Source organism: Moschus berezovskii, chromosome 13 (genome assembly GCF_049115385.1).
Source record: "Moschus berezovskii isolate FMDL1 chromosome 13, NW_MosBer_1.0, whole genome shotgun sequence".
In the NCBI taxonomy this organism is placed as follows: domain Eukaryota; kingdom Metazoa; phylum Chordata; class Mammalia; order Artiodactyla; family Moschidae; genus Moschus; species Moschus berezovskii.
In genome coordinates this window covers 76573038-76645126 of record NC_142472.1, presented here as the reverse complement: position 1 = coordinate 76645126, position 72089 = coordinate 76573038, and the positions used below count along the sequence as shown (strand labels likewise).

Sequence of the window (72089 nt, the reverse complement as noted above, 5' to 3'; positions counted from 1 at the left end):
TACCCAGCGGCTCTGCTTCCCTGGTGAGCTTGACTTGTACAAGGAGCTTAGAGGACAATGACTAGCATGCCCAATATGGCACCCGACACACAAGGAACACTCCACAAGTTAAAGCGAGTGTGTTTCGGCTGCCAATCCTCCTGTTTGGTTTAGATCTGAATCCGCTAAAGGCATCTATTTACTTGCAACCTGCAAAGAAAAAAAACAAAAAAACGTCCAGAGATAGAAGAATTTTCCAACTAAGGCAAGAACAATTGTTACAAACATTAACACAAGGCTATTGCCTTTCTTTACAAATTAAGCAAACAAAAATTCCATTTCCGGCAAAACAAATATGGATTAAGTAAATAACAGAATATTTTGCACGTGCAGCAGTGGAAGACGCCATTCTATGAATATTAAGCAACAATTTTGTAGTTAGCATTAAATGACTATCCCAGGGAGAAATTTATAGTTAGTGAATCTGTCCAGAAGCCTCTAGCTCCTTTCCAATAAACTTGATAACTGACAAAGCTTGTGTAAATTTAAATTTAAATACAGCTCTTCCCCTCCTGTCTTGTTCTTTTAACTGTGTTCTTTGCTAGCTCTGTCGCTATGACCACAGAATGTAAATATCCTTATCTGATCAGTGAAGCCCTTTCAAAATTCAAAGCACTTGACATACAGGATTCTTTTCTTCCTGAGCTTATCAAATAGCCTGATGACTCAGAGTTGCTTTTAATTTTTACCAAAGGATTTTAAGCTTTTAATTTTTGTCTCCCCAGCTGAGAATAACTAAATCAATGCTTACTTTGGAACTGATTGTGTTATTAAATTTATTAGACATGAAAACACAGTAAACTACCCATTCCATCTCACCTCAGAACAGGTAAAACTTTCAGCCAAATATTGCTAAGAGAAAATGTCTCTCCACAGATACTGTGCAAATTCTTTTTTCTTTGCCTTGAAGCTACATTATTTGCTGATCCTCTTCTTTGCTTTACAAAAGTCTACATCTGAAACCTCTGTGCTCTGCAAAGGACGCTTCTCTGTTTCAGGGCCTTCCTTCAAACGATAGAGAATTTTCAGTTGCTCAGTCAACAATTGTTCAAAATTTGTCTTTAAGTTATCAAGCTTATTTCTGAGGAGATTTTATTTCCTCCAGAGTGTACTCTCTGCAAACAGCAGCTGCCTCTTCTAGTCACCCAGAGGTGACTGTTCGTTCTTTGTTCTGATCTCTCCTTCTGTCTCTTTGAACTCCAATGGAGCCATGGGAAGGATTTTATAAATCCTAGCTCAGATGGGAGCGGGTAGAGAAAGCAAACAACATCTGGGTTAACTGTAACCTGAACAAAACATCCCTTATTGTACAGAACTCACTACATCTATGTTATTTCTTGTATAAACCTATCAAAATGAAGGAGGGGAAGCCATTGCAGGCAAAAGAAATAACATGTGCCAAGGCGTGGTGATAAGAGAAAAAAATACTGCAGTTCAGTATCAAGACTGCTCTTGACCTTGGATTGGGGGACTCTCCATTTGCCATCCTTAGATTAAGGAAGCATTTAAACAGGAGGATTCTTCCCTGATAGCTCAGTTGGTAAAGAATGTGCTTGCAATGCAGGAGACCCCGGTTCAATTCTTGGGTTAGGAAGATCCCCCGGAGAAGGAAAAGTCTACCCACTCCAGTATTTGGGCTTCCCTGTGGCTCAGCTGGTAAAGAATTTGCCCACAATGTGGGAGACCTGAGTTTGATCCCTGGGTTGGGAAGATCCCCTGGAGAAGGGAAAGGCTACCCACTCCAGTATTCTGGCCTGGAGAATTCCATGGGGTTGCAAAGAGTCCAACACTACTGAGCAACTCTCAACTTCACTTTCAATCAGGAGGAAGGAATCAAGGGAGACTGGACCATGGTGATGTCTTTCTTTGTTCTTTGCATATGCAAAAATAAATGGCATCAAAATGACTGTCTCACATCAAATTGCTTAAATATTAATAGATCTTGAATCCCAAGCTAAGGCTTTGGACTTTGTTGGACAGGAAGGAGGATTCCGTTGTATGCTCGTCACCATGGAAGTGTTGTGAGCAGATTTGAATTCGAGATCAGGACTGGAAACAAGGCTCCACTAGGTACTGCTGCCAGCCATGGCAGAAATGACGGAGGCTTGAACAAAGGCAGTGATGGGGGAATGGAGACGTGGCAGGCCTTAATAAGAAACTAAGCCTCCAGGACTCTAGGACTCAAAGAAGACTCTGTGAATCTGGCTTGGAAAATGGGTAATTTCTGCTTCAAAGAGAGAATAGAGTAGGAGGTAATGCCAGAAGGAGGAGGAGCTCACTTTTTGACCTACTGAACTTAAGATGGCCATGGGTCAAACTCGTAGACTGACCACAAAGGTGGTGGGAAGTAAGGCCAGCACTGCGGTTTCCCAGGTCCCTCCCTTCCAGTCTGCTCATGCCTCTCTCATGCCTTTAGGACACCTGTATGCCTTGCCCATCCCCATACACTCACGTCCCACTCTTCTGAAGGGATCTTATTGGACGGAGGAAGCCAACCTCTCTCCAGTGTAGAAGCCACTCCCCCGATCTATATCTTCAGTTCATATGTGTCTCCTGAGGGCAAAGCCTTAAATCTACCTGCTTACAAAGCATCTTCATCACCCATCCCTTAGGCACTTTACTCCACATCACCAAAATCTCATGCATCATCTCCCAACCCATACAGGTGTACCTGCCCTCACTCTGCATTCTCCCCTTTCGTCATGATACACAGTCTCCTAAGCCAGAGACCTGGGCTGCCAGCCTTCCTGCTTCCTCTCCTTGGTGGCCCTTCTCTGTCTACTTCATCCTCTCCTCTGCCTCCAGCCCCAGTCTCAGGTGGTCCTTCCTATATATCCTGGGCTTTTCCAACAACCTCCCGCCTGGACCCTCTGCTTCTCATCTGGCTCCCTTCCCAAATTATCTAGGTTGCAAGAAGAGTTTTTATTATTATTATTATTATTCACATCTGGTCCTGCTGCTTAAAATACAACTCTCTATGCCCTGGAGGATAAACCACAGACTTCTGGGCGAGGCACTGAGGTCATTGCTGTTCAGGTTTTGCCTATCTCTCCAGCCTCCTTTCATAACCCAGCCTTCACCCTCAGGGGCTGCTTTGCTACTTCTTCCTTTCTGCCCTTGTGTGCCACCCTCCACCTTGACCCTGCCTACCCCAGGGACGTATTCTTCATGATTCACTGAGAACGTCTGTCTTCAGGCCGAGTTGAGTGCTTCCACGTTTCCTCTTCCGCAGCACCTCACGCACCCCTCTAGTCTAGAGCTCCTTTCATTGCTGGACTCACTATTTATCTCGGCCCCCTCCTAGACCCTAATCCCTCCCAAGTAGGGACTGTGTTCTTCTCCCCATCGCTTGGTGTGGTGCCTGAAATACAGCTGTCTTTTCGTAAATCCACTGCATCAGTAAATGAACAGAACAGATATGACGATGACAAAGAGATTCACTCCAATGCTCCTCCTGGAAACTGGCTGTGATTTCTCACTCTCTTCTTTGATATAGCAGGTTATATCATTCTGAGCCTCCTGACAGCCAATGCATAAACAGAAATAATAAAGGATATGGCATTGTTGTCTGAAAAAAAGCAAAACGTTCACTTCTTTGACAATTTTTTTTCTGATGATAAATTTTTTAAAAAGTCCATCGCATGAGTTCTCGTGCAGGAACATTGAACCACATAATGGGCAGTATCTTTAAGCAGTTTTTACAGAAGCTATAGAAATATTCTTCACTTCAGTGTTTCCAATATTAATGCTTAAAAAAAAAGAAGATAAAGACCTGGCACTAAAACATGATTCGTGAAATAGTTTCCACTGGGAAAGGCTAAGCTAATGAGACCACATTTAGAACATTCTGGTGATCAAGGATACAGCTTAGCACATGGAGGAGACTGCACATCTATAAACTCTATTTCTCAAGTATCAATTGTCTCCGCCAGGCTTTGACAGGAACTAAATGACAACCCAAAATTGGATTCTCTGAGAGCCTAGAAAACTCCCACTCATTCAAGGGTAGTTATTTGTAGCATGTAAATTCTTGCCAGATTGAGAGAAGAATTTGGCCCATTGAATAAAAATAGACAAAATAAATGTTCAGAAACTGGAGGAGGAGGATAGGAGAGGTTCTGGGTTGATTGTTCAACCATACCATTTGTGGTTTTTGTTGTTTTTTTTTTTTTTTTGAAGTATAGTTGATTTACAATGTCTTTTTAGTTCCAGGTATACAGCAGAGTGATTCAATTATATATGTATGTATTCTTTTTCAGATTCTTTTCCCTTAAAGGTTATTAAAAATAGTGAGTGTAATTCCCTGTGCTATACAGTAGGGCTTGGTTGGTTATCTATTTTATATATAATAACCACACCATTAGTTTTTATTGCAATGCATCGAGGCACTAAAAAACAGTTACCACTATGTGGGTTTATCACTGGCCCGCAAGTACACCCAAGACTGTAGGAAAATTCACCTGCCTATGGATTTGTGTCAAAAAGCACTAGGCACTTTCCCCCCACCCCAGCCTCTGCCTACAAAGACAAATATTAATTTATCAAGAATTAAACCTCTGGAAATGAGACTTGGGAGGAGAGGAGGAGTGGAGCAAATTGACATTGGACGAATAAGGTACCTAAATAGCTGACTGTCCTTCAGGAGGCTGAACACAATAGAAAATTTCATGGTAGTCAGCACCCTGCTTGCAAATGGGAAGCACAACTGCAGATAAGAGTTCAAATCAGACGGGTGTCAGGCAGAGCCTGCAGCTGCAGACTTCCTCATCTCTAGTTCCATTGTGTCCTTGTTCTGACAGAAACATCTGAGTGGGGCAGAGTCGAAATTCAGTCACAAGAATAGTCATTAAAGCAATCATCAGAACCCAAAAAAAAGACTTTCACAATGATAAAAAAAAAAAATGTTGCAATAATTGTTTTCACCTCTTCATCTGCTAAATATTGAGACCTCCTATATAAAGAAAATGAAAGAACTCTAACTTCTAAAATAAAGCTGCTAGAAAAATGTCAGCAAAGCAGTTTTCCAGAGCAAAGAAAGTGGATGTTGCTTTCAGTATATTGATTGATATGTAATCCAAACATATTGACTTATGTGTAATTAACAAAAGAGTTTAATTAATCTGCTGATTGAAAATGTCATCAATCTTATTCAAGAGCATTTTAATTCAAAGATAATATCATTACAAGTATTATGCTCAAGTAATTTCACTTAATTAATCACAAAACTTGTTCTCACATATGCCTTTCATCTCCATAAATCATAAAATAACTGACAAATTTTCTATCTAGGAGGAAATTAAAGATATCAATTTGAAACACTTTATTTTATATGATTGCATGATGTGTTCTGAAATGAAAATGATATGTTTCAAAAGATACCCTGTTTCCTTTTCTCTCTGCTTATATAGTCATATAAGATGACAGCTCTTGGAGGAGCATTCCTGTATCCATGAATAAAATAAAATTCTCTAAATTATTTTAAAGGAAAGGATGTGTTTTCTCATGTTGGAGGACTATCTGAGTTTGTTTTTCTGAAAACTTGGCCGAACAACAAGGACCAACTACTGCATAATCATTGAAATGGCAAGTCTTCATTGGTTGAATTACTGAAATGAAACTATTTCTCTAATTGTCATTCTTCTCTCACCCTATATAGCAAGCTAAAATGAACAAGATACACTTACAGTCTGGGAAGCAGGTCCCCCAAAGCCAATTAATGCTCCCAAGTTAGGAAGATGCTAATTAGCAATTATTTCTGCCCAGTGCTGCCCAGGCATCCCGGGTTGCTAAATCTCCCCCTTGTCCTTAATCATCAGAGTACACTCACTGAATAGCGATCATTCTTTCTAGGGTGGTTTGGAGAAGATGTGTCTGTACAATACTAAATGACCTTCTTCCTCAGCCCTAAAAAAGATAAATTGTGTGCAGATAAGGAAAAACCAAAGCAGGTATAGGGGCGAGAGATACATTTTTAACAAATGGAGCTAAGTTATAATTGAACAACCAGAGAAGGGTGAAAAGCAGCAAGAAGGAAGGATGCAAGTGGAAAAGAGAGATGGTTTAGAAAGAGATGCAGGAAAAGAAGTGAGGAAGAAACAGGCAGAGAGGGTGCAGCATGATTGCTCTTTTTCCTGGCCCTTTCTCCCCACTAGTGTGAATCAAACTGCAGTTCATACAGGGAGACCTAATTAAGCAAAAACTCCCTTTCCAGGAACCCTAAAGTCATTCACAGATCCTGGTGTCTCTAGTAATCAAAATGCCAAGAAGGTGTTTCAGTCTAAAGAAAGGCGATGTTGAGAAAATTCCAATTCATTTTCAGGATACTTGTTACCATAATTCTCATTCCCTCCTTTAAACACAATTTCCCTAAAATAAATAAATAAATTGGATGAGATATTTTTCCCCATGTCCAAGGGAAAAGCTTAAAATATGAAGTAGGGTAAAAATATCTTTTTCATTTGTAGGTTACAAAGTCCTTAAATTGATACATGAATCTTCTGGGAGATTCCCTGGTAGACAGTGATTCTCACGGCCAGCACATTTTTCTCATGAGGACTACATGATTTTACCTTTATTGAATTAAATTTAACAAATATCTATTGAGCTCCTATTATATCCAGGAGAGTATGCTATGAGTTATAGACTAGTCAGATATAAATAGTGTGTGTCTTCAAAAATTTTACCATTTTGGAAGCATGAGAATGGAGAATAAAGACAAGTAGACATATTAACAATTGAGTCTAACAGAGACAAAATAATGTAAGGTCCATAAAAAGATACAAACTAAATGAGATAAGGTGTCAGGGAGGGTATCTGTTCTAGCAGCTAAAACAAAGTATCATAGATTTATAAATAACAGACAATTATTTTCTTATGGTTCTGGAGGCAGGAAGTCTGAGATCATGGTCTGGTTCTGGTGACAGAATTCTTTCACCTTGTAGACTGCCAACTTCTTTTTGTAGATTCACACAGTGAAGAGCAGAGAAGGGAAGCAGGCTCTTTGGGATCTCTTCTTATTAGGGCACTAATTCCACTCGTAGGGGCTTCATCCTCATCACCTCATCCAATGTTAATTACCTGCCAGATTCCCCACTCTTAGTAATATCACATTGAAGGGTAGTTTCAACAGCAGAATTTGGAGAAGGATGCAGACATTCGGTTCACAAGCAGGGGCAGAGGTGATATCCGGTTTCTTTGGGGAGGGTTCATTCATTCATTTAAAAATCATGTCATGAACTCTGACAATGGCCCTTGCCCATCCCCGTATTAGGATTGGTACACAATGGTGAACAAAACAATCAAAAGGGAAAACTAATTAAGTACCGAGTTTAACATTAGGCTTTTTTTCTCTCAGTGGCTTATTACATATTCTTTCCATATGCTCACAAGTACATGAAAGTGTCAGGTTTATTTTTTGACAAACAGACAGTAGAACATGTTGCTCCTTGTTTTAATTTGAATTTTGCAAATAACTAGTGAAATGTAGAACTTTTTGAATCTGTGTTTATTTTTCATTCACATCTCTGCTGCGACTCACCTTTCAAATCTTTGACATTTTTTTTTCTGTTTTTCATTTGCCTTTTTTGTATTCATTTGCAGGGAATGTATATTTATTCTGGATAGTATGCTGCCATATACATAGGAAATACCTCTCCTAGTCCCTAGGTTATTTTTAAACTTTGTCTATGTGGTATGTTGCCTTGTGGAATCAAATTTACCTACTTTTTCTTTAATGGATTGTGCTCTTTGATCTTTTTAAATAATTCATTCCTTATCCCAAGTTTACATTTTTTTTCAATATTTTATTCAACATATTTTCCCAGGAGTAATTTTCACATATTTGTCTGGAATTCATTTGTGTCTGGTGTAAAGTATTCATCTAATTTTGATTTGCTTTTCTTGTAAAAACTCAAGTGTCACAACACCATGTATTTTACAGATTATCTATTCTCCCATTGATTTTGATGTGCCTTCAGTAACAAGCCAAGTTCCATTTTAAGTTATTTTCAGGGATGTCTCAGTTCAGTTCAGTTCTATTCAGTCGCTCAGTCATGTCCGACTCTTTGCGACCCCATTAATCACAGCATACCAGGCCTCCCTGTCCATCACCAACTCCTGGAGTTCACTCAAACTCATGTCCACAGAGTCGGTGATGCCATCCAGCCATCTCATTCTCTGTCGTCCCCTTCTCCTCCCGCCCCCAATCCTTCCCAGCATCAGAGTCTTTTCCAGTGAGTCAACTCGTCACATGAGGTGGCCAAAGTATTGGAGTTTCAGCTTTAGCATCAGTCCTTCCAATGAACACCCAGGATTGATCTCCTTTAGAATGGACTGGTTGGATCTCCTTGCAGTACAAGGGACTCTCAAGAGTCTTCTCCAGCACCACAATTCAAAAGCATCAATTCTTCGGTTATCAGCTTTCTTCACAGTCCAACTCTCACATCCATACATGACCACTGGAAAAACCATAGCCTTGACTAGACAAAGTAATGTCTCTGCTTTTTAATATGCTGTCTAGGTTGGTCATAACTTTCCTTCCAAGGAGTAAGCGTCTTTTAATTTCCTGGCTGCAATCAGCATCTGCAGTGATTTTGGAGCCCAAAAGAATAAAATCTGACACTGTTTCCACTGTTTTTCCATCTATTTCCCATGAAGTAATGGGACCAGACTCCATGATCTTCATTTTCTGAATGTTGAGCTTCAAGCCAAACTTTTCACTCTCCTCTTTCACTTTCATCAAGAGGCTTTTTAGTGCCTCTTCACTTTCTGCCATAAGGATGGTGTCATCTGCATATCTGAGGTTACTGATATTTCTCCCGGCAATCTTGATTCCAGCCTGTGCTTCTTCCAGCCCAGCGTTCCTCATGATGTACTCTGCATATAAGTTAAATAAGGAGGGTGACAATATACACCCTTGACGTACTCCTTTTCCTATTTGGAACCAGTCTGTTGTTCCATGTCCAGTTCTAACTGTTGCTTCCTGTTAGGGCTCCTTAAAATAAGAATTTGAGGGAAACACAATTCACCCTATTACACAGAATAATGTCTTGGCATGGGATAAGTAGCAGAGCAAGTATCCTACTGAACTCAGTTTTGGTAAGACCTACTAGAAGAGATTCTACAGTCTAAGACTCTTCCAAAAGAGGGATAAAGATAGCTCTCCTCATTCACTGAGAGCCAGGAATGTACCAGGCACTCCTGGAAAGGTCATCTTGTGCTGACAATTTTACAAACGAGAAAAGAGATTGTGAACAGTTTAAGATGCTTGCCCAATGGTGACCGAGCGGTGCGTCCAACCCAGGTCTGTCTCACCAGCAAACCGCTTCTCTCTCTCCGGTAACTCACTGTTTCCCTGAAGGACACAAGCATCATTAAAGCAACATTTGCTGTGGAAATAATGAGGTTATTTTTCCACACCTCACTAATGCCTCACCCATACCGAAAAGTGGATGAGACGTGAAAAAAAGCAAAGGAAGTGAGACAGCCTTCTCATTGTTGGAATAAATCTGTTTAATACATAGGAATCTCTCCTGGTTAAATGTTTACCTTGTGAACCCTACACTGAAGGAAATGGCTTCCTGAAGCTTTGGCTAATCTTTTAGCAAACTGTCAAACTGAAAACTTGGGTGCTTCTTGATGAGGATTTTAACTGCACTATTGATTATAGTGCAGCTAGAAACCATTTTCAGTCTTATCTTCATATGATTTAATTGACATTGAGAGGTATTTTAATTGAAACGTTAGACTTCCTCAGTAGAACTACCCTTTGTTTCCAGCAAGGCAATCTAGCTTTTATGCTTTTAATCGCCATCTGTTGTTCAATAAATGTCAAATCGTTCCTAATGGTCTCTCTAAGCATAGGGTTGGGTTTTTTTAATTTGCTTTTGTACTCAGGGTTCGTTATGGGCAAATGAGTCCTTGCCGTAAAAGAGCGCCATTTCTCATGGTGCTTCAGTCCCGTTAGAAGCAAAAAGTGATTAGAAATAAAGAGAGGAGAGAAATGCTTTTTTTTTTTTTTTAATTCTTCTCGGCAGTGGAGAGATTTAGAAAGTCTATAAAAACATTTCCTCTCAGCAGTGCTGGTGAGTTCAGTCCCATTCAAAGCCTAAAAGGGACAGAGACCTCCAAAAATGTTTGTCGCTTGAGTTGTTGCCTGAAATGATAGAGCCTAATACATAACTGGAGATAGAAGAGGGAGAAAATACACACGACATAGCCAAGTTCAAGATGTACCAAGGAGCTCTTGACTTCATAAGCCAACAAAGACTTTATTTACACTTTGTGGGCATTTTGCAGGAATAAAGCAAAAGTGAGGCAAGGACTCCATTATCCGGGTCCCCCCAATGGACTCTAAGTGGAGCCAGCATACTCTCCATAGGTGAGAGAAGACGGCCAGTGACTGCAAATGAGGTCAGCAAGGAGAAAGAAAAGAACCTCCCTGAGAAGATGCAATAAATGATTGCAAAAGGCAAAAAAAAAATTTTCTTTTCTCATCCTCATTGGCTTCCTGACACCCAGCCTCCTCCTTGAAAGGTCATCTTCCAAGGTTAAGAAACCAAAGGACCAGCTCTTTGGAGCCCTGGAGATAAGGATGGTGTGGCTGTTGAGAAAGAGAAGAGTCTCTCCGAGGCTTGGGGGCATCAGGACACAGTGAGCTTGCTAACCCAGAAGTATGCTTGATTGCTTAGATCAGGATTTGAAATATTCTCCGAGGGCTGTGAGAAGTATATTCTAAGAGGTAATTAGAATTGGTTGAAATACAGGGCTATAAATGGGGGACTGGCGAGATTTTACAAGAAACAGATCATAACTCAACATTCTAATGACTTTTTCTTCGGAGAAGGTCAGCAAAGCTATTAACAAGGAAGCGGTCCTGCAGAGCTTTCTATCCCAGACTGTGACTGAACTTTGAACAAAGTACCTCCATCAGGATTCTGCGTCTAATTACCTAAGCCAGCTGCCTCTGCTCCAAAGCCAAGGCCGAGAGGGACTAACCGGACAGCCGGGCTCCTCACTGCCCTCTTGAACTTTTCTTCCCCCAGAGTGATCAGCGGAATGATACTGACAAGTTCATTTTTTTCAGGCACAATGGCCCCCAAAACACAGCAAATCATGACAAAGATTAAAGTCTCCCAGGCCCAGGTGGGATTTCCACATGGAAGAAAAGAGGTGAGGTTTTAACAGGACACCCCTCTCTCAACCTGTTCTCTGCCCTGAGACCTGGGCAAACACGCTAACATGTGGCCACAGTGGGATTTAGACAGGGGACCCAGCCCAGTGTTCCAATCTGGAAACATAAGACTGAGAAATGTCAGAATAAACCCACTCCCCCCGTGGCTATTGTACGTTATTGGTGGCGTTCAGTTGCTAAGTCGTCTCCGACTCTTTGTGAGCCCATGGCCTGCAGCACACCTGGTTTTTCTGTCCTTCACTATCTCCCAGAGTTTTCTCAAATTCATATCCATTTAGCTGGTGAAGCTATCTAACCACCAGACTCTGGAATCAAAGTCCAGTCAAAGTCAAAATTTAGAGGAACAGGAAAGAAATATATCTTTAGATCATCATACATCCCTTGCAGATTATTTATCACTTTTTCAATCACAATGATTCCTATGATGGCCTGTATTTATGTATTTATCATTGCCCAAGGTATGATTATATGTGTCCTATGACTACAAGATGTCCAACGTTTCCTTAGATTCTAACACCAGACCCTGTTACATTTATGTTGTACTTAACTCTCAATGCGCTCAGCTTTCTTAAAAATCAGAGGATTAATAGCAGCATCTTCTAGTCAGGCTCCCTTCTATCTGTGGTGCTGCCCAGCTTGGACTCCAGGTTCCCAGGGTACCAATGTCTTTGCTTCAGCTCACCTGAAGTCTGTTCATTTCCTGACCGCCTGGCTCTGGACACCAAGCACTTACACTCTAGGCTTGGTTCAACAAAATTGATCCCTTAATTATTCTTCAGAGATATTCATGTAAGAAGACATCAGACCTGTTTTTCCAGCCCCCCCCCAGCTGTTAAGAATTGTAAAGATTAAGGCCTCCAGTAAACTGTGATCAGAAAAAAATCAACGGAATAACAGCATAAGCACCCGCTATATTTAGCCAGCTAGTGATTTCCAGAGTAACCTGGCATTCCTGCCCTGCGGCCTTCTTGAACCCAGTGGGAAGTCTTCCAGCCAGAATATGTGATGTTATCCTGGCCCAGCTTCTGGAGCAAGGCTACAGTACTTGGAATAATTCGAAATATTTCAGCATCTCCCATAATAAAGGGGAGTCCAACTCCATAAGCAAGAGAAAGAAAACTACTGACTATAAAATGGTTGGGTGAAGAAGCGCTGGTTCATAAAACAGAACTGTTATATAAAATTTCAATGTGTCTTCTTGTTCCATTTGGTGTGTATGAGGTACTGTCCTGTTTCTTCAGTTGCCCAAGACCCTGTGGTCTGGGATGCTGGAAGGGGGTCACGGCTTCCACAGAACGGGATGCCCTTTCTGCGATCTTTGTGCCCTCCCTGACACCCCTCTTCTTCCTTTGCCTCTCTGTTCTTCCTCCTCTCAAAAACGCCTACTTGTCAGAAGGTCTGTCATTTACACCTTAGGATACACTGGAGTTCACCCATGGGAAGAGAGAAAAGATGATTGAAATAATAACAACCAACATTTATTGAGCACTTCCCATGAATCATCTCCATCAATTCAGGTAACTGTTCTAGATAATCTCTACCAGTTAAGGTATGTCTCACAACCACCCAGTGAGAGAGTTTGCTATTATTTAATCCTCAGTTTACAAGTGAGAAAATTAAGGCACAGAAAGGCTAAGAAACTTGCTTAGGGTCACACAGCAGGAGTAAGTAGAAAAGCTGGGCTTTGAACTTAGACAATCCAATTCCACGATCCATGTTCCCAATCTCTAAATTATTCTACCTTTCAGTAATTTTCTGACACCATCCTTCATTTCTTAGGGAAGTTTGGAGCAGAATGAGTATTAAGTCTGACCGTTTAAAACAGCCTTTTGATCCCTGTGTTCTAGCTGTGCCTGTTTATAACCAATGGGCTTCCCTGGTGGCTCAGACGGTACCTGCCTGCTATGCTGCAGGAGACCCTGAAGAAGGGGATGGCAACCCACTCCAGTATTCTGGCCTGGAGAATTCCATGGACAGAGGAGCCTGGTGGGCTACAGCCCAAGGGGTCGCAAAGAGTCGAACACAACTGAGCAACTAACACACCTAACAAATAGATCAACATTATGCAGAGGATGAGAAAGACGGAGGATGGCAGAGGGCCAAGCTGTTCTCCAGGTTTAAAGGGAAGCTGTGAGTTGCTCGCTGGGGCTTTCAAACCGCTCTTCTTTACCCCAGGGATTCACTGTGGGAGGAGGGCAGGGCTCCGAGACCCCCAGCTTCCACCAGAGCAGCTCTGCTTCCCACTGCCTCACGTGCCAGGTGTCTGGGTAGGATTTTGTTTGAACATAGAGATTCATGGCTCAAAAAGGTTCAGAAACCCCTGGGGATGAAGCAATCACCTAGGTGTCAGGTTCCCTAATTGCTAAACTCTCCTCGCGGCTGATTTACACAGCCCCGGACTCCCAGGAGGAAAGGCAGGAGGGTGTAGACCAGGACAGAAGCTGGAGTCTGTCTCGGTGACTGTCAGCTGTCCTCACTTAAGGCGGGGAGTGCATTCCTAGGGGAGACGGAGACATTAGGAAAGACTGACCGTATCTTCTCCCCAGATAGGAAAGCCTGAAAAAATGTTTAAGGGTAAAAGGAAATCAGACGAATCTGTGAGAGCTTTCCAGCACTCCGTTGTCTTCCAAAGTCCTTAGTTCAGTGATGCTGTTTTCCTACAGTCCTCATAGTATTTCTTTCTATTTCCCCATGATAAACAGGTGTGTGTGTGTGTGTGTGTGTCTGTGTCTGTGTGTGTGTGTGTGTGTCTGTGTGTGTGTTTCTGTCCATGGGATTCTCCAGGCAAAAATATTGCAGCGGGTTACCATGTTCTCCTCCAGTGGATCTTTCCAACACAGGGATCGAACCCTCATCTCTTGCACTGGCAGGAGGGTTCTTTACCACTAACACCACCTAGGAAGCCACAGAGCACAGTGGTCAGGGCCAAAGCTGGAGCCAGACACCAGTTCTGGGCTCAGATCCCAGTTCAATCCCTTACAAGCCAAGGCACTTCAAGACACTTCCTAACTGAAACTGTCTCAGGTTTTCCCATCTGTAAAATGGGAATAATCAAGAATGCCTGCTGGTAGGGTTGTGGTTCTAAGCACCAAACATTTAGAACGATGCCTAGTGGCAAGAGTTCAAACAGCATCTGCTATGAATAGCTATAGAAGCACTTGCTAGCCCCCTGGGGCCCTGCTCGGTCAGCCCCACCTAATTCCACTTGCGCTCGCATCAGATCTGCCGGCTGCTGTTGCTGCAAGATGCAGACAGCCACAGTTACACAGGAAGCGTCGCAGCCAGCCTTGTTGGAGACAATCAGAAGTTACGAGGTTCCTCGGGGAGGCTGGCATTTCATTAGGCTTTCTTCCTAGCATAACTTAACATTGGAAATGCTGCCTGAAGCATCTTGCGATCAGAACAGATATTCTTCATTCACTCACCACGTATTTATTGAGCACACCTTAAAAAAATAATAGCCAACTCCAGATAAAGACTCCCTGTGTGCGCACTGTGCTGCGTGATTCCCATCCATTCCCAACAACGCTGGAACGGAGGTTACTGACATTCTTTCCAGTTTGCATTCGAGGCTCAGAGAGGTAAGGTGACTTGCCACTGGTCACACAGCACATGGCAGAGCTAAAATTCCACCAGCCTGTGATTTCTGTCTCCTCTGGCCCTCTCATCGGTGAAATGGAAGACTACAAATCGCAATTCCTTCTCCACTAGAGCACAGAAAACTCCCCAGGATTCCATCTACACAGCACACTGAAATCAGAAAGCAACAATGTTGAACTGAGCTTCAGCTGCACAAAATCCAGGCTTCAGTTTAAACTCTGCACACAGACACACTCTATCTCTGCCGACACATTCAGACGAATCATGTGAAGAAAGGCTTCCTTGTTTGCAAGCAATACAGATGCAATTGTGATAAAAATTGTCTTGAGTGTGCCTGTCTTAGCCATTTATTTTTAAACATCCGGGTAGGTATTTCGGACTGCTTCAAGCAATGAAAAGCTTCCGAAACCTTTTTCTTTTTTTAGAGAAACGAAATCCTTTGTTTATTGTAATTAGCAAAGTATATTTTGTCAACTGAACAATAACACTAGGCCCAAAGCACAGATAGTGTAATTACAGAGAATTCAAAAGGTCTCTAAAAATATTCATGGTGACACCAAGTTAAATCATGCTGCCTCACCCCCATACAATTCTTATTCAAATTCAGTGAAAGTCACATAGCTAACACTCCATGCAGTGCTTTGAAAATGATACCAATACAAATCCATAGAGTAAATCTGTGGTTAAAAGCAGTTCTAGCACAGAGGCGGAGAAGGCAATGGCAAGCCACTCCAGTACTCTTGCCTAGAAAATCCCATGGATGGAGGAGCCTGGTAGGTTGCAGTCCATGGGGTCGCTAAGGGTCGGACACGACTGAGCAACTTCACTTTCACTTTTCACTTACTGGAGAAGGAAATGGCAACCCACTCCAGTGTTCTTGCCTGGAGAATCCCAGGGACGGGGGAGCCTGGTGGGCTGCCGTCTATGGGGTCGCACAGAGTCGGACACGGCTGAAGTGACTTAGCAGCAGCAGCACAGAGGCTGGGACAGGAGGAGCCCTGAGGGTCCCTCTAGCTCCCCATAGGCACCTGGTTCACAGCGCCTTCTCTCTGGACAGGGAAAGAGCTTTCTTCCCTGGCTCACAGAGCATCATGCATCCCAGTTCTCTCATGTCGGTCCGGGTATCCCGCTACGCGGGTTCAGCACTAGCAGAGCCCAGCCTCCTGCACAAAGCCCACAGTCTTCTGTGGGAGCCGCGGCGGGTCCACGGAGCATGCGCCCTGGGGAGCGTGCGCACGTGTGCCGTCGGGGGCGTGGCTTCGCCTTTGGCTGGATCTGAGGCCTGTTCCTGACCTCCGTGAACCTCAGTTTCATCCTGGTCTAGATGGTGACAGTACTACTTACCTCCTAGGGTAGTTGTGAGATAAAAATTTTCTTCCACAAATAATAATAATGGACGTGTTAGGAAACTTTGGGAGGCAATGGATATGTTTTTGGCCTTGATGATCGTGAAGCTTGTGAAGATGTGTTTATCCCCCAATTCATGGAGTTTGCATATATTAAATATATACAGCTTTTCATATGTCAGTCGCACCTCAATAAAGTGTTTTTTTAAAGGAAAGACAAACAGATAAAATATATTAAAAATACTAGTAAATGCTGACTCAATTTAAGTCTTCTTGGTTGCCTTTCCCTTCTTTTCCCTATGGAATTAGGAACTGACCCAGTTGATTAACTAGCTTGGCAAAAGTCTTTGGCAAAATCCTGAAAAAGGTGAAGCTAAAAGAGGAGTGGTGTGCTGATGGCAGAGAATTAAGAATTCAGCTTGCCTACAGCTGCCAAATAGGAGGGAAAATCCACACCAGAGAGGAAGGACTCTAAGACTGACCCTCTCCTTGGGGTTTGAGGACCTGTCCACTGCCTGCCCCGCTGTTCTCAGGAGCCCATACCCCTCTTTGTACTTCAGTCCAAGCGTGGACCCTCTGCTATCCCCCTGTGACAAAGTTTAGACATATTTGAAAAATTACACTAATGGCTTAAGGATCAAAAAAGATAAATCAACTACAACAACAACATAAGGAGCAGCCAGATTGTCTGATATACACCATGTAGTTTATCCATCTTTAGTAAATGAGCCCTATGGGGACACCCCACTGCCTGGCTCTCTGGTTGCTTCCATGTGGTGGAGGTCCCATTTAGCCCCTGAACTCCTAGGCCATCTCGTGGATTTCTACACCAGAGATGATCAATTTGTAGCCTGTGTGCTTTGTTTACTCCTTATACTACTCTTGACAGACATCACCAATCAACCACAGTCCTTTTCCGCACTGAGAGCAGAGTGGATTCAGTCCTATAGGTATTAACAACTAAAGAGTCAAACCAATCTGTCATCCCTACTTTACACTCTTCAAAATCCTTCTCTAAAAGGCCAGATCTGGGAGAAAGCTAGAACATTCCTTTTCCTACCTGCCTAAAGCCCACCTTCCAAGTTCTGGTTTCCTCTGAAGACCCCCTTGTGTTTAGATAAATGATCTTCTGGGATAACTTAGGTCAGAGGTACTGACACAAGCCACAGAGATGTCCTTCTAACTCAGCAACTTAAAACACATTTCTCTGAAAGTCAGTAAGAGAAGGCTCTTCACAGGAGTCTCACACTATCTGACTAACTGCAGGTCCAGAATCAAAACCACCAGATACCACAGTATTGGCTAAAGAATAATCTCTTTATCATGCTGCCATTATTCCCCTATGAGTAGCCTTGCTGGAGAGAGAGCAAAGTTCAAGCCACTAGCTGGTTAAAAAAATTACTTTGCGCCCCAAACTATACCTCCTCAAGTTCTGTAAACCAAGAGGAAAATCGTTTCTTCCTTGAAACTGGGAAGTGGGAGTCGCTCAGTTGTGTCCAACTCTTTGCAACCCCATGAACTAAACAGTCCGTGGAATTCTCCAGGCCAGAATACTGGAGTGGGTAGCCTTTCCCTTCTCTAGGGGATCTTCCCGACCCAAGAATTGAAGTGGGGTCTCCTGCAGTGCACGCGGACTCTTTGCCAACTGTGCTATCAGGGAAGCCTGAAACTAGGTGAGCACCTATCTAAGGATTTGAAGATGCTGGTTGAGGGTACGGTTGTATCAGGGCCCCAGCAGGTGCCAAAGAATGTGAAGACTGTTCCTTCTTTTACCTGAACTTTCTCCTTCCCAACATACTGGTTCTTGGGAGAAGAAACAAAAGTCACTGAGGGCCTGCTAAGCACTTCACTTATGTCGTTAAATTTTCACACTGACTCTCTTAATGCCCATTTTACAGATCAGACAGGTGAGGCTTCACAAGATTAAGAATCTTTCCCAAAGTTACACAGTTTGAAACAGGCACTGTGCATCCTCAAAACCCATGCTCTTCCTACACAGTGCTGGCCATCATGTCAGACTCCAAAAGGCACGGTCAGAGGCCACATGCAAAGCCAGACGGTCCATGTGTGCTAAGTTGGTTCAGTCGTGTCTGACTCTGTGACCCTATGTACTGTAGCTGGCCAGGCACCTCTGTCCGTGGGATTCCCCAGGCAAGAATACTGGTGGTGGTTGCTCAGTCGCTCCAGCCATGTCTGATTCTTTGCGACAACCATGTACTGCAGCATGCCAGGCTTCCCTGTCCTTCACCACCTCCCAGAGCTTGCTCAAACTCATTGCAGGTGGGTTCTTTACCACTAGCGCCACCTGGGAAGCCCATTAGGTCCATGACCAGGGTTCTACTGCCATCGTCCTTGGCCTTAGGAGGTACAAGAAAAAGTCTGACCCCTGAAAGAGGATTTTGATAATACTGTTCACATAATAAAGTATACAAGAGTGGTTTACAGAAACAGCTGGCAATGGCCAAATGCTGAAATCTCTTGATGACTCAAGAGTTCTAACTTACTACCTCTGCAGTCATCAACTTGATGCAGGCACCTGCCAGCAGTGGCTGATGACCATTCTCACAGATCAGAGAAACTAACCACAACCAACGGAACCAGCAAGCAGTGGCAGGCTTGCTCTAAAAATCTCAAATCAGTCCCTCCTTTCCTGTTTTTGCTCTTACCACCCTGGTCCAAGCCCTGTCTTATTTCTTCAGGAACAGTATAGTAAATCAGCTCAGCTTCCTTCATCCACTTCACTCCAAACTCTGATCCCATAGCCATCAAATTTCCAGCTTGAAGAAGCCCATGGCTGCTCTTCAAAAAAATCCAGGTGCCCTAAGATGACCTCCAAGCCTCCACCTGCTCTGGCGCCTGCCTTCCCACCTCATATCTTACTTAAAACTTCTTTATCCATTTTAATCTGCTTCCAGGAGAAAGTTTCTGGTGAAAAAGGACATATTTCTGTCTTGTTCTCTTCTGTAATCTCAATATCTAGCACAGCTCCTGTCTTATGCTAAATACTCAAAAAAATATGGGTTGAATATCTGAATGAATGTTATCTGTAACATTCAGAGGAATAAAACATCTCCCCTAAAGCAGCTTGCTAGATTTGTTGGTTTCAAGAGCTGGAAAGCTGTAATGACCTAGAAACTGGAAGACTTGGGTGTTAATCATTGCATTGCTATTTAAATTAAAAACATGAGTCTGAGGAAACCTCTTAACTGTCCTCGGCCTCAGGTCCCCTATCTGTTTTTCATTTCCAATGAACAGATGTGATGATCCTATTCATTCAGCAAACTTGTATTGAATGACTATTCGCAAGTTCCTGTATCAGTTACTAGGGCTTCCTAGATGGTGCTAGCAGTAAAGAACCCACAAGGAGATGTTAAGAGATGTGGGTTTGATGCCTGGATTGGGAAAATCCCCTGGAGGAGAGCATGGCAGCCCAATGAAGTATTCTTCCCATGGACAGACACGACTGAAGCAACTTGGCACAGCACAGTACCAGTTACTGGCAAGGTCAAGATGGGCAAGACACAGAAACCAAACCAGAAGGAAGGCACAGACGATTTGAGGGCAGAGGAGGAAGTACATAAATATTAATAAGTACGATATCTTACTGTGGGCTCTAAGAGAAAACCAGTGGAGATACAGCGTGATACAAAGGAGCAAGTTTCCACTTGGTGTTCAGAGTGAAGACCACTCTTGACCAGGCTTTGATGGTTTAGAATTTCCCTGATGAGGGTCAGAGTGGAGCATGGAGCACGATCAGATACTTGATAGGGGACAGGCTGTTGTTCAGTCCTCAGTTGTGTCCGACTCTTTGTGATCCCATGGACGGCAACACGCCAGGCTTCCCTGTCCATCACCAACTCCCAGAGTTTACTCAGACTCACATCCATTGAGTCAGTGATGCCATCCAACCATCTCATCCTTTGTCGTCCCCTTCTTCTCCTACCTTCAATCTTTCCCAGCATCAGGGTCTTTTCCAATGAATCAGCTCTCCGCATCAGGTGGCCAAAGTATTGGAGCTTCAGCTTCAGCATCAGTCCTTCCAATGAATATGCAGGGCTGATTTCCTTTAGAATTGAATGGTCTGATCCCCTTGCTGTCCAAAGGACAGTCAAGAGTCTTCTCCAATAACACAGCTCAAAAGCATCAGTCCTTCAGCACTCAGCTTTCTTTATGGTCCAACTCTCACATCCATACATGACTAATGGAAAAACCATAGCTTTGACTAGATGGACCTTTGTTGACAAAGTAATGTCTCTGCTTTTTAATATGCTGTCTAGTTTTGTCATAGTTTTTCTCCCAAGGAGCAAGCATCTTTTAATTTCATTGCTGCAATCACCATCTGCAGTGATTTTGGAGCCCAAGAAAAGAAAGTCTGTCACTGTTTCCACTGTTTCCCCATCTATTTGCCATCAAGTGATGGGACTGGATGCCATGATGTTCACTTTTTGAATGTTGAGTTTTAAGGCAGCTATTTCACTCTCCTCTTACACTTTCATCAAGAGGCTCTTTCATTCCTCTTCTCTTTCTGCCATAAGGGTGGTGTCATCTGCATATCCGAAGTTATTGATATTTCTCTGGGCAATCTTGATTCCAGCTTGTTCCAGCCTGGCATTTCACATGATGTACTCTGCATATAAGTTAAATAAGCAGGGTGACAATATACAGCCTTGAGGTACACCTTTTCCTATTTGGAACCAGTCTGTTGTTCCATGTCCCGTTCTAACTGTTGCTTCCTGACCTGCATACAGATTTCTCAGGAGGCAGGTAAGGTGGTCTCGTATTCCCATCTCTTTAAGAATTTTCCATAGTTTGTTGTGATCCACATAGTCAAAGGCTTTAGCATAATCAATGAAGCAGAAGTAGATGTTTTTCTGAAATTCTCTTGCTTTATTGATGATCCAAAGGATGTTTATAATTTGATCTCTGATTCCTCTGCCTTTTCTAAATCCAGCTTGAACATCTGGAAATTCTCAGTTCATGTATTGTTGAAACCTAGGTTGGAGAATTTTGAGCTTTACTATGCTAGCGTGTGAAATGAGTGCAATTGTGCAGTAGTTTGAACATTCCTTGGCATTGCTTTTCTTTGGGATTGGAATGAAAACTGACCTTTTCCAGTCCGGTGGCCACTGCTGAGTTTTTCAAATTTGCTGGCATATTGAGTGCAGCACTTTAACAGCATCATCTGGGGAGCAGGAAGTAGTTCTAAGTGGCCAGTTAGAGAGCAAACAGAGAGGCACAGGTGCAAAATGAGGTTGGCTTGTAGGCTCAAGCATAGAACGTCTATGACAAGCTAAGGAGTTTAAATCTTTTGCTGTAGGAGAGGGGTTTTGAGCAGAGGCATGACCCAACTAAGTGTGAATTTTAGAAAGATAACTATGATAGCAGCCTGGAGGGTAGGTTGGAAGGAAACACAGTAGGAGTGGGGACTGCAGACAACAAGCTGACATCCAGGCAAGCAGGGTGCCCTGGCAGTGTCGGAGAAAGCCAGAGAAAAGGTAGAACAGACGGGAGCACTGGGCCATCCACTAAGAACCTAAAGCCTAGGAGACTTGAAGTTTCCAGGCTTGGGGACTGGCTGTCATTTTCCCAGTCAAGACACAGAGCAGGAGGAAGCCGTTTAGGAAGAAACAGACCAAGTTCCTTTCTGAACCTGTGAATCCGTTCCCACCGAAGCACACAAGGTCAGGGCATTGTGGCCATGCCCCTGTTGTTGTACGGGGGCTGCAGAGCACCTGATGAAGTCCCTGTACTTGCTGTGCCTTGTCTCCTCTCAGGCAGGAGGAAAGTGCGTTATGATTGCTTCTTTCCTCACGGGGGTGTAGTGAGGCTTTGTTTAGCTGTTTCGAGAGCCACGCCACATCCAGATGAAAGAAGGTCTGTTAGTGAGAAGCAGGAGGAGATGGAGCACAAAGAAATGTTTAAAGGGCTGCCTGAAGGGTAAGAGACAGGCTTGCAGGGGGTTCCTTCTGGCTTCATAATGAGATTTAAAGACCCAGTGATGAAAAAACAAAAGGTACAGGCCGCAGAAGATACGCATTCATTCTCTCTCCAGATGGATTAACATTTGGATTGTTTGTCCCAGATGTAACTGGTCAGGATTAAAAACCTACCACGCTTCTTTCCGCAAGGAGCCAGGCACTCGGAGGTAGTGGAGACCCAGGGGGCTCGAAAGAGACAGCTGTCAGCCCATCAGCGCACCCTGGGGAGAGCTCTCTGCAGAGCTGGGGGACTGGGACCAGTCGGGCTTCAGGCTGGAGATGCAGCTCTTCACCAGTCCAGGGACCGTCGCGGGTTCCTCCACCCTCACAGAGCCCTGGGGGACAGCACACCAGGCACCGCAGCCCAGAAGCCAGTGGAAAACAAAAAGAAGTTTGCTTGGTGCTAAGCACCAGATGGCTCACTTTCCAAAAAGAATTTCCTAGAGTCCATAGCATCCTTTCTTTTCCTGTCGCCCCTGAGGCAGACCCTCCCAACTACACCTGCCTCCTACAAGCTGCTCTTCCCCAGGGGCTCTAGAAAAATGGGTCAGACCTTGTGAGGCCCGGAAAAATGATTTCTCCCCCAGTTTATCAGTTTCTAGAAGCAACGGCACCTTCTTTTGCCTGCCTGACTTGGCACCTTCAAACTCGCTCTCTACCTCCACGCTCTGCCCTGCCCCGTCTCTAGCACTAAAGTCTTACTCATCCTTCAAGACCTTGACAAATCACACCTCCCCCTAAAGCCTTCCTAGGTTTCCCCAGCAGGACTCTGTGTGTATCTCTCTCCTTGTCTTCCTTTATTTAAAAGTGAATGTGTTAGTTTGTCAGTCATGTCTGACTCTTTGTGATCCCATGGACCATAACCCATCAGACTCCTCTGTCCATGGGATTCTCCAGGCAAGAATACTGGAGTAGGTTGCCAATTCCTTCTCCAGGGCGGGGGGCTTTATTTAAAGTGACTCTTGAATTATAGTGGCTGTGGTCCAAAGTTGTTCTTGCACTGTTGATTTTGAGCCCTTGAAGAACAAACCTGTGCTCAGTTCACCCATCAGCCTCCCAGTCTGGCCACTTTGAAGCTGTGGAGTCATTTGCTGAATTCCTTCAATTAGAGTAGAAGCTGCAAGGTTATACTGTTGCCGTGAGGAAAGGCAGGTGTTGGCTCAGTCAGTCCATTTCTGCTGGAGTGGTCTGCATTTCATAACCTGGCATTATTGTAGGGTGGCTGAGGGACATCTGGCCAGAGCCATGGTTATGGGTCCAGGAGCATCCACTGATCAGGGAGGCCAGTGGTTAGAAAGCGCAGCTTCATGCCTCTGGGAAAAGTTCGGGCTCAGGCATGACGGGTTGAATCCAGGCTCCCTCTACCAAATTTGAGCCTTGGAATAACAGGCTAGTCTCGTCTCATCCTCAGTTTCTTCATCTCTGAAGTGATAATAGTCATTCCTACCCTTGCAGATAATTGTAGTTGCACAGTGCCTGGCACCTAATAAGTATGCAATAAGTCTTCTGACCCTGGAGAAGGGAATATCTACCCGCTCCAGTATTCTTCTGGAGCAGGAACTGGCAACCCAGTCCAGTAGTCTTGCCTGGAGAATTTCATGGACAGAGGAGCCTGACGGGCCACAGTCCATGGGGTCACAAAGAGTCAGACACGGCTGAGCAACACACACACACCAGTATTCTTGCCTGGAGAATCCCCGTGGAGAGAGGAGCCTGGCAGGCCACAGTCTATGGGGTCACAGAGTCGGACACGACTGAGAGACTAACACACTTACATAAGTTCTCTGAAAGTTTACTCATCACTGATGGAGAACGCTAAGAGAAGGCACAGCCTGGAGACAGGGGGTCCACAGCCCGTGTACAAGGCTGGTTCTTGCGATGCGGGTTAGCGAAAATGACTAGGTGTTGACGCATCTAATATCGGGGCTCTTGAGACTTGACTTCTGTCCCAGCAACTCTGATACTCCCAGAATTACTTCTCTGAGACTTGACTATACCAGGTCAAAACTGCGGTCCCACTAAGAGTTATCACAAGGAACAAATCACTACAGGACTGCTGGGTCTTTTATGCAAATGCTAACATATTGTGCAGTCCTGTGCTCAGCCCTCAGTTCGCAAGCCATCATTAAGGGTTAGCTTTTACTAAGGCCTTTTCCCTCCAGACTCTAAGCTCCATGGGGTCAGGAACACTCTCTGTTTTGTTCCCTCACTCTGTATCCTTAACACAGAACCCAACAGATAGGAGGGTCTCAAGGACTATTTACTAAAGAAATGAATTAGGACCTGTCTGGCATATTTGAACGCTAAAGCATGGAAGCCGTGATGATCTGTAATGTTTATTTCTATGACATTTCATGATTTCTAGTCAGATGGGGAGACCCATTCAAGTCAGGATGTATCTCAGCTGTTGAATCTGTGATTGCATTGTATCATGAATAAAGAATAAATCAATATTTTTCTCTTCTTTCTCAGTCTAGTCATTAACTCTGTGCAATAATTGGGGATTGGGAGAAATCCCATGTTCCTTCTTTTTTAATGTTGACCAACGAACTTGAAGACTTGAATGCATGTTAATGATCAGTGCTAATTAACTTGATTTACAAGCTCGGGCAGATAACTTTTTGCTGGGAATCCTGTAAATTTTCTCGACCACAGCCACAGATTGCCAGAGGACAATCTGAGTGCATGACCACTATGAGCTTCCCCTGAACCCAAGACCCACGTTTCTGACCCTGCCCAACCTCATGGCTGCAAGACTGGAAAGAAAGATGGACGCTACTACTTTAACGAGCCAGGCCTTGTGCAAGCACTTAGCATCAGTGTCACAGTAATTCTTGCAGCCTGCCAAAGAGATATTTCAGGTTCTTCTTCTGGGCACACTTCCCTGCCCCCTCAAATTTGGGTTTAGCCGAGTGACTTGCCTTGGACAGTGATGCTTTAGCAGTAGCAATACAGGCCACTTCTGAGGTGAAGTTCTAAGAGCCTGCCTGCTGTTTTGCACACTCACCTTCCCTCTGCCAGGGCGATGTGCCCATAACGAGGCCTCCTCAGCTGGGAACCAGAGTAAGGATGGCCTAGAACTGAGTTCGCAGCTGATTCCTCCTGACATTAGCAAGAAATACCTCTTTGAAGGAAATACTGTCATTTACAGCGACATGAGTGGGCCTCGAGACTATGATGCTAAGTGAAGTCAGATAGAGAAAGACAAATACCGTATGATATCACTTATATGTGGAATCTAAAATATATCAAAAATAAATTTATTTAGGAAACAGATTACAGGTATAGGAAACAAATTACAGATAAAGGAAACAAACAAATGGTTACCAAAGGGGAAAGATAGTAGGGGAAGGAGTTTGGGATTAACAAATACAACTAATATATACAAAATAGACAACCAACAAGTGTCAACTGTATAGCCCAGAAAACTATATTTGATGTCCTGTAATAAACCACAATGGAAAAGAATATGAAAAAGATTATATATTAATATACATATGTACATGTATATGTGAGTGCACGCTTGGTTGTTAAGTTATATCCAACTCTTTGCGACCCTATGCACTGTAGCCCACCAGGTTCCTCTGTCCCCAGGATTTTCTAGGCAAGAATACTGGAGTGGGTTGCCATTTCCTTCTCCAGGGGATCTTCCCATCCCAGGGATCAAACCTGGTTATCCCACATTGGCAAGTGGATTCTTTACCACTGAGTCCTGGGAAGCCTATATATTTATGTATGTATACACACACATGTATGCACATAATACATACAAATATATATATAAAACTGAATCACTTTGCTGTACACCAGAAGCTAATACAACATTGTAAATCAACTATACTTCAATTTTTTTTTTAATAAAGAATATATCTTTGGAGGCTTAAGGCATTGAAACCTGGGAAGCCACTTGTTACCTGAGCATAACCTGGACTATCCTGACTGGTGCAATATGATAGTTCATTTAACCCTCATTTTTAAAAAAACCTTAGAGGTTATGTTTGGAGATTATTCTTTCTGAGTCCTGTGCATTTCCACATGTTTTACAAGCAAAACAACAGACTCCTTCCTTACAGAATATCTTCTCAAGGATATTTGTGTAGCAAGCAGTTGCAGAGGAAAGAATGAGCAGGTTTCCTGCCCATCATAAATTCAGGATTGCTAAAGTGAAAGTGAAAGTCGCTCAGTCGTGTCCACCTCTTTGCGACCCCATGGACTATACAGTCCATGGAACTCTCCAGGCCAGAATACTGGAGTGGGTAGCCTTTCCCTTTTCCAGGGGATCTTCCCAACCCAGGGATCGAACCCAGGTCTCTCTCACTGCAGGTGGATTCTTTACCAGCTGAGCTATGAGGGAAAGCCTGGGGTTTAGTTCCTATAACATAGTTCTCTGTGTGTGCAGGCATCCATCTGAGCCATTTGCAATGGAAACTTACACAAATATGGTGATGATGTTTTGCCGTGCCGTGAGTAATAAAGTCAGTGTATCTGACCCAGAACTCCATGTCTTCTGCCAGCATCTTTGAAACTGTGGCAGGCTAGCATGTTAGCTGGAAGCAGGGTAAAATTTTAGACTTTTCACAGTTCTTGACAGCTGGTATTAGCATCATCATTTTACACATGACTAAACTGAGCCTCAGAGAGAATAAGTTACACTACTAAAAACTGGAAAATACTATTTCCCCACTATTCCCCATTGCTTGCCATGAAAAAAACAAAACTGCAAATATTCACTCACTCACTCATTCATTCCCAGATTCCTGAATTCATTCATTCACTTCTCCAATTAATGTCTATTAAAAACTATTTCAAGCACTAAGCTGGGATGCAGTTTTCTAACACTGGAGTGGGTAGACATTCCCTTCTCCACGGGACCTTCCCAAACCAGGGATAGAACCCAGGTCTCCCACACTGCAGGCAGATTCTTTACCATCTGAGCCATCAGGGAAGCCCCTTTAAAAATTAGTATTGACTTAACCCAACATACCCAGTTTTGATGCCTAAGATATTTGATACTGTCTTAATCTTGGCATATACTATACTCATTCAACTGTCTTCCCCCCAACTAGCAAGAAGATGACCTAGAGAGTGTAGCAAGGGTCAGGCTGCCCATAATTTAGTGTCAAGATTACAGAGGTCTGGAAGCTGTAGAGATTTCATGAGGAAGCATAGAGTACGGATAGAGCCAAAGATCTCTGGATTCTTATAAATTACCTGCTGCTCACCAAGGAGGGGTTTCGCTCCACTTCCCTGTCCTCTCCTAACCTGGCAATGGGATCATGCAGGACTGGGGCTTGGTATATCTAAGCTACAGAGAAGTAAGCACTTCCCCACTGAAAAGCTTCAGGGTATTAGATCTCAAGAATACTGAATCAGAGCCACACATACATTGTATCATCCAGCCTCACCCTTAAGTCGTCATTTTCGGGTGGAAATTTCTGGTAAGGACTTAGGCCAGTAGATCTGGGTTTAACTCTTGACTCCAACTCTAATCTGCATCTTTAGGGCTACGGTACAGGTTTTTTCAACCTCTCTGAGCTTCCATTCTCTCATCCAGAAAGTAGAATAATACTAGCTAATGTATAAGATTTTTATGAAGATTAGTGAGATCTTATATGTAAAGCACAGTCTAGCACATAGTAGGTGTGTAACACAGAGCAGCAACTCTCATTACCATCACCATTTGTCTGAGTAGACAGAACGTCCCTTTAAACAAAAAGAAAATTAGAGACTAGGTGCAGAGCCACTGGCTGCAAGCCAAAGGGGGAAGATAAAGTGGTATAATTGCCTCTCCAGGGAAAAGCAATAAATCGTGACAGCTGTGCAGCTCCCCCTCTGTGGCAGCGTGAGAGCAGGGCTGTGTCAGAGAACGTCTGTCTCAGGATGAGTGTCGCCATGTCTAAAGGCCTCTGCGTGGTGATATACGGGGCAGAGGGCACAGTCCTGTCCTGCCTTCCAGGAGTTTATTATCTATGGACAAAGGGAGGGTGAGATAAGAGGTAGATAATAAAGGCTGGTCATCTCTATTATCTACCAAAATTGGGAAAAAGGGAAGATTAGAAATCATCATATTATAAGAGAAACTGGGGAGAGGGGTGTTCTTGGTGGGTGAGCTTTCATGCGGGTGAAGGTGCGTTGAGACAGATGGGGGTACTTGGGATGGGCACTGTTGCTGTTCAGTCGCTCAGTCGTGTCTGACTCTACGACCCCATGGACTGCAGCACGCCAGGCCTCCCTGTTTTTCACCAGCTCCCAGAGCTTGCTCCAGCTCATGGCCATTGAGTCAGTGATGCCATACAACCATCTCGTCCTTGGTCGTCCCCTTCTCCTGCCTTCAATCTTTCCCAGCCCCAGGGTTGGAATTTCAAGAGAGACATGGGGAAAGGAAGGCAATTAAAGCCAAGGGGAAATAATGACTCAGACCAGGATGGTGTCCATTCAGGAACAGTGAGTCATGTGGTTTGGCTGGAAACTGTTGTGGAGTAACCAGGAAACAGAGGCCTTGAGAGGGTGCTTATCTGGTCGTCAGTGAAGAGTGGCAGCCTTGGAACTATGTTGAAGGAAGATTAATCTGGCCACTGGGCATAGGAGGGGTTGGAGGGGGAAGAGGTCGGCCACAGAGAGACTGATTGGGTGAGGAGGCAGCACCGAGGCATGAAGAAGGGGTGCCTTTGGCTGGGGGTGGGATGGGGGGAGTGGAAGTAAGAACAGAAAGGGTGATCCCAGGAGAGGCAGCTATCCTGGATTCCAGGAAGGGAAGCTGAGCAATACCTAAGCTGTGTGGCAAGCGTTCCTTGTGCTGGACCCAGAGAGGTAGCAGCAAAGCACACCAGGGCCTTGGCCACCTACATGCCATGGAGAGATGTGTGCCCGTAGAGGTCTGCTTCATAGGACCAAACTGGCCAAGGATGTGGGCATAAACTTCAGCAGTAACTCTCTAGTGAACAGGGGCATTATCCATCCGAAAGTGTTAATCACTCACTCAGTCGCGTCCGACTCTTTGCAACTCCATAGCCTGCCGTGGGATTCTCCAGACAAGAATACTGGAGTGGGTTGCCATTCCCTTCTCCAGGGGATCTTCCTGACCCAGGGATCAAACCCCAGTCTCCTGCATTGCAGGCAGATTCTTTATCATCTGAGCCACCAGGGAAGAATTACCCATAGAGCAATAGAACAGGCAAACAACCATGGGCTTAACTGTTCTGAAAGCTTTTAAAGGTGAGTATGATGAAGGATGCCTTTCATTCCACTGGTCAGAGGACTGGATTAGATCAGCTGAGGCTGCGATGTCAGCTTGTTCGGGTACATGGACTTCCCTAGAAGGAGATACCAAAGGACCCCCAAACTGGAGACATTTCCAGCAGTCCCATATGCAACCCAGGAACTGAAGGAGAATGAAACCAACTCTTGATTAACCAAGGATGTCAGCCATTTGGTTCCCCATCTCACAAAATCAGCCCAGTGGGAAACATCAACCTGGGCAGCTTTGGAGAAGGAGCTTTATGAAGTAAAGCATGGCTTCTTTCTGCAAATCAATTTGGCAGTCTGAATCAAGATTCTGACATGTGTTTATGTTTTGACCCAATAATTTTAGTTCTCGGAATCTATCCTGATCAACAGTACAGACAAAGATTCACAGGGCAGGATGTTTATAAAGGGAAAAAGAAAATAATAGGGAAAAGAGACTAAACTGCAGCAATAAGGATATAGTTAAATTATGGTCTGTCTATTTATAAAACGTTGTGCAGACATTAAAAATCATGTGTTTGAGGAGTAAGGGAAGACATGCACAAAGGAGTGTTAAATAAAAAAAACAAAGCCTACTAAATCACACATACGTTACAATGCCACAGTGGTTACATGGAGGGAGAGGAGTAAATTCTGAGGAATCAAATTAAGCCAGCTTCCTTCTTCATATTTTCAGGAACTTGCAAATTTTTCTGCAAGTATGTACTAACAATAGCAATAATAATTATGGAAAACTTACTATGTGCCAGAACTTTGCATAGACATCAACCCACTTAATCCTCATAACTCTACAAAGGCACAATTATCAAACCCATTTTACAGCTGAGGAAACAGAGACTTGGAGACAGTTTCTCTGCTCAAAGTTATCTGGCCAACAAAGGGTGGAGGCAAGACTTAAAGTCAGACCCCTGGGCACCCCCATCTGCCTACGCTGATCTACCACGTTACCTCTCCTCTGTGATCAGCAAGTATATAGTGTGTGTAATGCTTCTAATTAAAATTGTCCTTCTTTTCCCTCTGCATTTCATGGTATAAGGGAGTCTAGGGTGTTGAGTAGACAAGATCATCATGGCCCCAGGGAACCGGACTTCCGTTTCCTGCCAAGTAATTCACCGTCTATGCCAATGTCACCAAAACACTGTTGATCGGAACGTCTTTCTGTGGGAGGAACAAGGATTATAAAAGGTCAAAGCAAACTATTTTCCGTTGTTAACAATTAGCTAATTTAGTAAATTATGTTCAGTACTTAGCACAAGGACTAGTCATCAGCGTTTATAAGTAGATTAAGCAAATAGGAACGTGTTTTTTCACTTTGGAATAAAATGAAATGGGAAAGAACTGCACATTTTCCCCCTGGGAAATCTAAATGTGTTTCTTTGAGAGTTGAAGCAATGCTCTTGGATGCTCTGCTGGGCCTGGGTTCCAGACCAGACACTGACCAGCTGCGTGAGGACTTGAGTGTGTCACTCACCTTCTTGGGATTTCAATTTCCTCATCTGTAAAACAAAGGAGTTGGTCTAGGTGATGCTTTAGTTCGTGTCTTTCTCTGACTGTCAATGTTTCCATGACAAAATCAGTTTAGAGGATAAGCCTATACCATAAACCCCTAAATGAACCTTCAAGTGGGGAGCTTTCAAAGATGCAAACGTGTGTGCCAGACCCTGCATACCAGCTTTGTACTGTACTACTAGACTTTTCGAGGTACTGTACTGTCAGATTAAAGTTTTTTCATTTTCTGTGTTTATTTGTTTTTATGTATATATTATTTGTATGACAAGTACTATAAACCTTTACAGTACAATATTAGTGGCTCTCCTGCCAATGCAGGAGACTTAAGAGACCCAGGTTTGATCCCTGGATCAGGAAGACTCCCTGGAGGATGGCATAGCGACCCACTGCAGGATTCTTGCCTAGAGAATCCCATGGACAGAGGAGTCTGGAGGGTTACAGTCCATGGAGTCACAGAGCATCAGAAACGACTTAGCTTGCACGCAACCATGTACAGTACAGTACTGTACAACTGACTGTATTAGCTGGGTGTTCACTATTGTTGTTCAATCTCTAAGTCGTGTCCGACTCTGCAGTCCCATAGACTGCAGCATGCCAGGCTTCCCTGCTCTTCACTCTTTCCCGAAGTTTGCTCAAACTCATGTCCATTGAGTCGGTGATGCCATCCAACCATCTCATCCTCTGTCGTCCCCTTCTCCTCCCGCCCTCAATCTTTCCCAGCAGGATCTAGGCTAACTTTGTTGGACTTACGAACAAACTGGACTTAAGAACATGCTCTGGGAATAGAACTTATATGTATGTAGGGGACTGACTGAATCTGAAAAGCCAGGGAGCCTACCAGGCACAGGAATCCACCCCTTTCCATGAACCTTCCTCCTCTAGAAAGCAAGACCCCCTTTCCTTCTCCCCAGCCTGCAGTCCCAGCTGAGATCACAAGCCTTAACCAAAGCTGGGTGGGCTCAAGCAGTCAAAGTGGGGTGATATGAAGGAGAAAAAGTGGAATCAGGGTGGGTGAAGAATTCTTGGGTGCTGTAAACATGCTTGGGCTTCCCAGGTGATGCTAGTGGTAGAGAATGTGTGCTGTGCTTAGTCGTGTCTGACTCTTTGCGACCCCATGGACTATAGCCTGCCAGGCTCCTCCTCACCTGCCAATGCAGTAGATGCAAGAGATGTGGGTTTGACCCCTGGGTTGGGAAGATCCCCTGGAGGAGGGCATGGCAGTCCACTCCACTATTCTTACCTGGAGAATCCCAAGGACAGAGGAGCCTGGCGGGCTACAGTCCATTGGGTCACAGAGAGTCAGACAGGACTGAAGCAACTTAGCACACACGCATGTAAAGATGGTCAGATCACATTCCTACTGCACCTGGCTTGCTTCTCCTCCACACCGATTGATATTCTACTCAAAGCACAGAACACAGGAGAGTCAAGCCCAAACCCAGATAATGCTCCATAGAAACAGGCCATTTGCTGGGTGACAGATCCCGTTATCCTTAATGTTTGGGGACAGGAGGGCACAGAAAGAGCAGCAGGGCTTCTGCAGTGTTTTTAAGACACAAACACCCTTGTTAAATCTCTACAGGGTTGACCTGCAGGGACCTCAAACCTCCTAGAGAGCGCGCTGAGCTGCCTAACCCCTGTTCCACCAAAAACTCTCTCCGCTCCCTATGCAAAGTCATTCCCTCAATCAGCAGCAATAATTGTGTGCTGAGCGAGCCAGGGCAGCCACACACGAGGCCCTACACAGTACACGAAGTTGGGTGAGTTGGAACTAAATGAAGGACTGCAGGTAGATTTCCTTAACCAGAAGAGCACATGTTCCTCTTCTACAAGTCCCTCCCGCTCGACTGAAAGGCTCCTTTTAAAAAAATGAAGGATAGTTGATATACAATGTTGTGTTGGTGTCAGTGTACAGCAAAGTGCTGCAAATATATGTACATATATATATTTGACTCTATATTTGAGTTCAGTTCAGTCGCTCAGTTGTGTCCGACTCTTTGCAACCCCATGAACCGCAGCACGCCAGGCCTCCCTGTCCACCACCAACTCCTGGAGTCCACCCAAACTCATGTCCGTTGAGTCTGTGATGCCATCCAACCATCTCATCCTCTGTCATCCCTTTCTCTTCCCGCCTTCAATCTTTCCCAGCATCAGGGTCTTTTCAAATGAGTCAGCTCTTTGCATCAGGTAGCCAAAGTATTGGAGTTTCAACTTCAGCATCAGTCCTTCCAATGAATATTCAGGACTGATTTCCTTGTGGATGGACTGGTTGGATCACCTTGCAGTTTAAGGAACTCTCAAAAGTCTTCTCCAACACCACAGTTCAAAAGCATCAATTCTTCGGTGATCAGCTTTCTTCACAGTCCAACTCTCACATCTATACATGACCACTGGAAAAACCATAGCCTTGACTAGACGGACCTTTGTTGACAAAGTAATGTCTCTGCTTTTTAACATGCTGTCTAAGTTGGTCATAACTTTCCTTCCAAGGAGTAAGTGTCTTTTAATTTCATGACTACAATCACCATCTGCAGTGATTTTGGAGCCCGAAAAATAAAGTCTGTTACTGCTTCCCCATCTATTTCCATGAAGTGATGGCACCAGATGCCATGATCTTAGTTTTCTGAATGTTGAGCTTCAAGCCAACTTTTTCACTCTCCTATTTCACTTTCATCAAGAGGCTCTTTAGTTCTTCTTCACTTTCTGCCATGAGGTTGGTGTCATCTGCATATCTGAGGTTACTGATATTTCTCCCGGCAATCTTGATTCCAGTTTGTGCTTCCTCCAGCCCAGCATTTCTCATGATGTACCCTGCAAATAAGTTAAATAAGCAGGGTGACAATATACAGCTTTGACGTACTCCTTTTCCTATTTGGAACCAGTCTGTTGTTCCATGTCCAGTTCTAACTCTTGATTCCTGACGTGCATACAGATTTCTCAAGAGGCAGGTCAGGTGGTCGAGTATTTCCATGTCTTTCAGAATTTTCCACAGTTTATTGTGATCCACAATAACGCTGAAGAAGCTGAAGGTGAATGGTTCTATGAAGACCTACAAGACCTTTTAGAACTAACACCCAAAAAAGATGTCATTTTCATTATAAGGGACTGGAATGCAGAAGTAGGAAGTCAAGAAACACCTGGAGTAACAGGCAAATTTGGCCTTGGAGTACAGAATAAAGCAGGGCAAAGGCTAATAGAGTTTTGCCAAGAGAATACACTGGTCATAGCAAACACCCTCTTCCCTCTTCCAGCAACACAAGAGAAGACTGTACACATAGAAATCACCAGATGGCCAACACTGAAATCAGATTGATTATATTCTTTGCAGCCAAAGATGGAGAAGCTCTGTACAGTCAGCAAAAACAAGACCAGGAGCTGACTGTGTCTCAGATCATGAACTCCTTATTGCCAAATTCAGACTGAAATTGAAGAAAGTGGGGAAAACCACTAGACCATTCAGGTATGACCTAAATCAAATCCCTTATGATTATACAGTGGAAGTAAGAAATAGATTTAAGGGACTAGTTCTGATAAATAGAGTGCCTGATGAACTATGGACAGAGGTTCGTGACATTGTACAGGAGACAGGGATCAAGACCATCCCCAAGAAAAAGAAATGCAAAAAAGCAAACTGGCTGTCTGAGGAGGACTTACAAATAGCTGTGAAAAGAAGAAAAGAGAAAAGCAAGGCAAAGGAGAAAAGGAAAGATATACCCATTTGAATGCACAGTTTCAAAGAATAGCAAAGAGAGTAAGAAAGCCTTCCTCAGAGATCAATGCAAAGAAATAGAGGAAAACAATCGAATGGGAAAGACTAGAGATCTCTTCAAGAAAATCAGATATACCAAGGGAACATTTCATGCAAAGATGGGCTCAATAAAGGACAGAAATGGTATGGTCCTAACAGAAGCAGAAGGTATTAAGAAAAGGTGGCAAGAATACACAGAAGAACTGTACAAAAAAGATCTTCACGACCAAGATAATCATGATGATGTGATCACTCACCTAGAGCCAGACATCCTGGAATGTGAAGTCAAGTGGGCCTTAGAAAGCATCACTACAAACAAAGCTAGTGGAGGTGATGGAATTCCAGTTGAGCTATTTCAAATCCTGAAAGATGATGCTGTGAAAGTGCTGCACTCAATATGCCAGCAAATTTGGAAAACTCAGCAGTGGCCACAGGACTGGAAAAGGTCAGTCTTCATTCCAATCCCAAAGAAAGGCAACGCCAAAGAATGCTCAAACTACTGCACAGTTGCACTCATCTCACACGCTAGTAAAGTCATGCTCAAAATTCTCCAAGCCAGGCTTCAGCAATATGTGAACTGTGAACTTCCAGATGTTCAAGCTGGTTTTAGAAAAGGCAGAGGAACCAGAGAGCAAATTGCCAACATCCTCTGGATCATTGAAAAAGCAAGAGAGTTCCAGAAAAACATCTATTTCTGCTTTATTGACTCTTTGTATTTGAATCTACATTTGAATGTAGATATATATATTTCAAATATATATATATTAATTATATATTATTTATTATTATCATATATATATATATGTACTTGAAGCCTATTTTGACCTATGGTATTGGAAAAGACCTTTGAGAGTCCCTTGGACAGTAAGGAGATCCAACCAGTTTATCCTAAAGGAAATCAATCCTGAATAGTCATTGGAAGGACTGGTGCTGAAGCTGAAACTCCAATATTTTGGCCACCCGATGTGAAGAACTGGCTCATTAGAAAGACCCTGATGCTGGGAAAGATTGAAGGCAGGAGAAGGGGATGACAGAGGACAAGATAGTTGGATGGCATCACTGACTCAAGGGACATGAGTTTGAGTAAGCTCCAGGAAATGGTGAAGGACAGGAAAGTCTGGTGTGCTGAGTCCATGGGGGTCAAAAAGCACTGGATATGACTGAGCGACTGAACAACATCAGTGTGTGTGTGTGTGTGTGTGTGTGTGTGTGTTTGTGTGTGTGTGTATAAAGGTTTCCAGTGGCCCAGTGGTAAAGAATCCGCCTGCAATGCAGGTAATGTGGGTTCAATCCCTGGATCAGGAAGATCCCCTGGAGAAGGAAATGACAACCCACTCCAGTATCCTTCACTCCTGGAGAATCCCATGGTCAAAGGAGCCTAAAGATTTGGACACGACTAAAGTGACTGAGCTTGCATGCATATATATATATATATATTCTTTTTCAGATTCTTTTCCACTTTAGGTTATCACAGAATATTGAATAGAGTTCCCTGCACCATACAATGGGACCTTGTTGTTTATTCAGCCCAAAGGTTTAAACACTGGAGCTGGGCTGAGGAGGAAGAAGAGACAGTGGCCACCATTCATTTTCTGACCTTATGGGTCAGACCTGGAGCTAAGAACTGGAAACTATTTTATCAACTCATTCTCAGAAATGAAACTGAGACACCAGAAAGTTAAAAAAATTAAAAGAACCTGAACAAAGTAACACAGCTAGTAAATTGCGGGGTTAGGAAGATTTGAACCCAGGTTTGATTGCCCCCCAGACCCAACCTATTTCCTTTAATTCTACACTCTCACCTAGATTCCCCATGTTAAGTGAGGGTTGTATGGTAGATAACATGCATTGGAGGTATGTGTGTGAGAGTTTGTGTATGTGAGAGAGTGTGTGTGTGTGTGTGTGTGTGTGAGTGTGTGTGTGTGTGTGTGTGTGTGTGAATGTGTGTGTGTGTGTATACAGATCTCCAAACAACCTGGGATTAGAACACAGATCAGTTTGGCAGAGCAAACTGCCAAGTCCAGCTCAGCTCGTCATTCTCTAATTTTAACAATCCTTCTTGGACTTCCCTGCCGGTTCAGTAGGTTAAGACTTAACACTTCCACTGCAGGGGGCACAAGTTTGATCCCTGGCTGGGAAACTAAGATCCCATGTACCATACTGACCAAAAATAATAAATGAACGAACGAATCCTTCTCCCCAGTGGAAGAAGCTCCAGCCTTCACAGCTGGAGCTAGGAGACGACGAGACAGTGATTGTCTCCTGCTTTGAGGACCTCTGTCTCAGGAGGCCTCTCTCACACAGCCACACCTCCAGCACCGCCGTTGTTGTTCAGTTGCTCAGTCATGTCTGACTCTGCGACCATGTGGACCGCAGCACCCCAGGCCTCCCTGTTCCTCACCATTTCCCGGAGTTTGCCCAAGTTCATGTCTGTTGAATCGGTAATGCCTTTCAACCAATTCATCCTCTGTTGCACTCATCTCTTCTGTCTTCAATCTTTCCCCCAGCATATGGGACAAGAAAAGCCACATTCAGGCCACCAAGCCATCAGCAGAACAGCCCAGGAGGGCAGGTCTGATGCTCCTCCCTGTGGCCACCAGATGAGCGTTGGTGTTGAGTGAGCCTCGGAGGCTAGAGAGGAATGAGGGACCCTGTGTTCTGTCTAGATCGGCATCACTATGAAGCTTGATTGGTTTTCCCAATCGACTCAACATTTCTGCTTGTCACTTAATTGTTGTATGAAAGTAGAAATATGTGTCTCTTTGCTGCTTCCTCCCAACAAGTAAAAATAAATGAAGAGATTAAATAAAAGAGACAAAACAAATGATGTTTTCCTGTGAGATGCCTACGGATAGGGTGATGGTATGACTGTCAAGCTAGAACCTTCTGAGAATGAAAGGGCATCACTATTGACAATTACAGGAGGGCAACAAGCATAAACTGACCAGCCCTGGAGAAACAAGTTGTGCAGGCAGAACGTGAGTCTCAGTGACCATGGTCCACATCTCTACTCTTTTCTGTGCAGCTTGGAGCATATTGGAAAATGGTCAGAGTGGTGGTTGTCGTTTTTAATTGTTGTTGTTGTTTAGTCACTAAATCTAAACTGCTAAAGCCGTGTTGAACTCTTTTGCGATACATGGACTGTATCCTGCCAGGCTCCTCTGTTCATGGCATTTTACAGGCAAGAATACCGGAGTGGGCAGACATTCCCTTCTCCAGGGGATCTTCCTGGCCCAGATTCGGACCTGGGTCTCCTTCATTGCAGGCGGTCTCTTTACCGACTGAGCTACCAAGAAAGCCCAAGAATACTGGAGTGGGTTCCCATTTCCTTCTCCAAGGGATCTTCCTGATCCTAGGGATCCAACCTGCATCTCCTGCATTGGCAGGCAGATTCTTAAACCACTGAGCCACCTGGGAAGACGTTGTTTTTAATACTATCTATAAAAACAAGAAGAAAAATGCAGGAGTTTTCCCTAGTGGGGGCGGGGAGAGGGTCAGTAAATGTATTAACAGGCAAAGTGTGGGCTTCCTGCCGTTTTCTCTCCTTCCCCATCCTGTAAGCTGTCAGAGATTCCTTTAGCTACAAGTAGCCCCACCTTCAAGGAGAAGGCAATGGCACCCCACTCCAGTACTCTTGCCTGGAAAATCCCATGGGCAGAGGAGCCTGGTGGGCTGCAGTCCATGGAGTCGCAGAGTCTGATACGACTGAGCGACTTCATTTTCACTTTTCATTTTCATGCATTGAAGAAGGAAATGGCAACCCACTCCAGCATTCTTGCCTGGAGAATCCCAGGGATGGGGGAGCCTGGTGGGCTGCCGTCTATGGGGTCGCACAGAGTCGGACACGACTGAAGCAATGCAGCAGCAGCAGCAGCCCCACCTTCAAAGTCCCCAAGCTCCGTGTTCCTCAGACCTTTCAGGCAAGGTGTCAAAACAAAGCAAATTCTCTTGGCTAAATCCTTTGCATTTTAACTGAGAACAAATCCCTAAGGCACTGAGTGACCTTGAGCAGCCCGAGGCCGCCAAATCCAACAAGGCGCGGGTATACCCACCCAGGTCTCTGGGCAGGTGAGGCTTGTTCCAAATGAAAAAGCACGTCTTCTTCTTCACTCTGTCCGAGGGCTTAAACTGTCACTGTCGAGGACTGACTCTAGGATTAACTGGCTCTGGGTTTTGTTGATTCAGGGTTAACAGGAGCCCAGCCCTGGGAACAGGATGGTGTGCGGGTTTGCCATCCTTCCCCATGCAAGAAGGAGCTGCGGGAAGCATCGGCTCTGAGAAGCACCACCTCTGAGATCTCCCAGCACCGCGAGGCCCACTCCACAGTCTCTTCTCTCCTGTTGACGAAAAGGAAGCTTCTCTCGCTGCAGGCAGTGATAACAGCCGGGCAAACTGGAGCTCTGAGGCCGGCCCGATCTGCAGCCAAACGACAGCAGAGCAGCATCAAGAGAGTGCTCCCAGGATCCTTCTTAATTGGGTGCTCGGGATCCAGAGTCTACTAATAGCCGTTTACATGCAACACCATTAAGTTGCGTCTCTATAGAATGACCCGCCAGATGCGAAACAACCAGATTTACTGGTCTATTTGCAGCTGGTTGTACCTTCTCCGGGGCTCATGCCCCATTCGTTCAAATGGCTGTTTCCCCATCTGCTTAAATGCAAGTGTGAAACACAGCCCCGGGGCCCTGGGGTGCCCTGTGCACCCCGCACGATGCCCAGGAAGGGTCAGGAGGGAGGGCAGAGTGGAGGTCAGATGACTGCAGCTCTCTGCTTTTTATTAAAAACAACATTTAAAAAGAACAACCATTCTTTGGCCACCAGAGCATTTTATTTTTCTGCTGGGAGATGAAAAGCTCTCCAAATGTTTTATTCAGCAGAAACTAGAACACTGTTATTATAAACTTTCTTTCCCAAACAAATTCCCTGAGCTTTATGCTGCCAGAACCCCTCCTCTCCAGGGTAGCCCTGCCTTCACTCCCTGACTCCTGAGACCCTGCTCGGAAGTCTGCCACCCTGGCTCCAGCCAGCAGCAGATGGTCTCAGTGTGTGGGGTTGGGGGGGTTAGGGGGAGGCACAGGGGAGCTGCGGAACTCAGCCCTTCCCAGGAAGGTTCTGAGAAAATCCACAGCCTGTGTGGTACCCTTAAAAGGAAGATCCTGTTTCTGTACTCACACCTACCAGGATTCTCTTCAGCAGGAGATCAGAGTCTCTTGAAGGCCCTGGGTGTCCCTTTCTGCCCTGTCACCTCGGAAATTCTGAGTCAAACATCACCTCCTAAAAACAGCCCTTCTGCCCGAGGACCTGCCAGGAGGTCTGCCGGGAGTCGAGGGAGAGTATCAGCCAATACTTCAGGGATGACGGATGGGGGAAAATAAGGAACATGGCTTATCCCAAATTCTGGAAGTTTCTGGATAGTTCCACTAAGAGAAGAGAGGGTTTCCCAGGTGGCTCTATTGGTAAAGAATCTGCCTGCCATGACTCAGGTTTGATCTCTGGGCGGGGAATATCACATGAAGGAGGAAATAGCAACCCACTCCGGTTTTCTTGTCTGGAGAATCCCATGGACAGAAAAGCCTGGCAGGCTACAGTCCATGGGGTCACAAAGTGTCAGACACAACTGAGCAACTGAGCACACGCCCACAATAAAAGAGACCCTTATTCTTATCCTCAAAAGGGAAGTGAAGAGCCTAAGCCTATTTTAGGGGATTGGTGGGTTAACAGATGGATTCACCATGGGTTACCATTCCAACATCTCTGATAGAGTCTGGTAGAGGAACTATAAAGTTGTAAAAAGCCACGTCTCCTTCTTAAGCTCCTTCAGATTGAGCTGTTGGGGGAGAAACTTTCATTATGGCAGCATTGAGCAAGGCCATCACTGGGTTTGAGCATAAAAAAGAAAATTAAATAGTGATGAATGATCTGGGAGAGAGGGTGTGCTAAAAGAAGTGGTGACCAGAGACAAAATGGGAGCATCAGAAATGGTGCAAGCCAGAAGTCCCTGGTGGCCTAGTGGTTAGGACTCCCCACTTTCACTGCCAAGGGCCCAGGTTCAAACCCTGGTCAGGGAACTAAAATCCAACAAACCACATGGTACAGTAAAAAAGAAAAAATGGTGAAAGCGGTGATCATCAAATGAGATTGCCATGTCCCAAACTTTTCTATCATCTTCCCTATATCACATGTGAAGGAAGAGTAAACTACATTTCTCAGCACCTTCTGTAGATACAGTTCTGGATTCATTTAGGGTCTGGGAAGACAGAAGACTTTCCTGGCTGAGTTGGCAGTAAAGGACTCCATTTCACAATGTCTGGTATCAGTTTGAAGGGCTTCCCTGGTGGTTCAGATGGTAAAGAATATGCCTGCAGTGCAAGAGAATGGGAATTGATCCCTGGGTCAGGAAGATCCCCTGGAGACGGGCATGGCAACCCATTCCAGTATTCTTGCTTGGAGAATCCCATGGATAGAGGAGCCTGGAGGGCTACAGTCCATGAGGTCACAAAGAGTCAGACACGACTGAATGACTAACACACAGGGTACCAGTTTGAAAGGCGTGGAGGTAAGACCAGTGGCCTCCTGATTTCTGAGGTTGATATGGTAGTAGATGTGTGTTCTCGATCTCTGTGTGATTGGTAGGGGGGTGACCTCAAAGCTAAACACTAAAATGGCAGCTTCTGGCTCAGTTGGTAGAGAATCCGCCTGCAATACAGGAGATCCCGGTTCAATTCCTGGATTGGGAAGATCCCTTGGGGAAGGAATAGGCGACCCACTCCAGTATTCTTGGGCTTCCCTTGTGGCTCAGCTAATAAAGAATCTGCCTGCAATATGGGAGACCTGGATTTGATTCCTGGGTTGGGAAGGTCCCCTGGAGGAAGGACAGGCTACCCACTCCACTATCTGGGCCTGGAGAATTCCAACGACTGTACAGTCCATGGGGTCACAAAGAGTCGGACACGACTGAGCGACTTTCCCTTTCACTGGTTGTCATGCCTCCAGCCTTTCCAGCGATTTTGTAAAGTAACTAAATCCTTTTCTCCTTGCAATACCATTTTCTTTTCTCCCGTGTACCGAGCTGCATGCTACGTTTCCCAGCTTCCCTTGCAGCTGGGTGTGGCCTGTGCTTTGGGTGTGGCTGAATGGGTGGGGAGCCATCTTGGGGCATCACAACTGGACATCAGACCTGAGCCAAACAGCCTCCACCTAAGACCCTCCATGTTGCTCTCCCTTTGCTTGTCTGCCTCAGACAAGCGCCATGACCTTGGAAGCCATGGGTGGGGACACTGGAGCCTCAGGAGGCGATGGGAGGAGTCTGCGTCCCTGAATCACGGTTTGGAAGAGAGGCTCTACCCCATCAGGGGGGCACCGGACACTCCACCACCACTGGCATGTTGGGGGTGGAGAAAGTGATGTTGCAGATGAGGAAGATGTTAGAGATGGAATAGCCAAGAATAAAACGGCGAAAGCAGCGTCACCAAAGTGAGGGAGGGGAAACCTGCCCTCGGGCTACATTCCTGGAGCTGTGAGGTTTATCTAATATGGCATTAGCATCACCCCAGTTAGAGGAGGTTGTTATGTTTCTGCACTAAACTCTGACTGATAACAGCCACCAGGGTGAAAGTCAGAGTAAGTCGCTGGTAATATTGACGTGAAAACAATATATGCCACAGCCAAAATGTGTAAGCAAACAAACCAGAAGCAACACATAAGCTGGCAGAATTCAACTAAAAAAAAGAGAGTTGGAGATCAGCATAAATTTCTCAGGTGGAAGGCTCAGGAATGAAATTCCCTTGATGTCATATAACCCCCACCCCTGCTCATCGCTCCATCCTCATCCTCTGTCACCCACCATATACACTGAACTCCATAAAAGCCTCCACATAAACTTGGGTTTCTTAGCCCTTTAGTATTCCTGCAGGAGTGAGGTCTAAAGAGCCAGCCTCACAGGGGAACGCCTGGTTCCCAGGTGTCCAGGGAGGGCACCCAAGCAGAAGCCCCCTCTCTGGATGGAGTGGAGTCCATCTTTCTCCCCAGTGGACCTCGATAACAGGGGCTGTTCCCTTTGAATGTGATCCAGGAGCAGATGCCGATCTCAGAGACGAGTGGGCACATCCCAAGCTACAGATGTGAGGCCTGGCAGCCCAAGTGACAGCTCAAACAGCATCGCTCATGGATGAGCCAGGCCAGCTGGTCTGTTCCCCTGGCTGGGAGCAGGCCTCAGAAAAGAGCCTGCCTCCCATTTTCTGATGTGTCACAATTTACCCTTTTGTTGTTCCGGAACATTCTGGAGCACAGGAGGCTAATCATCCATCGTGGTGAGACATCTGCTTGTGATGACTGAGGGCTCAAGCCCAGAACATCCCAGCATCATCCTGAAGGTGGCCACTTAGTCACCATCCCCCTGTTCACCGTCGTTGCCCTTTCACCGATTCATGAATCAAGAAGAGAAGAAAATGCACTCTTAAGTCTGGCAGTGACAACAAATCCCAAAAGATAAATTAATTTTATTAAGAGTGAAGCACAAAATAAATACTCACCTGTGTTCTGAGAAGACAAATGTGCTTACTGACTCCAGCAAAAACTGGGTTTCCATTCCCTTCTCCAGGGGATCTTCCTGACCCAGGGATCAAAACCACATCTCCCATATTGCAGGCAGATTCTTTACCATCTGAGCCACCAGGGAAGCCCCAAGTAGGAGAACATGTACATCTAAGTTGGCCCCATCCATGGGGCTTGATGACAACCAGCCTTCATTTAGGTTTTCAATGGCTCAAAAGGGAAGGGAGGCAGTCTCAGTTTCTGCTGCTCCTGTCAGTGTGTCTTGTGGAGTCCAAGGATAGAAAACATCAGTTCTGAGGATTGATCTTGAACATGAGGACAAACAGAGTCCCAACAGATGGAGCTCTTCTAAGCCAAAAGGGCACCTGCTGAAAGAGTTACTTTGCCACAAGTTTGTAGGGGAGAGGATGTAAACTCTAATCCCAGCAAGCTTTGTATCTTGTCAGCCAATGACCACTTTGAATCTAAAATCCAAGAGGATAAACAGGGATAATAACTTTTAGTTGAAGGCAGTGTGTTAAGTCGCTCAGTCATATCTGATTCCTTGCAAACCCATGAACTGTAACACACCAGGTTACTTGTCCAAGGAATTCTCTAGGCAAGAATACTGGAGTGGGTTGCCATTCCCTTCTCCAGGAGGTCTTCCCAAACCAGGGATCAAATCTGGGTCTCCTGCATTGCAGGCAGGCAGATCCTTTTCTGTCTGAAATACCAGGGAAGGCTACATGTGCCCAAAACTGAACTGAACATTTTATATGCTTAGTATCATTTAATTCACCCAACCGGACTCTGAGGTAGGTGGTTTTATCCCATTATACAGAAAATGACATTGAGTGTCAGAAAAATTAAGTAACTTGCCCAAAGCCATTCCACCTATGAGAAGCAGAACAAAGAGTTAAGTCCAATTTGGCTTGACTACAAATCTTGTCCTGTTAAACACAATGCACCCGCTATCCATCATTCTCAGGGGTCATCTGGATCTTCATGCTGGTGACACAGGGGTACACATTAGAGAACAAATATCAAAAAGGGCTGCTGGAAAGGAAACTTCCAAGCTTGGGGAGTGAGGCCAGGTGGGCTTGATTGACGCTCTGAGCTAGACCCCTCTGCATGCCAATTTCAAGCCGGCCACCAGGGAGCACTTGTAAAGGCAGGAGCTCACCAGAGCTCTTCACAATCCCCTGTGCAACCTCCTCCCAAATAAGAAAACACAGGGAACCCCAGAACCACTGATAATGTCCATCTATCCCCTGGGGTAACTTGATCCCCTTAGTTCTCTTTTTCAAGAGGAAACTGAAGAAACCAGACTCAAAATGCTTCTATGGTACGGTTCCACAGAGACAGAAAGCAACTCAGTGTTTGCCGGGGGCTAGGAGCTGAGGGGAAGAGCCAACTACCAAAGGGTGCAAGAGAACTTCGAGAGATGATGGAAATGTTTTCTGTGGTGATGATCATAGCCTTCGCACAACTGTATACATTTGTCAAAACTCATTTAATCATACACTTACCAATGGCAGATTTTACTGCGTGTAAATTGCTTCTCAATAAAGCGGATTTAAATATACACTTTTTTTTCCCCCAGAAGGGTGCTGGCTGGTGAACTTGAGCTAAAATTTCCATTGTGTAGCTGCATTGCAGTAAACCCTTGATCCAGAATCCCTAGGTTGTTCAACCTACCCAGCAGGGAGATTTCCTGCAGGCTGATCACATCAGGTCCAATGGCAAGAAGGGTTAGAGCGGTATTTTCATGCAAATACTTCTGTTGCAGTTTAAATAAGGAGCTGTTTGCTAGCATTACCTTGGCTTCCTGCCTCCTTTCCTGAATCTTCAGAGGTCATCCTGTGTACTTGGTAAAAACATTCATCTGGAAAATTGCCTAGAGCCAGATTAAATATAACATCACTGTTTTTAACTTCTATCTCACATGACATACCTGTCTTTATCTTCATATCTTGTTGTGTTTTGAAGGCCATACCTGTCTCTATGCTCAGCCCTTAAAGAAACAAAAAAATCTTGCTAAAAATACTCACAAAGCTAGGCGTGGATTAAAAATAAGCCTTTCAGTTACACTCACTCCTCTCTCCCAGCCTATGTGTCCTTTCAGCTCTAGATCATTCATGCCCCAACACATTCTTTTTGGTAAAAATATTCCTTTCCCCAGTGTGGCCAGTTAGGATCTCTGCTCTCTATGCAAGACCTCTTATTTGGGGAAGATCTGGAAGCTTCTGACCCAGGTTAATAGCTCAATCGGAAAAGGAGCATAAGCCACACAAATATAGTCTAACATTGGAAATAATCAGATCAGTCATGCAAATTAATAAGTACATAAGGTTATATCCCAAAGGAAAAGAGTGCAGATTCATACAACAAAAGCTGCCAGAGAGAATGGATTTTAAAGGGAAATGAAAACTAAAGAGCCAGCCCTGGTTTTGGAGTCTTAAAAGCTATTGATGTTCTCTGCTCTTAGGTGTCCTGGCTTTGGGGAGGAAGCTGTTCTCTGAACCTCACAGCAAAGTGTGGACTGGTAAGAGGTTTTTTGGTAATAAAATAAAAGAGTGAAAAAACACAAAACACAACACTTTTTCAAATCACATTTAAATCATTTATTAAAAGGGGCAGAGTACAGCATTTAAGGAGCCAGTCCTATCAACGAGAACTTCTGAACATCAAATGAAAATAGTCCAAGACCAGATAATAAAGGCATTCAAAAGCACAGAAGCACACATACCTGCAAGGTTTTCAGATTGCACTGATGTACTACAAACTTTCAATGGTTTTTATTTTCACATTTCTTTCTCAAAAAAAAAAAAAAATGTCATTTTCTTACAAGTTTCAGGCTTCAAGACAAAAATTGCATTAAGTCATCGATATGACTTAATACAAGTCTAACACATGCACTAAGGGCTTTATAATAGGCTAGCGTTTTATCACTGCCGTTTGCTTTCTTGTGGTCTTAGAGTTGTGAAAGTAAAAGTTTATGATGAGACAAAAGAAGATTAGTTTTACTTCTTATATTCATTCCATTAAAAAATAGTTAATTTTTTTAAGTAGGGGGCTGGGAGAGGGTGAGCGGAATTGCTTGTTAAGTCCAGTTCTAATCTTCTGAGCTGCATTTGGAATGAAGTTATGAGGTAGGAGTCTTCTATTGACCCTTATGAAGGTGTCCAACAGGAGGAAAAAAAGCACAAGCGCCTCCTCTGTAGATCCATCTGGGACTGATTAGACAATTCAATGCTGAAAAACAATTTTCTCCAGAAAACTCATAGCATTTCATAGATATAACACAAGCACGCTAAATTTACTTATTTGCTACATACCAAACATCATGCCAGTCGCTACTAAGAAAAACAAAGTTGAAGGTTTGGACCCTCAAGGAGCTTCAGAAATTAATCTGCCTGTTAAGCCCCAGATTTCTTGCAAGTATGGAAGAGTCATCCAGGTTATATGAGAACTGGCCCTTGAACCCTCTTTTGTACAAAGAATCTCCAAAAGCCATACAAAGTTCTCTTTATGTCCCTTAATTTTCAGATGTTACCTCACCAAAGGCTTCCTTAGAACCATAATGCCCAAGACCTCAGACAATTCCAGATTATTTCAGTCTGAGAAATGCATCCCAGGAAGCAGACGGCTTCCAAGAGAGCTCATTCAATAAGGCAATGCCCTGAGTCTCTAGCATGGAAGAACCCAACTCCCAAATATGACAGCTAAGCACATATACTTTTGGATCTTGAGCCCTGCCCTGTCTCCCCACCCCACTCCCAGCCCCTAACTAAGTGGAGAAGACCACATTTTTTCCAGTAAAAATTTGATTTCCCTCCACCCTAACACATGAAAGCTTACTGGGGTATCTGCTGGAAGACAAGATCATAATTCAGAAGGTAACCATCATTATAGACGAAAAGTTTCTGCTCGAAAGGGTGATAGTTAATACTTTGCACATTCTCTTGCATCTTCTGCATTACAATGTTCAGTTTGCCCTCTTTCCCTGTGTTTGTGTCATAGTAGTAGAAAATTTCTTCTATTCTGGTGTTCAGAGTACGAGTGGCATATAGAACCCCACACACCATGAATGTGTTAGTAACAGATGGTTTATACTGCTTGGTATGCCAAGTGTTTAGCACTGCAAGTGTGGTGTCATTGAGTTTACTAATCACGATGTTACCAGTGCTGGCTTCAGTTGCATAAATCACCCACAATCCATTCTCATCCACAGCAAAGTCCATATCTTGCCAACCAACATTAGCATATGAAAAGCGGTTATTATAGGCAGCATTAGGGAGAGTTTGGGTCAAATCAACTCTGTTGGTGGTCAGGTTAATTTTGGCCATGTTCCGGGTGTTGTACCAATTGACATACATGTTGTTCTTATAAACTACTGTACCACTGCCTTGGCCATAGGAAATTTGATTCTGTCGGGCATTTGTATACAACAGCAAATCATCCATTGTATTGTAGAGTCTATAATATTGCAAATATCTCCCACCTGTATTCAAAGGTGCCACCCAGTACAGGCCATTGCCTGGATGCTGGGGAGAGTAATCCCGACCCCAGGCACCATACTTATAGCTAAACCCTAGCCAGTTGAGCTGAACTATAGCTGGTTTGCTGATGTTCACCACACCGCCGTGCACACAGCTCCCTAGAAGAACAAAACAAATAAAAGGACATTCTTAGAGAAAATGCATGACAAGACACAAACAGTTTAATATTCTAAGAACCAAAGGAATCCATAAACATTTTTCTTGTCAACACCATGGTTCTGATGGAGAAGAGGCAAAAGCTCCCTTGGCCTTGGTCTCAATGCAAACGTGCCATCAGTTCTAGAGAGAACTGTCTCCTGTTCACATGGATTGGCCTTCAATCTGGAAAACGGGAATAATGGAACTGCAAACAACCATTTTAGAAAATCTAAAAAAAGGAAGACTTGGTGAATTTAATGTATTTTCTTCTATGAGAATGCATTTCAGCAATATGATTTTATTTCATTTTCCTTGTAGAGAAATCAAGAAAGCAAGATCACAGGAGAACGCTTTCCTATGGCCATAAAGCCATACTTAGAGCGGTGCTCTTCACCAAGGCCGGGAGAATCGGGATGAAGGAGAAGTTGATCCTGGGCAAGTCTTTCTTCCCTTCCCTTCCCTCTGCCCTTCCCTGGGACCCCAAGGGCATGTCCCCACCAGGTACCAATGCTGCCCACGTTACCCCCAGGAGAGGAAGTTTCTACTATGGCATTTTAAAGATACAGAAAGATGGTTCTTGTCCACCCCAGACTCCCTAACTATCCCTTTTCCCCAGCAATGATCAGTTCGTTATCTAAGTCTGTGAGTCTCTGTTTTGTAAAAAGTTCATTTGTATCATTTCTTTTTTAGATTCCACATATAAAGCATGTCATATAATATTTCTCCTCTGTCTGACTTACTTGGCTCAGTATGACAAGATACACACTGCTATATTTAAAGTGGGTAACCAACAAGGACCTGCTGTATAGCACATGGAACTCTGTTCAGGGTTATGTGGCGCCTGGATGGGAGGGGACTTTGGGGGGAAATGGATACATGTTCATGTACGGCTGAGTCCCTTCACTCTTCTCCTGAAACTATCGCAACGTGAATCGGCTATACCTCAATACAAAATTAAAAATGTTAAAAAAAAGAAAAGAAAGACGGCCCTCGATGGACCTCTAAGAGGTCCTCTAATGGTGGGATTTCAGCTTTAAAAAGTCACAGAAGGTATTTTAGGGCAACATTGCCTTTTCTGTGCCCAAAGCATAGATGACGTGGTGACCATCTCACTGCAGAGTTACAAGGAGGGCCCTGTGGCTCATAAGCCATAGTCTGCTGTGCGCAGAATGACAGGCCAGCACGTCATCGTTCCCAGTCTGACGCCGTCATTGTCACAATGTGTACCATCAAGTGGGACCAGACTCACCGGTCCACTGAAGCTACGTTCCCTGAAACACCCGGGTGAATGACTCCGGCTGGGCCTTTTGGCCCTTTGTAGAGTCCTCCCTTTGAAATGCCTGCCAACCCAGACATTTATGAGCTATAAAAAAACAGAATAAAAATCCTCCAGTATTTTTATAATAGCTATCTAAAGATTTGAACAGACAGTTTCTGGAATCTTAAGAAATACCCTTAAAAAGCTGGCCAGGAATTTTATTGGAATTACAGAGGAAAGTCGACTCCAAGTACATTGGAGGTCATTTTCCCTCACCCTGCTGCCTAGAGCAGAGCAGGTGAGGGAGGAGGGGACAGAACCTGGCTGTAAATGCGTGGAGGGACTCAGGGAGCCACGGAGGGTACATGAGGTGAGCTCAAGCCAGAATCAGAGCGCCAAAGAACTGCCTGATATTAACACTGCGGGGAGCAAGGGGGAGCAAAGCATTCACCTCTGAGTCTCTACCTCTGATGGCTACAGAAAGACCCATTCCTTTCCTTGTTAAATGTCTCTCCTTTCTCCCCGCCTCATTCAAGGACTGTTCAGAGGTGAAACCATTACTAGAAATCCTGCTTTTATTTTTCCAATCTGCTGGGGCTTTTTGGTCCCGGAATTAAATATGTGCTCCTTAAATGCTCTCATAAATCCGCAGTTGGTGGGAAAGCCAGCCAAGCATACAACAGGTAGAGAAATGAAACTGCTCTGTACTCAACCTCAAATAATTTTGCATATCATTAAGCAGAACACAGTCGCGGTTTATTTTAATAATGCATGCGCCATTTCATAAATAAAAAAGCAACGCATGTTCAGCCAAGAGACTGCTCTCCACTAAAGAAATAATAAATAAAATTATAAAGTATTATTTCCTCTTCTAAAAGTGATCTCTCAGATGAATGCTTGTTTGCTTTTGTTTATGAAACAATGCATGAATTATTAAAATAAAGTTAGCGGTATGTTCAGTTTAATGATAACAAAAACTGTTTGAGTTTCCATATGCTACTAACCAGATATTCTAGCTAAAATATCTTCCTGAGAACTTATTTATTCAATGACATTTCACCCCGAGGAAATGAAAGAAAGTCACTTTTTTCTTGCATGTTAGAAGACTTAGGCATTGTTTGCTTAATTGAATCTTGCCCTCCTGGAAAAGAAATATCCCAAACCAACAGCAACTAAATATTTAAGGAAAACTTATGTGCTATAACATAGTCAAGCATTTTATCATGGGATTAAAATAACAAACTATTCTGTCCTAGAGGGAGAAATCCTTAGATATGAAGGATCCAAAATAAACTTCACTTAAAAATTACTACTACTACTAATATTAATAATAACATTTATTATTTTACAAGTTGACCAAGAGATTAAAATTGTACCTCATATAAAAATTCAAAAAGACACACATACCCAGTGTTCATTGCAGCACTATTTACAATATCTGAACATGGAAGCAACCTAAATGTCCATCAAGAGATAAATGGATAAAGAAGATTTGGTATGTATATACAATGGAATATTACTCAGCCACAAAAAGGGGAAAATTGGGTCATTTGTAGAGATGTGAACGGACCAAGAGTCTGTCACACAGAGTGAAATAAGTCAGAAAGAGAAAAACAAATATTGCATATCAACACATATGTGTGGAACCTAAAAAAAACAAATGGTACAGACGAACCTATTTGCAGGGCGGGAATAGAGACGCAAATGTAGAGAATGGACGTGTGGACACAGGGGAGACAGGGAGGGTGAGACGAGCTGGGAGACTGGGCTTGACATATGCCCACGACCGTGTGTAAACTAGACAGCCGGTGCGGACCTGCTGTGTAGCACCGGGAGCTCAGCTTCGTGCTCTGCGACACCTAGAGAGGTAGGGTGGGGGTGGACGGTGGGAGGGAGGGCCAAAAGGGAGGGGCTCTCTGTGGACACAGAGCTGATTCCCTGCTTTGAACAGCGGAAACTAATGCCACACCGTAAAGCAATCATACTCCAATTAAAAGTAAACTTGCACCTGGTGTGAAATGTAAATCTCTTTTCCTCCCGCCTCAGTCGTTCCTAAACACTCTCATGTCCTCTCTGTTCTCCTGCCTTCATCCTCTAACTCCTCCGGGCTGTTTTTATAGCCCTGGCTCCCAACAAAGGAACAGGAAGTAAGACTGGAGCGAAGTACTGTTGTCAGCGCTGCCGATGTGGCCACCACAGTGACCGGCCAGTGACAGGCGACGGCAGGCGTCCTCACCTCCTGGCTGCAAAGTCTCCTAGAAACAAGGATGAGACCGACCGGCAGCCTGGTGCCCCCTGCCCGCACAGAGCCTTGCATCCCCATCCTATCTAGCCTAGCAAGAGACCCCGTCCCCTACCCTGTCTGCACGGAGCCTCTCCCCACCCTGCCTCATCTCATACCCCTTGCCAGCCCCTTCCTGCTTCTCAAGGACATGAGATACCCCATGTCTTTCCTTCTTTATCCCAAATTTTTCCTGTCGCTGGAACAACAACCCACTGCCCAACCATGACCCAAAAGTTGTGAAAGACTGATGAATCCTTCTGCATTTTCTGATGGAAGAGGACACACCACAGAACTGAGAACAAAAGTACCCTTTCAGCTACTCCACAAGCAAGAAGGCCAAGATAATTTGGTGTTAATCAGGTTAGCGAGCTGTTGGAACTTTTTTATCAGCCCAGGAATCCAGGTGCAACCTCTCTCTCCATTTGAGCATCTGTGGAAGGCAGCCTGGCATAGGGAAACATTGCCAGACAGGTTCCAATTCCAATCCTGCTCCAATACTAGAGAGCTGAGTATCCTTGAGTGGCTTGCCTAACCTTCTGAGTGTCAGCTTCCTTGTGTTACAAGAAAAAAATGATAATACCTACTCTGCAGAGCTGTTGAGAGTACAGAAGACAGGTGCATTTAACTCAATAAATGATCAGCATTATAACTACATCATGTTACAACTCAAGGTTTACATTAAATAGTGGTTTCTGGAGGTTTATTGACCCATCCTGATAGCCAAGTGCCCAGAACAGTGCCAACCATACAGTGGCACCAAATCATGGAATGAAAAACTGTTCAGACCTCCAAAACTCACCTTTGTTGTCATGGTTATCATTTTAGTCGCTAAGTTGTGTCCTTAGCTTTAATTATAAAAACTCTAGCTCTTCCCTGGTGGCTTAGAGGGTAAAGCATCCGCCTGCAATGCAGGAGACCCGGGTTCAATCCCTGAGTCGGGAAGATTCCCTGGAGAAGAAAATGGCAACCCACTCCAGTACTCTTGCCTGGAAAATCCCATGGATGGAGGAACCTAGGAGGTTGCAGTCCATGGGGTCACAAAGAGTTGGACACGACTGAGCAACTTTCCTTTCCTAGCTCTTTACCTGAGAACATATCTGAATGCTTCCAAGAGCCTGGTATTCACTGCACAGGACATAATGCAAAGAACTCTCCATACCAGATAGCCTTGTTTGGCAATCTCTTCATCATGGAAGTTATTAGATATTGCCATGGTATTCTGAAACTATCCTGGGAGTCCACATGGTAAGACCTTAAAATACTCTAACTTGGCTTTTTTTTTTTTTTTAAGTCTCATTGTTAGCAGCACTTTTTCAAAAATACTTAAGATTATATACCAGCAGAGGAAACGTGGGGCTTCCCCAATTCCTCAGTGGGTAAAGAATGCCTGCAATGCAGGAGCTGCAGTTTCAATCCCTGGGTCAAGAAGATCCCCTGGAACAGGAAACAGCAAACTCCTCCAGTATCCTTGCCTGGAAAAGTCTCATGGACAGAAGAGCCTGGTGGGCTACAGTCCATGGGGTCACAAAGAGTTGGACACAACTGAGCACACTCAACAAGAGGAGACTTAATCTTGGATCCACCAATGCCTCCTCTCACCTGGGTGTCTGAACTTGGAGCAAAAATGAGAATACAACTGACTTGTGAGACTCAGGCAATCAGAATGGGCATGATCATAAAATAATTAAGATGAAATCGACTCTGAATTGTTGGATATGTGCTCCCCAATGCTCAGCTCTTCCCTAGGCTCAGGATTTTGGCCAATCAGCCTACATCTTTCGTGGGGCCATTTGCTGTGCACCCACTATGTGCCAGCAGAGTCTTGCATCTCCACCTGTAACAGTGACGATCCCAGGAATTCACATCCCATTTTCCTATCTGCAGCCCTTCAGATTCAGGGAGAAGAACAGAGAGAAACCGAAGTCTGTTGTTTTTAGGGAAAATAGTTAATGAACACAAGGCCAATTATCTTAGATTATGAAGTTCTATGAAATGAAGCAGAAAAGGATGCCATTTGTGGCATAAAGCATCTATAAAGCACATTTTATCGAACCCTAACATTATGTACTGGTTCTCAGATCAAGCTGACCATGGGGGAAGCAAACGGCAGCTGCCTGCAGGGGCCAAGACAGCAGAGAATTACTTTATAGCTGAAACTTGCAGCGAGTATTTCTTTCTTTCTTTTTTTTTTTTTTTTTTTTAATTCTCTGCAACTCTGCAGTGAAGAAAAGCAAACAGGCCAGATTTTAAAGTCCCATAATAGTGAGTAACTTTAATTAAAGTCTCCACAGGCTCACAACGTGGTGGCGCCTGGGGATTTTCCAATCCTGCATTATCAACCAGTCCAAATAGAAAGAGAGCTAGTGAAAGAAATTGATTTCAAAACATGACAAAAAGTCAGTTTAATATAAACATCATAAATATAATATGAACAGAGCTGGAGGAGGGCCAAGCGGCCTGGCAGGGATCCATCTGCAGCCAAGGTTGTGGGAAAGTGAGAGGGAGTCTGCGTCCAATTTGTTTAAACAACACAGCTGGGCTGGGCTGGCTCACAAAAGCCTAAGTGTTGAGGACCTGGGGGAAAGTTCTAGAAAAAACAAAGCTAACGAAAATAGGAAACCAGACTGACCATTTTCATCCTTAGCTCCTAAGCAGTGTGCTTCCTCCCCCACCACCGGCCTTGAGGTCCCCAGATGATAGGCAGGAAGGGGTCTGGCACCTCAGCCTCAGCTCTGTCTCCTGCAGCCTGCGTGACCCCAGGAAAAGCTGCACCCTCCCCACCACGCCCCTCCTCTGAGACATGGCAGCCCCAAACCTTCTTTCCTGCCCTAAACTGTCTTCACTCCAAGGGATGCATAGAAAACTGCCAGGAAAGTTATTCCATGAGGACAGTTTGCTGAGGTTTAAAAAGAGACGGGGGACTTCCCTGGTGGTCCAGTGGTTAAAAATCCACCTGTCAAGGCAGGGAACGGGGCTCAATCCCACATAGCACTGGGCAAGGAAGCCTGCAGGCCACAGTCACTAAAGCCTATGCACCTAGAGCCCGTTCTCTGCACCAGGAGAAGCCAGGGCGATCAGAAGCCTGGGCACCACAGCTAGAGAGTGGGCCCCACTCATCGCGGCCACAGAAAGTCTTGCCCAGCAGTGAAGACCTAGTGCAGCCAAAAACAATACATAAACAAGCGAATGAAAATCAACTATTTCAAAAAATAGAGAGAGAAAGAAGGGAGAAAGGAAGGGTCGGATGAAGGTAGGAAAGAAAGACACGCTCAGATAGTATCGGGAGGGGGTCACTGTTTGACTCCTGCCTTCAGGGAGCCCTTTGGGGCCCCAAAGACCGAGCTCTCATTTCCAACGACCTTGACACCACTGATTCCAGACCACATTTAGCCTAGTTTATTACGAGGACAGAACATGGCCTTTGTGCCAGACCTTCTCTGCGTGTCGTACTGTGACAGAGTCTCAACCGCAGAGGAAGGAAAGATAGGCCTCTGAACACCACCAAGAGGATTATAACAATGGCAGTACTTAATTAAAGCCTTAAAGAAACCCGTGACGGTGACAAGGATCCAGAAACGCGTGGCCTGAAAGGAAGCAGCTTCTGACAATAGGAGTGAATGAGAATCACAAGAGCTGTCTGATTTGATGAACGGATACGGTCCCCATTCAGGCTGAGATGCTCAGGACTTGCAGAGAGAGCTTCCCTGTGACCCCGGCTCCAGGGCTGGACACTACGGCTTTAGTTCACCTGGAGGGATGTGCTGAAAGGCACACGGATCTAGCTCTGCTTTTGTTTGCAGCAAGGCGTTCACTTTAATTATCCACATTAATGCAATAACAATCGCCAGTGTATAAATGTCAGTCACAGAGCTGTGAGCTTCTCAAAAATTGTTTTGTGAATCCTCACTGCAACCCTGCAAGGTACCTAGTACTGTGCTTCCATTTTACCAAGGAAGAGATTAAGGATCTTTTTGCCGTGGCTATGTAGCTGGGAAGCTCAGGCCTTTGGCATCCCAGTGCCAAGCTCTTGACCCCTACACTCCACCACCCCATTCAAGGAGGCAGTTCAGTTACAGGCACCCATCTCTAGGCTGCACCTAACCCTCTTCAAGGATGATTCCTCAGAGAGGGACAAACCATTCCTGCCCTCCAGGAAACCACAGCCTAAGGAAGACAGTGGGACACAACTACGTGGCACTGGACATGTAGGTCCAGATTATGCTTTGTCGTGTCTGACTGTTTACAACTCTTTGGGCAGTAGCCTGCCAGGCTCCTCTATTCATAAAACATTTCAGGCAAGAAAACTGGAGTAAGTTGTACTTCCTCGTCTAGGGCATCTTCTGACCCAGGGATCAAACCAACATCTCCTGTGTCTCCTGCGTTGCAGGTGGAGTCTTGACCCATTAAGCCATTGGGCATCCATTACATCCTCACTGAATCCTAAGACATGCTACACAGCATGTGCATTTAATGGGAGCAGGAAGGAGAAATAAAGAGGTGGAAGAAGAGAGGGAAGTTGGGGGAGATGGAAAAGAGGCAAGGAGGATTCAAGGCACGACCCGGCTCATCAGATAAATGGGCCAACCAGCCCTTAGAATCCCCAGGACAACGGAGGTGATGCCATGCAGATTGCAGAAGCTTTCACCTGCCCCCACTGCCCCCTGGTAACCAGTCTATCACCATAGAGACGTTCTTGTTAGAAAATGCAAAAAGGTTATGTGCAACTTGTGGATTTTGTTTTAAATCAACTCTTCGTCTGCGCTTCTCCTCTGCGTGCCCCAGAATGTGATTGTGCGTAGAACGGGTAGGTGAGATTTAAAAGCAGAAGAGAATAAACTCAGAGCTGCAAAAATCCCATCCTCCCTTCATCTCCACCATCCCAGAGCCCTTCCCCACCCCATCTTCAGCCCCTCCAGAGCCTGGGAAAGAGGGCACACCCTTACCTGGAGCAGGGGGCAGGGGGGCACTTTCGACCTTAGAGGCCTCACATTCCTTGAGCCTGTTCTTCAGAGCCAGGATTTGTCGGCGAATGGCAAGGACATTGTTTTTGTCCAGCGTCTCAAGCTGCTCTACCAGGAGAGTCATATTCCTGATCTAAGGAAATCAAAATTCAGAGTGATTTTCTGTTATCATGCAACTTCTTTCATAAACATTCGAGGGCTGAATTTGTCACTTAGGGAAAGGTTGCTGGAGAATACACCCGGGATTCTTCTGAACAGTTTCATTTGGAAGAATACATTTCATGGTTTAGCGTGAACGCCTGTCAGATCGCAAGCCAATGAGTGTGACAAGAAGAAAATGGCAAAGATTTTAAAAGCTGTAATGACAGAGAACAGGTTCCATCGAAGCATCCCCAAACGTCCATTAAAGTTCATCTCTGACAACCTTGCCCTGTAAACTCGTGTTTACTCATGCCATATTATAATTAAGCTACTAATGAATGGTGAGGGCCGGAGAAAGCCTGAATCCTAAAACACAGAACTGGAATTCTCAATGATAGTCCATGTCATGACCATACTAGGAAACTCCTCGTTGATATAAATTATCCAAGCCTAATATTAATGGGATGGTCTTTATTCACAGAGCTTAAAAGCCTTCAGAAAAACATACTTACAAGAAACTCCTTTAAACAGACTTGCAAGTATGTGGAGAAGCGTTCCAAGAGGGATTAAAGATTATATGCTCATTGGAAAAGAGAAACGGACCTAGCACGTCCAAAAATCATGACTTTCAAGTCCCATGAGGATAAATCCAGAATGAAGAAGATCCCCTGATCTAGCTTGGCCATGGAGTTGTTCACACTTATGTATCATCTTCTTTCTAGAGATATTGAAAGTCATTTGGCTCTGGAGCAGGACTCTGACCATTAGACAGCACCTACTCCTCAGTTAGTATGTTCCCCATGTGTATAATTTACTATTCAAAGCCAGGCATCCATCTAAAGTGGAACACAGGATGTGCCAGGTGGTCATGAACAAGTATAGAATTAGACATCAGAAGAAAAAGATTTCTCTGGCACTTGCTCACCAAAGAGTGAAAGTGTGAGTCACTCAGTCATGTCCAATTCTTTGCAACCCCATGGACTGTAGCCCGCTAGGCTCCTCTGTCCACGGGTTTCTCCAGGCGAGAATACTGGAGTGGGAAGTCATTCCCTTCTCCAGGGGATCTGCCCAACCCAGGCATAGAACCTGGGTCTCCTGCACTGCAGGCGGACTCTTTATTGCCTAGGTCACCAGAGAAAGAGACTCTGTTACTAACACACAAGCAGTGATTTCATACCTCCACTTCCAACTGGTCAATGATCACTGTGCTTCCAGCAAAGCCGACCTTCAGACGCTTGATCAGTTTCTCCATCTCCTTCACTTCCATCTTGATCAGCTCAAAGTCCAGTTCAGTGTAAGAAATGGAATCTTTTTCCATGATCGATACTTGGACAGTTAGGTTTAAGAGTTTCTCTTCGTACACTCTGATTAATTGGACATACTCCTTTACCTGAAGGGCAAACAGCTCAAGTCAATTCTCAGGGAGATGTCACGCAGCCTTCCTCCACTACCAACTCCTCAGGGACTATTTGATTGCGGTCAATCTTTTTTAAGTAAAGCAAAGTATCAAAAATATACCTAACTGGGTATTTTAAAAATCAATCCAAGTACAAACTAAAAAGAATTTATTGTTACGATGGGGAAGGAGGTGGCTTTTACACTTGCCTAGACTAAAAATAATTGTGCTTCAGATCATCATTCGCAACTACAGTTTAATCTCCACTTTAATGTTTGAAGATACTAACTCTCCAAGCTACAGGGGCTTGAATCAGGCTTTTGCACATCCTCTTCCACTTAACACAGATACTCTAAATCAGGGTTTCCCAACCTCAGCACTACTGACATTTGGGGCTAGATCATTCTTTCTTGTGTATTATAGGATATTTAGCAGCATCCCTAGCCTCTAAGTGCAAACAGCGCCCACCTACCCACCCCCAGCTGTGACAACCAAAAAAGTCACAGACATTGCTTGATGTTCCCCAGGTGCAAAACCACCCCCACCCCCCCCACAACCACTGCCTTCCCTCCATTAAGAATCACTACTTTAAACTGAATTATTTTCTAGAAGAGGGAGAAATGTTCTAAGAAGAATTCCCTCTTTGATTACCATATGCAATGAGTTTTGAATCCCTCTGCCTTCTACAGACTACCATAAAGACTCAACCTACAAATTATGGTTTTCTCTGAAGTGTCTGGGAGTGGGATTTGCTGGATCATATGGGAGCTCTTTTTTTTTTTTTTTAGATTTTTAAGGACTCTCCATACTGTTTTCCACAGTGGTTGTACCAATTTTCATTTCCACCAGCAGTGTAGGAGGTTTCCTTTTTCTCCACACCCTGTTCAGCATTTATTATTTGTAGACTTTTTGATGATGGCCATTCTGGTGGATGTGAGGTGATACCTCATTGTAGCTTTGATTTGCATTTCTCTAATAATTAGTGAAGTTGAGCATCTTTTCATGTGCTTTTTGGTCATCTGCATGTCTTCGGAGAAATGCCTATTTAGTAACCAACAGGGACCTACCATATAACACAGAAAACTATACTCAGTTTGAAATAGCCTATAGGGGAAAGAATCTGAAAAAAACGGATACATATGTGTGTGTAACCGAATCACTTTGCTGTGCACTGGAAACTAATACAACACTGTAAATCAACTAGACTTCAATTTTTTAAAAAAGACCCAACTTACTCCTCAAAATGTGAGCTATGTGCTACTATAAAGTGCACATTTCATTAACTGCATCCACATATTTATTCCAAGTTTTTTCCAAGAACTGATTATTGCAATCAGACCTTTAAATTACACGTTTGTTGCATATATTTGAATGTCTGATCATTAAGCTAAAATACTTCCAAAAATTCCCATGGTGTTTTAGGGTATAATTGGAATCTCCAAATGGATATTTCAGTAAACACAGTTGGTGGTTCTTTCAGTATCTGATCTCTAAAAGAAATGCCATGGCTTTTTTAAGGACCTGCTCATTAAAAGTTGCCAGTTTTTACACTTTTAAAAATTTGAAGAGAAGTGATGCTTTTCCCCCCAGACTGTTCTAATGTCAAGTAGCTGATCCACAGGGCCTGGATGAAGCCAGAGCCAGATGTCAGCTTCTAATCCTTCTAATACCAAAGGCAGCCCTAACTTGTGTCATTTTAGCCCTTCCACTTAACCCCACTGTACAAATTAGAGTAGACTCATAGGCCACAGACCTAAAGGCCTAGGGCTGCAGGCAAAGAGGATTTTAATGAAAGTTGAAAACACAGCCCTTGGCACTGCTAGTATATCTCCTCGGGCAACGGATGCTCATTGCCACCAGAAGAGGCTGATAAGGCTGGTGACATTTTGGTGCATAAGGAGGTTAAAAAAAATAAAAACATATATATATATATAAACCTAGCAAGTCTCACTCAAAAGCACAAACACAGATATAAGGTTTCAACTTCTCCAAAAATCAGGCATAAGATTTTTGGCTGTGAGAAAAACAATAATAATAATGAAGTGCTAACCCACGGCAGCAATGGAGTTCACAAAATGAATATTCTTGTTGGCATTTGGCCTTGCCAGCTCTTGGAACAAATGAAACACCCTCAGCTTTCCTGGAACATTTTGGTGGCATATCACAGCTGTTGTTCTATAAAAATGAGTGATTCAACTGTCATTTCTGCTAAATGAAATGTGGCTCTCCCAGATTCACCCTGCACACCAAGGCCGAGCCTGACGTTTGCTGCCTCAGAGCGCATGTGGTGGGCCTGCCCTGCTTCTGCCACAGAGTGAAAGGTCTCGAAAGTTCTGTTTGGGGAGAATCTTGAGGTTCTCTCAACTGACATTTCAAGAATAGCTCCAGGATGTTCATGAAAATTGGAATCATCTGCGGAGTTACAGAAGGTGGGAGAGAATTTGAGAATGGGCCAGAAAGACTTCGTGGTGTATACTGTAATCATTTAAAGAGATTGTAAATCTGAACCCTTCGCGTGTACAGATCTCTGGTGTTGAGATGGAACGAGCAGTTCTGGAAACATCCCAGCTCTCTCTGGAAGGTGCAGCCTCAGCAGAGGCAGCCCAGCTTGCCCAGGGTCAACATTGTTACTGCAGAGCTCCGCACCACTACAGATCTGAGCGTTAGATGACTCATCTATGCTTGCCTTCAAACCCTCAGGCCTTCACGCAGAGTTTGTCATTCTTCTGTTTGTTATGCACACATCATTGCCAGATTCTCAGGATCAGACTCTACAGAACAACAACCACTGGGGGCTGGCTGTTATTCTCTACGTTGTGGTCTTGCCATAGGTAAGAATGCAGCGCAGCTGACTATTAGACTAAATAATCTGGCTCGCGTTTCTGCCAGTTCCTCAAAACCTGTGATCATCACCATAGCCAGATTATTCAAAACAAGTAAATGCACTTTGCCACATACTGTCATTTTAATATATTTTTGACAACAAGATTAATTGAGCGTGAATTGATCATCAAGATATATGAAGCACCGTGGAGTGAGACCCACCTAAGCACAAACCAGGCTTCTGTACTTCAAGGGCAAATCATTTAATTTCTCCAAGCCTCTGTTTCCTCCTATAAACTGGGATAATGGTATCACACTTACAAGATGATTGCAAACACTAGAGATAATGTATATTAAGTACCTGGTATAGTGGGTGCCCTATAAATTACAGCAATTATTAGACAGACAGTGATTTAAGGCTTTTTTTTCAATCTGACCTTTTAATTTATTTTATTTCACTGCACAAAACATCGCTTAACGATGTTGTTTGTTTATGGGTTGCCTAAATGTCTCCTGGGCTGCCTCAACCCTCTCATGCGTGAGGGACTATTAGAAAAAGTGTCATATTAAATAACTTGCCCCGAAGACCATAACCCTCTAGAGAAAAAAACTTCTGAGCTGCCTTTCTAAGTACAGTCACAAGGGGACATCCCAGAAACCACGGCAAAGTATCAAACGCTTTCAGCATCTTATGCGGGGGCCATCCCTGTCTTCTCCATGTCCTGACAGATAATGAATCAATGTCTGACAGTCCAAATCCTTTCCTACTGGCCTGCTCGAATAGGCATTCCTCAGGCCTCCAGACAAACAGGGATTTCCAAGGCAACCTAAGGACAGCTATAATAATTCACCTGGAGCTCAAAAGCCCTCAGCTGAAGCGATAACTTTGGATGGAAAGCATTATTGACCTGCTGAATCTCTCCCTGTGTGTGCTGTGCTTTGTCGCTCAGTCGTGTCCAACTCCTGACCGCATGAACTGTAGCCCACCAGGCTCCTCTGTCCATGGGATTCTCCAGGCGAGAACGGGGTTGCCATTTCCTACTCCAGGGGATCTTCCCAACCCAGGGATCTTTGAATCTGTGTCTCTTGCACCTCCTGCATTGGCAGGTGGATGCTTTACCACTGAGCCACCAGGGAAGGACACGTCTCTTCTTAGAGGATGGTAACAGCGTGGCTGAGAGGAAAGACAAATGGACTGATTCCAAGACCCAGATTCCTGATTTGGCTTAGCCGGCCAAGAGCCCTTTACATTTATGCCTCTTTACCCATATGAACCTCAGTTGACCCATCCCTACCATGGGGGAAAGAACACTGGCCTACCTGCCTTAAAGGGTTTATTGAGTGTAGAACCGGAAACATTCAGAAAAAGCACAGAGGGAAGTTGTTCGTGTTACTGCTGTCATCCTTAGCTGGCACACCCTGAATCCATTATACAAATCTCAGGGGGCAGGCCAATTCCTTTCTTAGGCCTCAGTCAAGAATTTTTTTTAGGACCAGCTCCTGACACTTTCAGAACTTAAAAGTTTCTTAATCCACTCTACACGTCTTCCTGGTCAATTATTAGCAAGGCCGATGCCTCCTGCCCCCCTCACAGGATTAGGATTATACGTCCCAGATTCACAAACCTCTCCCTGAAGCAGCCTGGGGTTTCAAACTGCCCTTCACATCCCTGCCAGCCGAGAAGACATGCAAATCAGTAGCTTCCACTATTTCAAAGCAAATGACTCTAACTGAAAAGATCCTTACCTAGGATTTTCCTCCACTTGTTATGTTTTTATGCATAACTTCTTATCTGTACTTGATTATGCTGGAATAAGACTATGAATATTAATGATTGGAATTTATAATTTAGTGCTGTGCCTTTTCTGCTGATTAATTCAAGGACATTTTATTTCCTAAGAAACTAGGCTCCTGGAGTCGTCAAACACATTTTCCTGGACACTCATTTAAACTCAGAATATTTATCTACCAATTCAGGTTGAAAGCAGGGGCTCAGCCTCATTGGAATTTTTGTCTTAAAAGATAACTAGGCTGGATGTTGAGGTAGTTGAGCTGAAATTTCTTGGAAAACTTATTTCAAATCTTGCAGGAAAGCCAGAGCTCCTTGTAAGTTAATGGAGTGGTATTATTAATAAATAATGCATCATGTGATGATAGCCTAGTGTGGACTTCACCTGTGCAGAAAGCAGGAGCCTTTCTATCTGATTTTGACTTGGCTAAAAAGGTTAAAGTGGTCAAAACTGGAATGCCAAGTTCATTGCTCCAAACCAGCTCAGAGAAGGGCTAACTCAGGGATATGATGTCCTCGGGCTGGAGAAAGCAGTAATCAGGGGTTCGGGAGGTTTCTACCAAGGCTGAGTGACTTACTAGATTCAAATTCCCAGGGAAGTCTTCAATTTGGGGTTAACGCAAGCTGCATCTGATATAATGTCCCTGCTGAGACAACAGAGGCTAACTCCAAGAAAGGGAGAGAGGCAGGGATGGAAGAGAGTGACCTGACAGAACAGGAGGAAGGGAGGAAGAGAGGAGAAAGACCATGCAAGAGAAGACCCAACAGAGTGGAAGACGAAAGCAAAGCCAGGAAGAAGAGGGAAGAAAGGACTGAGGCGAGAGGGGAACAGAAAGGAAGGGAGGAGGGGACGGAGCAGGAAGAGGGCGAGAAAACGCAAGGACAGGAAGACAGAACCGAAGGACACAGGAGAGAAAAGGAAAGAAGGCAGAGCTGGGAGAACACCAAAGAAGACCAAAAGGAAGAGAAACCCCAAAACCAAATAAAGGCTGCAGGGCTGAAATTCACAGGCTTCCTTCGGGCTTCCTGGAAGGATACCGAAGAGAGCTTATCCCATGGGGCGAATCCTCTCCACGCCATCTGTGCCCTGTGCGCGCACCCTTCCTGCTATGAGGAACCCCATAGTTTACTGTGAAGGGATCGCTAAAGCGCCCATTAGATGCCAATGTGCTCCTTGAGAGAGTGAAGAATGGCTGCCTACACAGTCCTGAAGGAGAGGCATGCTGTCTGTGCGTAACAAGGTATTGTTGGGAGAGGCAAAAAGAGTAAAATGCTTACTTTAGAAAACTCTTTCTCAAACTTCTTGGAGATAGTCTGAGCTGTGATTTCCAGGCGCTCCACTCTCACCACAGGAAAGGTGGTGTCCGGCAGGATAACGGAGCACTGGCAGACCCCACGCTCATCTCTGCTGCCAGTGAAGTTGGAAAATGACTGCGAACAAAAGTAAGTTCAACATCAGTGATAAGCTGGACAGTGGGTTTTTTGGCAAGGGAAGTGGCACAAATGGACTTGTTAAAAGCGTGCTTCAGTTCAGTTCAGTCACTCAGTCACGACCAACTCTTTGCAACCCCATGGACTGCAGCACTCCAGGCCTCCCTGTCCATCACCAACTCCCGCAGTCCACCCAGACTCCTGTCCATTGAGTCTGTGATGCCATCCAACCATCTCATCCTCTGTCGTCCCTTCTCTTAGAGGCAAGCAGATGGAACCCAATACATAAATGAATGGAATCACAGAAACACCCAACGCTGCCACCGTGTCTCACAGCACAACTCATTCAGCGGTCAGCCACCTCTCCACCTGTTAAAAAAACCATATGGTTCACCTTTTCAGAAGAGTCTTAAAGGAAATTATTACTGTCCCCATGTAAGGAAAAAAAATTAGAGAAGTGATGAAAGTCCTAAGATTGAATTCTAATTCTACCATTTACTGGATCTGAATTCTCTTCAAATCTCGGTTTCCTCATCTGTCGAACAGAGAAAATGTACTTCACAGGTTGTCCCCAAGAGGAACCAAGCAATGTAAACCCAGCCCCTGGTACATGGTAGGTGGTCAGTAAGTGTCACTTTCCTTTTCTCCTCTTCCTTCTGCTTACACCTTTTCTTTCCCACACCTCTATGCCAGGCTCAACTCATTGCCTTCCAGCAGAATGAGGAAACCATCAAAGATATGGGTTACAGTGAAGCTGTACAGTGCAAATTCACATTCTCTCTTCACCTGGGAAAATATATAATTAATATCCTTCAGAACGGCAACAAACCAGCCATTTGTCGCAAACTGAACAATGTATGAGTTTGAAGGTTTTGTACAAATTGTTTAAAGGTTTCCAGCTTACCACTTGCAGAAAAGTCGTTTTAAAATATTTGATGTTTCTTTAATATATTCAGGCTCACACTTTGGTGCCAATGCATATTTTAAAATGACAGGTTTGAAAGATCCTGTTTTTCTTTTGTCCCCTTTGAACTTCCCCAAGGGATCCCGGCACAATTAACATTTTTTTTTTATTACTCCAATTGCTTTGCAGAGTAACTCTTGGCAGCCCACTGACTGTGACTTTCAAAGATCTTTTCTGACGGCAAGCCCAAAGCTCACCTGTAAGAACATCAGCCCGAAGGGTCTCTTTCTGACACTACCAAGGGCAAAGTGATGGCTTTCAGAATTTGAAGATGCAGGCTACACTTCTCAAAGTTTCAGAAGTCAGCTGGCTGTTGATGAGGTTGTATGCTCTGTGATTTAATGTCTACCAACTTCCCTAATCAGAGAAGGCAATGGCACCCCACTCCAGTACTCTTGCCTGGAAAATCCCATGGACGGAGGAGCCTGGTGGGCTGCAGTCCATGGGGTCGCTAAGAGTCGGACACGACTGGGCGACTTCACTTTCACTTTTCACTTTCCTGCATTGGAGAAGGAAATGGCAACCCACTCCAGTGTTCTTGCCTGGAGAATCCCAGGGACGGGGGAGCCTGGTGGGCTGCCGTCTGTGGGGTCGCACAGAGTTGGACACGACTGAAGAGACTTAGCAGCGGCAGCAACTTCCGTAATTCCTAAACAAGCTGAACCTGGATGCTTGTATAATCAAGATCTAGTCCACCAGTGACCCCTGGACCAATTAATTCAGGCTTTTGAAGCTAAATTGCTTGTTGCTTCAATCATGTCCGACTCTTTGTGACCCTATGGACCATAACCCACCAGGTTCCTCTGTCCATGGGAATCTCCAGGCAAGAACAAATGCCCTCCTCCAGGGGATCTTCCCTACCCAGGGATCAAACATGCATCTCTTATGTCTCCTGAAATGGCAGGCAGGTTCTTTACCACTAGAGCCACGTGGGAAGCCCAAATTGCTTGTTATTTTAACCTAATCTTCTTTTAAGATGAGCAAATATGTATGTATATGTATATATATACAGTATGTGTATATATATATATATATACATACATATGAATGAGTGAAAGTCATTCAGTCATGTCCGACTCTGCAACCCCATGGACTGTAGCCCACTAGGTTCCTCTGTCCATGAAGTTCTCCAGGCAAGAGTACTGGAATGTACTATTCCCTTTTCTAGGGAATCTTCCTGACCGAGGGATCAAACCGAGATCTCCCACATTGCATGCAGATTCTTTACCAGCTGAGCCACCAGGGAAGCCCAAAAATAAGGGAGTGGGTAGCCTATCCCTCCTCCAGCAGATCTTCCCGACCCAGGAATCAAACCGGGGTCTCCTGCATTGCAGGCAGATCTCTTTACCAACTGAGCTACCAGGGAAGACAAATATATATATTTATTTGTACCCAAAACACTGTATGGCATGTTACTCCTTAACATTGGCCTCAACTTGTTTTGCCAGTCACACCTGACACCTGCAAACCTTGGCAAGTAAGAGGAAGGACAAGCAGGTTTGTGCTGAACACTGGGGCTGGGAGGAAGGGAAGGGGAGGGTCTTTACCAGGGGTGAATAAGGACTAGACAGGCCACACCAAGAGCCTGTTAGAGAGGCCAGACTTCTTGGGAACCAGCTTTATCACTCACACGGAAGATAGAAAGCCTCCAGTTAAGGGTGCAAGGTTTTTAGAGAAGGAACCGTATATCATAGACCTTTGAAGAAATAGCTTATTATAACAACTATCTACCAAAAGAAAGGTCTTCCATTGCATTTTGACGAAGTGGGGGGTGGTCAATTAGCTGCACAAGACAGGGTTGGGCCATTCTGAGGTTCTCGAAAAATCTCTGTCAGCTCCCAAAACATCAGAGATCATCAAGCAGTTTCTAGACAATCCACTAGAAACCACCAGCTCACAACTTTTCGTCCTGAAGTTCACCTGAAAGGCAGGCAAATAATTATGAGCCCTGCTGACAGCCATTCCGCTGTCTCGTATTAAACATCTCTGTCCTAGCGCTGCGGACTCCCCAGCTCCCATCCTGTTCATCACCAGCCCAGGGTGCTCGACTGACATCACAATGCTCCATAAGTTTGATCAGTGTTTCCCATTAGAGATATTTCTGTTCCTTGCATTCAGAGATGATGAAACTAATGGTGATGGGTCTCCCTCCGCAGCAGATGCTTAATCTCTATGTGAGTATAATGTAGGGGATGGGCAGCAAAAATAAGTGCATGTTCCGTTGGCCTTAGGAAGGGTAAGAGATCCACCCTGTGGACCCCACAGACACCTTACACTGAGCAATTCTCACTCAAGCTGTGTTCAATTCACATTTACTGGCATCTACAATTTTCCAGGCTCTGACTAAAGGAGACAGATAAGACCCAATTCCTGCCCAGTGAATCAGGTCCGCCGTCATTATGAAAGCCTTAGAGTCTTTTTCCTCAGCAAGTCCCTTAGTCTGATGGCAAAAGCACCTGGCTCATGGTTCTGGCTCTGCCTGTTGCTGTGTGGGGTGAAGCATGGAGCCTTACCTTGTCTGGGAAATGAGGGCCATGATAGAGCTCCCCAACCCCACTTTGGAGGGTGCCATCTGAGGCATCCGAAGTGCCCTGAGCACGCCAGCAGAAGGTGAGGTGCACATTTGTGATTTCAGGCTGCAATTGGCTCTAATTAGCAGCCAAGTCTAAGTGCCTGTAAAGATTCGAGGCATAAAATAATGGTACTCAACATTTTCAAAGTACAGAAAATGATACGTTTGGAACTTGCTCAATGACAGTTATAAAGGGGTTTTCTACCACTTTCCAAAGAGCTCATCAAACTGACAGCCAGCCCTAGAAAACTGGGTTTATAGTGGAAGTGACACCTAGCCTGCTCTAAAAAAAGAAGTTGGAGTCGCAATACTAACTCACCAGAGGCATATAAGTAAACCAGAAAGGAAATTAAAGTCTCTAAGTATAATTTAACTACCATTCATTATCTACTTTTAAATATTTATCTCCTTACCAAACAACAGACACTTTGGATTTCTCTGTTTCTTGACTTGTATTTTCTTTTCTAGTATTTTAGGTGATCATCTTACCCAAAAGCTGGTTTCTAATTGGTGATCAAACTCTGACCTCATTTTTAAAGAAATGCTAACCGGTTCTCATTGTCCCCAGAAATCATTTAGTATCATGGAGTAAAATGATGTGTCTTCTGGCTGCAAAGAAGCTGGGTACATATTCATGGTTCTCAAACCATTCTCTTGAAAATGAGCACTCTTCATCTATACTCTCTGAAATAGAAAGCTGCATGGAGACGGTGGAAAGCATGAGCAGCTAGGGGTTTCCCAGGTGGCTCAGTGGGTAAAGAATCTGCCTGCAACCTGTGAGACATGGAGATATGGGTTCGATTCCTGGATTGGGAAGATCCCCTGGAAGAATGCATGGCAATCCAGTATTCTTGCCTGGAGAATACCATGGACAGAGGAGCCTGGCGGGCTACAGTCCACAGGTCACAGAGAGACAGACACAACTGAAGTGACTGAGCACTGAGCATATGAACAGCTAAGTTTGAGATGTATCAATGGCTGCTTTAGTGACTTTAAGCCAATAATGTTATCTCACTAAGCCTCAGCTTTCACATCTCTATAATGGGACCATAAATTTCACTTACCTCCGTGGATTAAATAGTATATATTATATACTTAATGTGGTTGTGGCATTTATAAAAGGCACTCAGAGAACATTATTGCTGCCTTTTCTATCTAAGCCCTATGCAAACCATTTGATAACTGCGTTGAGGTTCTGACGGTGAAATGGAAACAAACAAAAGCCTTTTCCTCCTCTTGTCCTATTGATCCTTCCAGTCCAATGATCACATAAGCAGCCACCTGAAATGTGAGTAAAGATCGTAGAAATACAGAGGACAGAAGTCACCCCTTAGCACAGAAGCCTAGTCATTACAGAATAGGACTCCTACAGAAATATCCAGAGCTGATGTGGGCAGAGGTGGAGGATGAAATTGTTTCCTGTGCCCAACCTCTCACCCCTCCAGGCCTCCTCCCACTTCCTCAAAGGAGATCCATCCCCTAAACTGAGGTCACTGCACATCCCAGTGAGGTGGCCCAGCTGCTGCGCTGAATCACTCAGTCATGTCTGACTCTTAGGGACCCCGTGGACTGTAGTCCACCAGGCACCTCTGTCCATGCAATTCTCCAGGCAAGAATACTGGAGTGGGTTGCCATTTCCTCCTCCAGGGGATCTTCCCGACACAGAGATCAAACCTGGATCTCCTGCGTCTTCTGCATTGAGGGCGGATTCTTTACCTGATAAACCACTGGACCAGTCCCTTTCTAGCCCTTGCTTGGTTTTCATTTGTTTGTTTGTCTTGTTTTTTTGCTCCTGCTATTGTCATTTTAAGCTGGAAATGACTCTCAAGATTCCTTATAAGAAAGATGGAAAAGAGTTAACACTCCTCCAGGGAAATACCACGTGTACCAGCACTTTCCCAAAGACCAGGGTCTCCTCCTACTACTCTGTCACCCATCCCCCTTGCAAACAAGGCCCAGAGTCACTTTCAGGGCTCCAACAGAAGCATCGAGGGTCTCTGATGGCAGCAAATCAACTAGACAAACTTTTCTGAAGCTTCTCCTGGCAGGGCTCATCCCGTTACCATTTGTATCTGGGTTAGAACCCAGGCAACTTCATTTTTTTAAGTCTCTCTCCACTCCGCCCCAATTCTAAAGCACAGTCAGGTTGGAGAACCTCTTGAAAGCTTAGATTCTTTCCCTAAAGCCCCCAGCTGGAGAACCAAAATGCTGTCTCTCTTGCTAACAATTTAATTATTTTACCAGGGGTTTTAATTCATTTTCAAGGCACCTGCAGTTAACAAAGGGAGTCGTAAATCTTTTAGAGTGTTCAGGACTACCCATCCGTGAAATTATATTCAGGTCTCCAAAAAGCCAAAGGAAGGGACAGGACACAGTTCTTAGACTCTGGGGCCTCCTTACCTGGGACTTGGAGCTGGAAGTGGACCCGGCAGAGTCAGGGAGGTAGCTGGAGCTGAAGTCCGAGTTGGGGAAGGAGGCAGGGGAGGGGAGGGAGGGGAAGGTGGTGGTGATCCCCGAAACACTCATGACAGCTGAGTGGAGGAGGCCCAGGAGGACCAGCAGGCAGGGGAAGCCCGGCTTCATCTTGTGCTCTAGGCTGAAGTCACTGAGTTTTGCAGGCGCCCCCAAGCTTCTTAAAGGACCCGGTGGGGATTTCCCCCCAGGTCAGTTTATAGGCAAAGAGGAAGCTGCCAGAGAACACATGACCACCCAGGAAGGTGAGGACACCCAGGATCCTGAGTCATCTGCCCACCAGGTCCCAGGTCCCACTCTGCCAGCTGCCCTTAGATCTGGGTATTGCCTGCCAAATATTAACTCAAATGAGCTTGTTGAAGCCCAATATCTGGTTTCTGACTTGCCACTTCCTTGAAACAGATGAGATGAAAGTAGTCTTTGTGGATGAAACAGAGGTTGGGCAAGAAAAGCAAGCCTCAGCACTGTTCCCAGAAGCCTCCTCTATTTGTCCCCTGAACCTCCCCCAACATTGTCCTGAATGCTGCCTTCCATGGGCAGTTGGGGAACTCCATCTAGAGACTGTGACTCTCCCTAGGGACTCCGTCTTCACTGGTTGCTTCCCAGGCTGTCTCCAACCTCAAGCCTGCAGCATATACATCTAAACAGAATATCTCAACAGCCCCACTAGGAGGGAGATGCCTGCAGTGAGTCCACCCCGGAAAAACCCAGTCAAGGACTCTGTGCTCTCAAGAACTTGCCCCTGCGAGCTTGACAGAGGAGAAAGAACCCAGGCAGGAGACTGCCCCACACCCAGGCCGGAGGCCCATGTTGGACAGTCTTTCTCCAGAAGGTTCTCTCTTGACCTCATTATCCCAGATCCTTTTATGATCTGGCTGGGCATTCAAGAGCTGAAGGAGTATTAATGAAACTGAGAAATAGGGGTGGTCTTCAGGCCCCATGTGCAGAGGCCCCAGAGGATGAGATGGCTGGATGGCATCACCAATGCAATGGACATGAACTTGGCAAACTCCGGGAGATGGTGAGGGACAGGGAGGCCTGGCGCGCCGCCGTCCATGGGGTCGCGAAGAGTGGAAATGACTGGGTGACCGAACAACAATAGGGCCCCATGTGCACCTCTCCACCATCTCACACACCCCTGTGACCTCCGCCTTCCTTCTGCAGAGGAAACAAGTGCCTCCGCCTGAATAATAAAAACTAGCTCTCTCCTTAGTCAAATCCCTGAGCCTCCTAGTGTTAGAACAATTCCTAAGTCATTAGAATTTAATGAAACATTGTATAAGAAGTTGCTTCTAAGCTTTCAAAGTGTTAGTCTCTCAGTCCAGTCCAACTGCGACCTCATGGACTGTAGCCTATGAGGCTCCTCTGTCCATAGAACTCTTCAGGCAGGAATACTGGAGTGGGTGGTCATTCCCTTCTGCAGGGGATCTTCCCGACCCAGGGATCGAACCAGGGTCTCCTGCATTGCAGGCACATTCTATACCATCTGAGCCAGTCACATTTTTTTGTGTGCTTTTTTGGTTTTATTTTTAATTTCCTAACCCAGCTCAGTATGTAATGTTGTTGGGTTCCAAAACGGAAAGGAGGCCCCTGCGCTGCTCCACCCCACCCCCTCGCAGGCGTGCTTTGGAAGACCGGGTCTGAAGGGTGCTTTCAGCTCAGGGGCTGCACAGTTTCAGAATGAACACCGTGCTCCGGTGAGAAACAGGATCTTAAACTCTCAGCACATTATTCATAAGCGGGGAAGGGGTGAGCAGGAAAAGTAAGAATGAAGGATGAATGGAGAGTGAGGGAAGGAGAAAAGACAGAGGGAAGGGTGCACTCCAGGCGCCCTGAGACCGCATCCCTGGTTGCACGCCCCACGCAACCCCCGACCCAAAGTGCTAACTGCACACTAACCCACACCAGTCCCCCAGGCTTTAGGGTCCACCCTGCTCCCACCATCCAGCCTTCATCGCTGCCTCCCCCGCTGAAACCCACCTGTCCAGCCACACCGACACCTTCTGCGGCCAACCTAGTACCCACTTTCGGGTGGACACGATGATCAGAGGCCGTTACAGCAGACCCAGGAAGACGACAAGCATTTTCCCAGAAGCTTTCGGGGAGCAGC

At 44.7% G+C, this 72089-nt stretch overlaps 1 protein-coding gene across 1 annotated transcript; it reads right to left on the bottom strand.

Annotated features, from left to right (window-relative positions):
- Positions 1-47045: 47045 nt before the first annotated feature.
- On the bottom strand, positions 47046-70090 carry OLFM4 (olfactomedin 4). Its single transcript, XM_055426811.2, has 5 exons — positions 69908-70090; positions 63819-63971; positions 57710-57922; positions 56374-56524; positions 47046-47848 (listed from the first exon to the last, which is right to left on the bottom strand). The coding sequence occupies exons 1-5, from the start codon at positions 70088-70090 to the stop codon at positions 47046-47048; spliced, it is 1503 nt and encodes a 500-aa protein (XP_055282786.2).
- Positions 70091-72089: the final 1999 nt, after the last annotated feature.

Excerpts from the sequence above, each read along its gene's own strand:
- OLFM4 (XM_055426811.2), bottom strand. The coding sequence starts at position 70,090 with ATGAAGCCGGGCTTCCCCTGCCTGCTGGTCCTCCTGGGCCTCCTCCAC. Across the intron at positions 57,923-63,818 it reads TTGAGAAAGAGTTTTCTAAA|GTAAAGGAGTATGTCCAATT; the intron begins GTAAGCATTTTA and ends TTTGCCCTTCAG. Across the intron at positions 56,525-57,709 it reads TTGACCAGTTGGAAGTGGAG|ATCAGGAATATGACTCTCCT; the intron begins GTATGAAATCAC and ends TGATTTCCTTAG.